Consider the following 59,228-nt stretch of genomic DNA (forward strand, 5'->3'; position numbering starts at 1 on the left):
TGTGTGTGTGTGTGTGATATGCTTCCTGGGAGCATTATTTCACTTTGGGGGTATTTAAGGGATTTTTCTGGGTATATTCAATTTTTGCCTGAAGAAATTGACTTTAGAATCTAGACCTGAATGGGATGTGATGCTATTGTAAATATGTCTGCAGTGGACGGTAGTGAGGAAGGACACTGAGAGAGTTTTGGGATTCACCAGCACAGAGGTCGCAATGGCAGACAGAGGAGTGAGTGGGGTTCATGGAATGAGAAGAAAGAGTAAGAAGAGAAGTGGCTCAAGCCCCAGGCCTAGGGCCTAAGACGTGCTATCATTTAGCAGTATGGCCAGGGAGGAAGATGAGCCTGTGATGGAGTCTGAGACAGAGTGGTGGGTGAGGTGGGAGGAAAGCCAGAAAGAGTTCAGGTCCTGGCAGCATGGTGGAAGGGACTGTTCCAGAAGAAGGGGTGGAATGCTGCTGAGAGTCAGAGAGGGTGATGACTGAGAAATGACCTTTGGCTTTGGTAACACGGAGGTTGATGTTGACCTTGATGAGAGCAGTGTTGGAGGGACCGGCCAGAGATGGTCGAGGGATGATTGGAGGCGAGAAAGCAAGGACAGCAAGTGGAGATGATTCAAGAATTGTAGCTGTGGGAGAGGGTGGATAGACTGACAGAGCAGGAAGGTTTCTATCCTCTAGCCATCACTCCTTCGGATCAGGTCATACAGTCCTGGGGGTGAGCAAAGCAATTCCGTGCATTTTCTGCCATCATCTCATTTGCCCCTGAGAGCCTTGTCCCAAAGAGCCTAGTTTTCAAGGGCTGCTGTAACTAAGTACAGATCTTCCTCGACTTATGATGGGGTTACATCTGATATACCCACTGTAAATTGAAAATATCATAAGTCGAAAATGCATGTAACACACCTAACCTATGGAAGATCATGGCTTAGCCCAGCCTACCTTAAACGTGTTCGGAACAATGACATTAGCCTGCAGTTCGGCAAAATCATCTAACACAAAGCCTACTTTCTAATAAAGGGTTGAATATCTCATGTAATTTACTGAATACGGTACTGAAAGTGACAAACAGAATGGTTGTGTGGGCACAGAACAGTTGTCACCGTATCTGTTGTTTACCCTCGTGATCACGTGGCTGACTGGGAGCTGTGGCTCGCTGACACTGCCCAGCATCATCAGACAGTATCTACTACATATCACTAGCCTGGGAAAAAAGACCCAAATTCAGATTCAAAGTGTAGTTTCTACTGAATGCGGATCACCTTTGCCCACCGTAAAGCTGAAAAATCGTTAAGTCGAAACATTGTAAGTTGAGGGCTGTCCTACCACAGACTGGGTGGCTTAAACAACAAAAATTTATTTTCTCATTCTGGATGCCAGAAGTTCAAGATCAAGGTTGGCAGGACTGGTTTCCTCTGAGGACTGCGAGGGCGACTCTGTTCCAGGCCTCTCCCCAGCTTCTGGTGATTTTCTGGTAATCTTGGGCATTCCTTGGCTCATGCGTCACCTCAATCTCTCCCTTCATCTTCACATGGCGCTCTCCCTGTGTGCGTGCCTCTGTGACCAAAGTTCTCTTTTTTATAAGGACACCAGGCATATGGGATTAAGGCCCATCCTACTCCAATATGACCTCATCTTAACTAATTACATCTGCAATGACCCTATTTCCAAATATTGTTGCATTCACAGGCACTGGGGGTTAAGACGCTAATGTATGACTTTGTGGGGGGGGGGTGTACATGATCCAACCCATAAACCCTTTGGCCTCCTTTCTTTCTACTTCCTCTCCAATCGTCTGGCCAAGGATCATTCTGTTCCTTCCCATTCCCATTTGTGCCTCCCCCTCCAGCTGCCTCATCGCCTCCATCCCTCCTCCTCAGCTGACCCCTCTCCAAAGAAGATCTAAGTCATCACCTTTCAGTGGCAAAATTACCTCCCTACCCTCACTGAAACTTTCTAAATAACTTGAAACATTGAGGGATAGTGAAGGACGCAAGAGAAAAAAATATTATTTAATTCCACCTGGTTTTCAGCGAAAGAGAGGACTGAAACCTCCATGGCCTTTAGATAATTTCAATCTAGTCCTGAAAAAATGTTTCTGTTTTTGTTGACTATTTAGGCTGTGAGAGATTGTAAGGAGAACAGTCAATCAAATTCCTCAAAATAGAAGGAAAGAATCGCAAAACCAGAAACAGCGGTAACTGCAGCTTCAAATGTGTTTTACAACTGGAAACATTCTCCTCTGCCATCTACTGGCTACAGCTACAATCGGCAAATGATCCTTAGTCTTCGGAGCCAGCGCCACTGTTACAGGTAGAGGAGTGGCCCATGATCGCCAAATGGCTCTTGCAAGTGTGCTTTGTGTGTGGATGTGCCTTAGAGCACCATGTCCTACAGAGCCCTGAGGCCCACAGTCAAGATGGGACTTTGGCCGGCTGGGGAGCCCTGAGTCTGCCTGGTGGCGTGCCGGTCTGACACGCCAGAAGCTAGAGGAAAGAAGCCTGCAGATGCGAGCGACAGAGCAGGCCTGGGATGGAGTGGGCCCGCCTCCCTGCCCGCAAGGCCCTCTCCAGCCACCTCCATGCCTCAGCAGGACACTGTGTCCGTTCATCCCAACACACAGACGTTTCTTTCTTTTATGAAATAATGTTTTCTTTAATCTTTTCTTTTTTTTTTAAAGATTGGCCCTGAGCTAACATCTGTTGCCAATCTTTTTTTTTTTTTCTTCCTCCCTCCCCCCCCCCCCCCCAATACATAGTTGTATATCCTAGTTGAAGGACCCTCTGTAGGAAGCTGCCCCAGCGTGGCCTGATGAGTGGTGCCATGTCAACCCTCAGGATCCGAACCGGCGAAACCCTGGGCTGCCAAAGTGGAGCGTGTGAACCTAACCACTCGGCCACGGGGCTGGCCCCCAATCTTTAATTAATGTAATTATCTAATTAATGTAATGCATGCTCATTGTAAAACATTTAGAAAACCAGACAAATATAAAAGTAAAAAAAAATCATTTGAGTTGGCACCAGAGGGTGGCTTGGGGACTTTACCATAATCTCCATCAGCACCCCAAAGTCACTCCAAATACACATACGATTTAAGGGAAAACTGCTTGCTCTGCAAAGGCAGCTGGCAGTTTCAAGGGAAAGTCCCCAGCCTCCCTTTGAATGGCTTCTAAACTTTCCTTTATAGACATTCTAGAGCCGTCACTGCCCACAATGCCACCAGCTAGGGGTGACTGCTGTTTACAGAACGGAGCATCGACTTCCACCATTTTTGTGCCTATGTATTATCTCTTTTTTTAAACTTATTTTTTGAGGTATAATTGACATACGACATTATATTAGTGTTAGATGTACAACATAATGATTTGATACTTGCATATATTGCAAAATGATCACCATAACGTCTAGTTACCGTTCGTCTCCATAAATAGTTACACATTTTTTTTGTTGTGATGAGAACTTCTAAGATCTACTCTTAGCAACTTTCAAATATACAATATGGCGTTGTTAACCATTAACTACAGTCACCATGTTGTACACATGTCTTATCTTTATGTATTATCTTTATATAGGATTTTTTAAGTTCGGGAACATTCCGTACATACCTTCTTATATCCTGCTTTTCCACTCAGTGTTACATCTTAGCATTTTTTCATGTCACCATTCCTCAGCAACATTATTTGTAAAGGTTGCATAATATTTTATCCATAAAAATCTACAGTGTTTTTACCACCTTCCGGTTCTGAAGGCTGGGCAGATTGTTTCCAGTTTTTTGTTCTAATGAATAAATCTGGGATGAACCTCCGTGGACTTACACCTTGTGCTCCTCTAGGATCATTTCCTAGAAACGGAATTACTACTATGAATGCTTCCAGACTCTCGATACATATTCCCATATCGCTTCTAGAAAGGTGACACTCATTTACCCTTTAACGAGCAGCAGACACACATTATTTTCCCTTGTCTTTGCCAACACCAGAGTTACAGATGACACAGATTACTGGGTGCCAGGCATTAGGTTAGGTGCTGGGGACACCATAGTAAGCAAATAAAAAAAAAGAACGTGGTCTCTGCATCCGCAGAGTTCCTGACTTGGTGGAAGAAAGTGACCTTGATCAGATAATGAATGTGTAATTACAAACTGCGATGAGCGCTCTGGAGGAGACGAAAGGGTGTGAGCAGAGCAGAGCACAGGAGTTGGCTCTGAGGTAAAAGGGAGCAGAGAGCAGTCAAGGGCAGCGGCTGCAGCTGAGAGAATGGGGCTGGCAGGATGTGGGAGGAGGCTGGGGTCAGCGACACTCAGACCTGCTGGGCCCTGTGGGTCCCGGTAAGAATTCCGGGAAGCCACCAAATGCTTTTAAACGGAGGGGTGATGTGATTAGATTCACCTTTTGAGAATCACTTAAAATTTGAAAATGTTTAAGTGGTGGTAAAAACCATGTAACAAAATTTACTACTGTAACCATTTTGAAGTGCACGGTTGGGTAGTGTGAAGTATGTTTACACGGTTGTGCGACAGATCCACCAGACGTTTCATCTTGCTAAACTGAACCTCTGCGCCCATTAAACAGCTTCCCATTTCCGCCTCCCCCAGCCCCTGGCAACCACCCTTTTCTTCCACTTTCTGTGTCCACGACTTTGACTACTCTGGATCCCTCACACAAGTGGGGTCGTACAGTACGTGTCTTTTAGTGACTGCCTTACTTCACTTCGCAGGATGTCCTCAAGGTTCATTCACATTGTAGCATGTATCAGGAGTGTCTTCATTTGTAAGGCTGAATAACATTCCATCATGTGGCTATCCTACTTTTTCTTTCTCCATTCATCCGTCGACGGACAGTTGGGTTGCTTCCACATTTTAGCTACTGTGAATCATGCTGTTAGGAACATGGGTGTGCAAGTGTCTGTTCGAGTCCCTGTTTTCTATTCTTTTGAATCTATAATCAGAAGCGGGATTGCTGGATCATGTGGTAGTTTTATTTTTAATGTTTTGAGGAACCTTGAGAATCACTTTTTAAAAGCAAATTCAGCAAGACTGATTTTGCTGCCTAAAAAACCATAGGAAATAGTACTGGGCAGCTTCTAAAAGCTATTATCTTCTAGGACTACATTAATATAATTTACCAAGTACAAACACACAAACACACACACACACACGTGAATTCTTCTAAAGTTAACAGAGCTCAGTATGAATAATTAAACCTATACACACTTCAGGAACACCTATTGTATACAGACTTGTGCCTTAAAGTGCTTCGAGGGACAACCTTCATTTATTAACCAAGTTATCATTGAGCACTTGCTCTCTGCAAGGTATCATGGGAAAACCCAAAATATGCCGGCTTGGTTCCCACTTGCAGGAAGCTTCTAGTCCCAGAGGGGCAACAGCATCCTTCGGTGTCTGGTGTGTTTAGTGGTACAAAGGGAGGTTCTGAGAGTTCAGGGGAGGCAGGAGTCATGCGGAAAGGCTTCCTGGAGGAGGTGACATTTGAATTTGATAGGGTTTGGACAGGAGGAGGGGTGGGGGCTAGAGGATTCCAGGTAGGGGGCACAGACAGAGCCAAAGTGGAGAGTGTGCACGAGCTTAGGGAAGAGGAGGGAAGAGAAGATCAAGAGTGGGAGACTGGGCTGGAGAGATGGGAGGAAGAAACTAAGGAGAGCTTTAACGCCAAGCTGACGAATTGGAACTTCTGTGGTAAGTGCGGGTGAGGGGCCCAGAGGGGTTTTGATTAGCGGAGTGACATCAAAGCAGTGCACTGGGAAGATTAGTCTGGCAATGATGTGTGGAGGATAGACTGAAAGGGAGAGGTAAGAATTCTGGAGCCACCGGAAATTAGTTAGAAAGGGATTAAAAAGGATACCCCAGGCCTGAGTTAATGAGGTTTTGAATTCAGCGGTGGGGCGTGGGAAGTGGGCAGTGGAAAGGAGGCTCCGGATGGATGGAGGACACTGTGAACGACCTGACCTTGGCCCCCTTTCCATGGATGTTCCATCACACCTTTTCTCCCCTCCATTCCCCTCCCCTCCTTTCTTTGTCCCTCCTTCTGTTTCTCTCTCCCTTTCCTCCCTTCCTGCTTCTTTTAAAAAACATATTATCTATGTCTTATCTTATGATGACCAGTCTTACTCATTTTGCTTTCCTTCAGAGCCTTGCATAGCGGCCTACACTTAGCAGATACCTGATAAATATTTGTTGAATTGCAATTAGTGACTGATTACAAGTGCGGCAGGGGCTAAAAATAACCAAGGGCTCAAGCCTGGGTTATGGGAGAGAAGAGGATGCCAGGAGAAGCTGATCAGGGTTGAAGTCAGGTTGAATTTGAGCTACTGGCAGGTTATCCAGCTGACTTGAAATCTTAGGATGTAGCTAGAGGGGGGGATTTTCAGGAACATCCCCTCTTTCACCTCCACCCCAGCTGGGGAGATAGTGGCTGTGTTTAAGAGCACAGACTTTGGTCTGGGGTCATATTCTGGTCTGCCACTAGCTGAGTACCAAGTTAGGTAGTCTTTCTGAGCCTCAGCTTTTTTCACCTGTGAAAGTGGGATAAAGTAGGACTTTATGAGATGGTTGTCAAGGCTAAAGGTGAGGTTAGATGTGTTAGTACAGTACCTGGGATAAACGATAGCTATAGTTATTAGCGATTATTCTTATTAGTAAGGTTAGGAGAAGGAGCTCATACCACATCGGTCCAAGCAAAGCCACCCCTGGCTTCCTGTTGCATGGCAAACAAAAGGCCGCCTCTTTCCCGGGCCAGCAGGCCTGCGTGACCACGTCCCTCCCACCTCTCATCCAGCACGCCCACTGTGCCTTGCTGGCCCCTGAATTCCGCAAGCTGCTTTGCTGCCTTAGGGCCTTTGCATTTGCTCTTTCCTTTGCTTGGAATGTTCTTTGCCAGATCTTGCATGGCTGGCTTTCTTTTTTTGTATATACTGTGTAATCATCATTCAATCAAGGTATAGGGTCTTTGGCTTCCTGAGATTCAGGTCCCAGTTCAGAAATCACCTCCTCAAAGCAACCTTCCCTGCCCAAGTCCCCTTGCCGTGCCCACTGGCACATCACGCTGCTTTATTCCCTCCAGAGCACTCGTCGTGATCTCTGGCTGCCTCGTGCACTATTTCCGTGTCTGCTTACCCCATCCTGCCCCTCCTTCCCAGTGACAGCACCGTGAGAGCAGCCACTTTATCACATTTACGTCTATATCCTCAGGACCTCGAACAGCGCCTGGCACACAGCAGGCGCGCAATAGATGCCTGTTGAATGGCTGCTATTGAAGATGCAAGGACAGGGGTGATGGCTGACGGGAACAAATCCAGTGAGGGTGGGAGGAGAAGGGCTCAAAGTGCAGTGGAAGAGCTGAACTTAGCAAGGAGGAGGACCACGTATTTCTGAGACAGGTGGGAAAGGGGAGGAAGGAGGTGAAGCTGGAGACATTCTGATATCAGGGCAGGGCTTTGAGAGGGCTGCTTCAGCTGACCGCTTTGACATTTTCGCAAAGTAAAGGGTGCAGTCACCTGCTGAGGGCTGAAGGGCAGTGGAAGCGGGGTCTGGGCCTTGAGGCCAGTGGAGGGTTTGGGAATAATTATACTAGCTGCCATTTACTTAGCACTTATGCACCAAGCACTGTTTCAAGTCCTTTAAACGTAACAGCTGATTTCATCTCATGACGATCCTATGAGGAAAGGTACTATTATTACTTCCATTTTAAGATGTGGAAATTGAGGCCCAAAGCAGTCAGTTAACTTTCGCCCAAGGTCAGACATCTATGAAGTAGCAGAGCTGGATTTGAACCCAGGAAGTCTGGCTGTTGGACTTATGTGAAGAACCACTACGATTTCCTGTCTCCCTGGTCCCTGAGATGCAGATCTATGAAAGGTCAGCAAGAGATGAAGAGGAGAATTGTGGAATGAATGGTATATGGCAGGCCCAGGGCCAGTCAGCCAGTCAGCATGCTGTGCCAGGAAGCCCAGGAATGAGAGCAAAGAAAGTGAATGGGACCAGGTGGGAGGTGACTTAGGATTAGGTACAGCAAAGATGGAGGCTGAGGCATTCTAAAGTGCATGAAAGAGTGTTTCTGGGTAGGGAAAACAGCATGTGCAAAGGCCCTGAGGTGGGAAAGAGCTTAGCTCATTGGTAGGAGTGAAAGGACAGTGTCAGAATACAGTGGCAGGAGGGGGAGGGTTACTGGTAGGCATTCAGTCTAAGGTGGGGCCTACACATTGGTATTTTTTAAGTACCCCAGGTTACGCAGCTAGGGTTGAGAAGCACTGATTTAGACCAGGTTCCAGGTGATGTTGGTTTGGGGACGAAACTTGGAGAAACATGCCCTTGATAACTTTAGAGTAGCCAGGGTTTAGAACCACTCATCCAAATTGAAGATGGGGAAAGTGAACGGCACAGAACCACGGCTTCCAAGTGTGACCAAGGAAGAGACAAGCCCCTCTTCTCCTCCCAGGGAGCTGGGGGATGGAAGCAGCTTCCATAGAAGAGAGGTAGCATTGGCTGGGTAAGAATCATTTCAGGTGAGGAGAAGCAAAAGGTGGAAACGGGGAATTGATGCACGAAGCAGATGATGAAAGAAGGGCTAGGAGCCAGGCACTACCAAGGCAGGGCAGAGCCGCGTGGGAAAGAGCACAGGGAGGCTGATGGGGGAATGGGCAGAGCGGTGGGGGTGGTTCCTGAGGCTTGACAGTAACCAGACGTCACATGCTGGTGATGGGGCTCAGTATTCATCCTTTAATTTACACCTCACCCCCACTCCCAAGATTTGCGGCCAACTCTGAAATACGGAAGTATGGAAGGTGGCACGGCGGTGTATCTGTGGTAGAGGGAAGGAGGGCAGTAGAGGAGGCTGAGCATGGGGTCCAATTTTACCTACCTGACAAGGTTGTTAACATCAAATGAGAGCCAGAGAGCCTTCGCAGTGTCGTAGAGTCAATGTAATATAGTAGACAGCTGGGGCGGGGCGGCGGGACATAGGTTAACATCTACACAGCACCCACTACGTGCCAGGTACTATGCTTGCTACTTCGTTTCTTTCTCATTTAATAACGCAATGGCTGGTGGGCCGGAAAGTTGGATTTTCTTCTAAATGCACTCGGAAATCACTGAGGGGTTTTCAAGAGGGAAGTGATGAGATTGATGTAGTTAAGTCATATAAGATCAGTACTATTCCCATTCCATTTTATAGGCTAGGAAACTAGAGGTTAGCTAGTCCAGGGTCACAGTGAGGAGGGGCAGAACCGAGATTGAAAATCAGGGCTCTCTGAGATAAAGGCAATTGTGGCAAAATGTGAATAGTTGTTGAGTGCAGGTTAAGGGTATATAGGATGCTCACTGTATCCTTCTTTTCGACTTTTCTACATGCTTGAAATATTTTGTAATACAAAGTTAGAAAAGGGCTGGCCCGGTGGCACAGTGGTTAAGTTTGCACGTTCTGCTTCGGCAGCCCAGGGTTCGCTGGTTCAGGTCCCAGGTGCGAACCTACACACAGCTTGGCAAGCCATGCTGTGGCAGGCGTCCTACATATAAAGTAGAGGAAGATGGGCACAGATGTTAGCTCAGGGCAAGTCTTTTCATTTTTTATTTTTCCTTCTTCTCCCCAAAGCCCCCCAGTACATAGTTCTATATTTTTTAGTTGTGGTCGTTCTAGTTGTGGTATGTGGGACACTGCCTCAGCATGGCTTGATGAGTGGTGCTAGGTCCGTGCCCAGGATCCAAACCGGCAAAACCCTGGGCTGCTGAAGCAGAGTGCGTGAACTTAACCACTTGGCCACTGGGCTGGCCCCAGGGCCAGTCTTCTCAGCAAAAGGAGGAGGATTGGTGGCAGATGTTAGCTCAGGGCTAATCTTCCTCAAAAAAAAAAAAAAAAAACTTTAAAAGTTAGAAAAAAGAAAGAGGTCTAAATACAAAGCTTAAACTCTTTTTTCCCCACTATGCTTAAGTCCCTCATTGTCCCCTCTGGGCCTGACTTTGCCCTTTGGAACAACGAGATTAGGTTAGTCCATCACTAAGTTTCTCTCCCTAACTTTGTGATCCCAATGCGGCGGTATGTGGCTTTAGATTATTAGGCTACACCAAGAGCCAGGACTTCAACTTGCTCTGCAGTGAGAAAGGCCCAGCAGTTCTCCTGAACAGTAGCCTGGGATGCAGCTGCTAACCTCTGGAAAGGTGGTCACTGAGGCTGCTCCACCACATTGTCTGCTGTGTAAAAACTACCGGGTGTCAGTCTCCATCCACTGCAGAGAAATCACTCTCAGAAGGAAACACTTTCTTCTGCCAAGGCATCGGGTGGGGCTAGAAAAACTGTTCATGACAACACTGAATCAGCACATTCATTAGGGTCAAGCTCACAGTCAGAGGGAACTGGAAGAAGGCCCTGGTTGAGAAGAAACCTCCAGTTGAGGCCTCTTCAGTCTCAAAGGGCATGGAATCAGAATGCGCAAATTCATGATGGAGATGAGCAGGGGAATACAGGCATTGTGCTCAAATTAGGGGTTTCCTCCTCAAGTGTCAGAGTTCGGATTGAAGCCAAAAAAAGTACTAAATTTATGGACTTTGCCACCCCAAGAGGTAATAAAAGTTCAAAACTGGTTTTCAAGCGTTGCAGAATGAATTATGTGAAAACAGGCTGTCTGCGGGGCATGCCTAAACTATTGAGGCTAGGTTGGCAAGGACAACTGGGTTCTCCCAAAATGTGTATGCTGGGGTTTGTGAGATTTCTGGGGCTGGAGCAATCATGGATCTGACCCAATGTGACATTTACGCGCATTAAGAATCAGCATCCTTTCTCATAACAGTGTTATTTTGTTGTCTGAATCCCCAGGGTTAAAATAAGGATCCTTGGCTGGCCTCTGAAAGCACTGTAACTTCTTTATTAGCCTCTGAAAGTACGTGGCTTCTTCTGCTCCCCAAGGGCAAATATACTGAGAATTCTTACGCTACTTCCCTCTAAGACAGGAACTGAGCTGGGAAGACTGCAGCAGTCAAGGGAGACCCAGTGACATGAGCCTCCCTTCTCAGCTCTTCCTCAGCAAGATCACACTTTGATTTTTCACACAACATATATTTATTCAGAAAAAAAATTTGCAATAAATTATAATAAAAAAGATGACATGAAATACAGAATCCCACTAGCAGCTTTGCTTAGTGACCAAGACATTTTGGGGAAATATAACAAACAATTACAGAAGAAGAATCAGAAAACAGTGAGAGGGAGACTAATGCAACGTCGCCACATGGGTTTGAACCATTTCTTCCCTAAAACAATAGATGCAGAGTCCTTCCATACCAGTTGGATCTGAACTCCTTGAGAGGAGCTATGAAGCAGTACGTTAGAGGTACTTAGGAATTCGAGGTTGGGATGCTGGAGTAGGCACAGTAGGGAAGCAGATTTCTGTGTCTGCTCTATCTCTTTGTCTCCCCTACCTAGAGATTGTCTGAAACCCTCAAACCTGTGTACATCCCAGGACCAGAGCTGGCAAAAAGGCTGAGGCATTAAACCAACTTAGTGCATTTGCCTTGTGAAGAAAGAGCTAGGACGCTGTACACAGCCCCCACTAACCACATCTTTGATCACCCAAAGCTCCCAGGTTGGCAACAGACTAGAAAATGCACCCAGGACGGGCATTTCCCCGTCTTTGTATTACAACCTTGCCCCAGCTTCTATAAACTGCCTCTCCTGTGATAACTTGCTAGCCTAGTGGAGATGACCACAGTGTTCTGCTCGCAGTCTTCTGTTAAGTAAGTTCAACACCCAGCCCCCAACCTATTAGATCTGCAGCTATTTGGCACCAATAACTTGACTCCTAGTTCTGTAACTGCCAATCAGGAAAGGGTTTAACCAGCATACTGCAGGCTACGTACCTTTTCTTCCCCCAAAGAACTCAACTTTGGAGATGGGGGAATTGGAGAACCCTCAGTGGTGGTGTTTCCCCTGGCTCTCTCCTTTGGTGTGCTGGAAGCATCAGGAGTCAGTGCCAAAGACCAGACACAGAGCCTGTATGTTAGGCTCCTTGGATTTAACGTTAACAGGCAAGAATGAGTCAACTTAGGGTGGTTTTAATGAAAGAAAACCAGGAGGAAGTCAATTGCATCAGGCAGTTCTGTAGTCAGTGGCTTGTGGCTGGTTTGCCAACCAACATAGATTAATTTAAAAAAAAAAGGCTGCCCCACAGAGCTTGAGTAAATGAAAAGCTCAAGGGTTGTCTCGGGTGGGAGAGAAAGTTGCTTGGTTGGTTCCACTGGACAGTCTCTTTTACACAGTACTGGATAAGGTGCCTGGGAGCCAGGGGGAGCTGGCTGTGGAGCCCAGAGTCAGCCCTGATGAGGGAGGGGGCAACATCTGCCCCCTGGCACTTCTGGAGACTGGAGAAAGGGGGTCCTAAAGGTTATCTTCAATACCCTTGCTGGGGGGAGGAGGAGTATCTCTAGAGAGGCTCACTTGAGGTGCAGACTCCCTTTTTTACTGTGGTGCAAGTGTTGCTCCGGAGGCGGATTTCTAAGTGGGGGATGGGTCCCACAGACACCCAGGATTAGATCTCATGTGAAATTTAAATAAGAACAGAAATGGATGGTAGGAAGTAGGACTTGTCAAACATGAACATTCTCACTCTTAAAATACCCAAAGCGCTTCCACTCTGATTGTGATTCTTCTCACATCGATGGGATGTCATCTCTAGTAGTTCCTAAAGTTCTGCTACTAAATATGGTCTGAGACAAGAGAATATGGTTCCACCCAGTGCAGATCCACGAAAAGGCCAATGTTACACAGACATACAGACGCACCGTAGTAGAAATGCACAAATGCATGTAACAACCACGTGTAGATGGTTAACTCACTATTGGGGACACCCAAGGAGTCACTAGCCTCACTCAGACTGCCTTCGACATGATAGTACTAGTGGAGTGGAGTGCAAAGGGAGGAGGTGGGGCAAAAGTGCTTTAGACAAAGGACTACAGACAAGTCTGAGCTACAGTAAGTAGTGCTTGTAGGCCTAGAATGGGAACATCTCAGAATGTAGGCCTAGGATGCTAAGGACAATAATGACAGTTGGGAAGGAGGGCAACAAACACATCCCCAGGTAAAGGAGTATAAATACAGATCTCTTTGCCTTATAAAGAGAACACAAAAACACCAAAATATGGTAACTTTGGCTTGGCAATATAAGTCTAAAAGTATTTTGCTGTGTAGGATATGGTAGGGGAGGGATTAGGAGACTCTTTTCCTTTTGCGCTAGAAACAGAACTTTTTCACGCCAGCAGCCTCGAAAATCTGCAATAGACCCTTCCTGTGGCATGACTTTCAAATCATTCTGAAATACTTGGTGCCCGAGATCTTCTGTCTCTAGAATCTCGGAGAGTAGTAAGAGGAAAAGACTTATCAGTCTTCATCGCTTCCAAGCAGAAAACCCAGAAGGAACTGGATAGCACGCTGGCGGTCGCTTTGAGTCTGTCTGGCCATGAGGTTGGGTGGAGGCCTTAGGAGAAGACTAGTGAAGAGAGTGGCTACAGGGCGAGAGAAAGCAAAGGGGAAAACCCTTTGTCATACACAACCTAAGCAAAGCCTCAGGGCTAGGGGCTGGGGGCCAGGGAACGAGAGCAGTGAAAGGGAAGTGACTGTCATGTGCCTGGACATTAAGGAAGGAATACACTATGTGCACTGGACACAGGCTGTCCCAACCAACACCCCCATGTGGCCATTCTCATAAAGTACTCTTACCAATCATGTTGGTGCTGACGTTGTTGTATTCAGAGAATTTTAAGAGTTCTCGAAGGAATGCCATCAAGTAACGGAAAACATTTCTATGGCACCTTGGAAGCTGGGAAATCACCTGTTTTAACAAAAGGGGGTCGACAGTGAGAACAGGTGGAAGAAGGGAGTAAAAAGAGCTTATAGTTGCCAAAAAGGAGTTTATAATCCAAGGACAGGTCCTGTAAGGACAGGACCCCATTCATCTATCACAACCTTCCTTTATTTACTCACGACCAACACAGCACCGGCCAAATGATAACTTCCAAGTCGGAATGGTCATACTGTTTGGTCCCTGTCCACTCAATAACCAGGCCATGTGGTCATTAAACATTCACATGCACAATCTGCCTCACAAGGAGGTCTTTTCCCATCTCTCCATCCAGGTAGCTATGGCATCTGCCAAGCTGAATGGTTTTCTCTGCAATGTCTTTAGCATGGATGGGAGCTCCTCTTGATATTCACTAGTCTGATTCAGAGGTATCATCAGCTATTGTGCATCAACATCATCTCAAGGTTAAAAAAAAAACACCAAGAAGACAAAAGAAGGAAGGTTCACAAGTGTCACGCACCCCTCCTGATAATGTCAGCCAGAACCTCATGTATGATCAGCTTCACCAATTGTGCTGCAGAGTAGAGATAGCCACTCTACTCAATAGGCCAACTGGAAAAGGGTGGCAAATACAATAGGAAATGACACAACCTAAGATTTAAGGGTCCCAACTCTCAATGCTGGTGTCCTGCCATCAATAACAGATCGAGACCCATCCTACCACATAGCTGGCTGCCCATCTGGCTTTGTAAAATTGATGATTTCTCTATGGGGAAACCTGCCCCAAACACATCTTCAGAGCAATAAAACTCACCTGTCGGCAGATCTGAGGATCCTGAGCAGAGTCCAGGCATCGCTGATAAAGCTCATAACAGATGACGGGCTCTGGCAGGGCTTCCAGGAAAATGAGCAGTGCTTCAGCCACAGAGTGATTACTGCCAGCTGGATTGACTTAAGTCAAGGGAAAGGGGCTCCAGGAATAAGGCCACACAGAGACCCAGCTGCGTCCTTCCTCAAGCTCCTTCAGGGACTATTTCCTTCCTCTTATTCAGGGCACACTGATCATAACTGGGGTTTGATTTTTATTGGTCCAGGTATGCTGTAGGTGAATTGTTATAGAACTGATCAAAGACTCTTGGGAGGTTTGGCCCAACTTGAGGGTCAGGGGAATACAGCCTGCAGAATGACAGTTCACACTGGATCAGTCCTGGAAACTAGTCACCAATGTTTCCAATCCTCCTCCCTGTTCTAGTGACAGTACACGTGGTGGCGGGAGTGATTAACCACTTGAAGCAGCACAGTCCAGTGCTGTGGGTCTTATGTTCCATGCCTATTAAAAGTCACTGTTATCTACTCCTTGATTTCTTTTAGTAAGAGTCTGACGCGGAGAGAGGTAAAAGCTTCCTGAAAGGAGTTGAGAAACAACTGTATGGTCAATGATTACCTTATAACAGAAGACAGTTATGAAGAAAATAAAGATGGAAACACAAAAATCAAACGTAGGTAGGAAGAAGAGTTTGGCCAAGTACTCATCCAGCTTCCTAAGCTTTTGCTGAAAAGGATACGGATTGTCTCGGGAATGCTGGTATCCAGACAATCAATGATCTGCTGTAACTCCTCCTGCATTCCAGGGGTTTGGAACAGGTCCTCCTACCGAAGAGGTCACAATGAATGGAACAAGGCAAAATAATCAGCCCTAAAACTCTGAAGACCACCCAGGAATCAGGAGAGCAGCAGGAAGCAAAGGGAAAGGTGGTATGCATAGGGATTCATGATTAGGAAAGGAGGCGCGACAATGGCACCTTTTCCCTTTATCATCTCTATAATCCGTGTGAAATTTTATTTCAAACCAGAAAATTACCTTCAAAGGTTTTAGCCTATACCTGATATGGCAGGGGAGACTAGATGGCTAGATCAGGAGACCAGGTATCCCCACTTCTAGCCTCTTGACAAGTAGAAGGCAGAGTCCAAACAGTAGAAGTGCATTCAAATATGGATACTATGGAATGCTAGGGCAGGAGTAAATGGTATGTCCACACTAAACCTTGCTTTCAAGTTCTATTACTCTTCAGTAGATAAGAAAACATTATCCTTCAGCTTGGTCCCAAGAAATTTCTCTTTTCTGGGAGAATGGGTGGGGGGTGGCCAATATTTTAGATAGGGTTTAAAAGAAAAATGAGGACCAAATTAAAGAAACGGGCTTGAAGTTTGCTTTGGACTTTAAAATCTGCACTGCCTGCATGACAGCTAAAGCAGGCATTACAGCCTCAGCCCCAGCTCCGCCACTATGTTTATGCTGTCATCTTAGGTAAATCACTTAGCTGGCATGCCTCAGCTCTCAAGTCTGTAAACAGGGATACCTCCATCTGCCCAGGCGATCTGACAGTGCTGTTCTGGAGGGAGCTTGGGGAAGTTAAAAGCACTATACTGACACGAGGCATTATCATTTCCCACTGGACTCACACACCTTCCAAAGTTGCAGGGCAGGCCCTCTCTCACTTACCTGGTGACAGGCGTATTTGAATAAGTGATCTACCAGAAGCCAGATCTCCTTGGGGACTTTAAGGGGTCTCTCACTGGCACCTTCATCCAAGGGAACCATCTGAAGAAGGGATTTCTCCTAAGAGATGAAAAGGGATGAGAATCAAAGGGATCTTAATAAGAACGTGTGTGTGTAACTTAATCTTCTTCAAATCCTGCTAATGTGGAGTACAATTTGATCTTCATCTCTTATGATTTTTCCTATTTTTCTCACTGGGGACAGCCCTGGTCAGAGGGCACTCAATACTGATTCCCACAGTTAAAGGATCTCCTTTTCTAGATGTTTCACTTAACTGTTAAGCATTCTACTTGGGTTTATGATGTTTATCACATGGATTCATTGGCTGTTGTAAATCCTTTCAAGGGTGACACTGAGAACCAGTGGCCCAGCAGTACAGTCAGGGTAGAGTCCACACACCACCAGAAACTTGTGGACCATTAAATTACAACTGTTAATATAGGACTTTGAGAGAGCAGCATCTACTTCAGTTTTTGTTGACTTTAACCTATTCTTTTTTCAGGTCTCACCACAAATACAGTTCTCATTGTTGATTTAAATGAGGTTCTCTGGTCCTCAGGAATTAAAGATAATTCTCCAGATTAAACCTACATACATGAGTATTTCAAACCTGACAGAAGATCTAATCTTAAGGCACTAAACTTATAAGCGTTAAGATCCAAAAATAATAAACTGAATACAGCACACCAAAAGCCAGATATACTACAAAAATGTCGAGTCTGAGTCCAGAAGTTATTCTTTATATTAGTACCTCAGCAAAGATTTCTCAGGGCTTTGATTCCTTTCACCTATCTTTCTACTTTCTGTTAGAGTCTCCTGAAAGAATCTAAGAGAAAAACCCAGAAGTGACGTAAATTAGATCAATAACTAAATCTGAACTTGAAAATGGCTGGGGAATAAACTCAATTATCTTATGTTTATATAGTCAACTATAAACTAAATTATAAAGATGTCTGAAATAGGTTAAAAGGCATCTGAAGGCAGCCTTCAGAAAAATCCTAGTGGAGAAAACGGTGACCAATTTTTTGCATCTTCTCCCCTCCTCCACCTCCAGCTAAAGGTCATATATTATCTATGTTCAACTTTAGGAAATTCTGTTAATTCCATCCACAACCCCCAGCCATGTCACTTTAAGGGACGGAAAAGAAGCATTTCACTCCTTCCAGAGACTGTGTACACTACAGAGGAGCTCAGTGCTCTTCTTCACATCACCTTCTTTAAGCACCGGCGACCTTTTAAAGCCGCTGCACCTTTCTAAGGGAGTGAGGAAGACAAGGGAGCATGACAGTTGGTTACCATTTAAAATCTATTTTCTTCACATTCATTTTGCTTCCTTCTTTTCTTTCCCTGGGATTCCAGCACTTGATATCCGTGTTCCCTATAGCTGGCAGAAATTCTATCAGTGGCTCATCCACTAACTTCTTTCCAGTTGCAAGTATTAAATCCAGGCATACACATGATTTCTGAGGTAAAACACTGTCCATAATGCACTCTGCTCATTTTCTGGACCACATGCAACACATGTACAGATTCCTTAGCAGATGCCTCCAAACTTACCATACATAAATTAGTCAGCACTGATTCATGTACTTTTTAAAAAATCTGACATCCAGTTGGCACTTTTCCTGTACTAAGGCATTAAGGCAATACAAAGCACTGTCCAAGATGAAAAGGCAGAACATGGCCTGTTATTAACAGGAAAGGGCTGGGAAGCAGAGTCGTCTCAATCCTTAGTGGTTTAAAAAGGTTAATAAAATGTCAGTAGGTTATATACACCATCGGCTATCCACTTTCAAATTCATGTATGATAATATGAAATGTCATACTTATGTCTCTGAAGTCTAGAGAAAGATCATGCACAAGAAACAATAGTTTTTAAAAAGCCCACAAATTATCCTGAACTCTAATTTTCAAAGGGAAACCAGGCCCACTTTGTCTTCTTTCAACGAGACACATTCGGTGCCTGATAAGCCTACACTTTGTAACCTTAGTGCTAAAAACTAAAGCACAAAAACAGTACAGTGTCCCCAGCATTGAAACATTAAACTCTGTCAGATGGTGAGGGCACGTTAGATCCTGAGTGGAAGTGCTTTAAGAACGCTTCTCAAGCCCGCGCTTCTCTACTTGACAGTCCTGTGTGGGGCCAGGCACTCTCCAGCTCGAAGGCGGAGAGGCGGCAACGCACTGCAGGAGTGCTTCCCTAGGCTCCTCCACCAGGCATTCGGCAGACCTGGGTTCCAGTCCCCTCCACCCACACCCCTGGTGTCAGGAGCAGTATGACTTTAGCGAGTGTTTCAACCTTCCTGAGCCTTGGTTGTCTCGTTGATTAGAATGGAGAAAACACCTTATCCTGTCTGAAGGCAGAGAGCTGGATGGATGATCCCTTATGATCTTGTTCAGCTCTATGGTTCTCTTCTATGCTCTATTTCTTGACCATATCTATGCATTCCTTCAGTAACTAATCACTATTATCACCAACCCCGAATCACTCTCACTGCAACAAAAATCCACTTCTGGTTTTACTGTCACTGGAAAAGGAGGACAGTTAAGCGGTACCCTCCTCTACCTCCTGAGCTTTCAGATACATCAAGACAGCTCTTCAGTTACTTCTCATTTCAAAAGTCTGAGCCTGGAATCCTGAGCACTAGTGCTTTTATCTGCAGGGTCTCAATGACTTGACCAGTACAGTAAATATCTTTCCTGTACTTCAGACACACTTTAAGACAGCTGGCAGGACTTTCAGGGATTCTCATGGAGTTAGAGGTCTCTGATACGGGAAAGCCTAAGGGACAAATTCCAGGGACCACAGTTAAGTGTTAATCAAGCACAGGGAAACTCACAACCACCAATGGATTGCATTACCTTTTCTAGGAAGCTGTCTTCTTCCTGAGAGCAGAGCAGGAAAAGAAGGTCATTGACAGATAGAAAATGATTAGAATTAATTTACAGAATTAGAAACAGATCAGTATTATTAGAACTCACTAGCTTACTGGATACATATGCTTTAAACAGCTTTAAATTCTTCAAATAAATCATGATTATTGAAAAAGGAACACATTCTCATATGCAAAGTTCTCTATTATGCATATCAAATTTTTGTGCAGTTTATTGAGACTATCACTCAAGAAATATGCATGTGCAGTCCTTTTGCTTTTGTTTTCTTTGGCAGCTGCCAGCTGACCCAGCCAAATGCCCGCTGCTGTCTTCTTTCCACATGCTGCTTGGAGGCAGGCCCTGCTGTTGCACTGTGTGGCTTCTCACCTCACCCTAATGTCACGTCAATGGAAGAATTTGGTTGTAAGCCCGACAGTGGCCATTCAGAAGGAGATGGTAAGCTTCTCTCCCCGCCACTGCCATTCCTCTCACTCTAGGTAGCCTCCTAAGCGGTATCCCACACTCCTCTCCCCAAAGGTCCCTAGAGTCCCCAAATTTGGAGGTCCTTCTGAAATGTAAATTAATGTCATTTCAGACTTTGGGGACCAGAAGATCCCCTGGCATGCCCTGTTGTGTTTTCCTATAGGGTATAAGAGAAATAAGAGAAGCAGAGAAGAAAGTACTTTTTTTTCAGTTTCTCCCTAACAGTATTATTGAGAAATAATTGACATACATCACTGTATAAGTTTCAGGTGTACAGCATGATGGTTTGATATACATATGCGGTGAAATGATAAGAAGGTACCTTTTTAATCATCTCTGTCTTTTGTGCTATTATTACAATCCAAGAACAATAACTACAGCCACCACTTAGAGAGCATCTGCCATGTAGTAGGAACCGTGCAAAGTGCTCATATACAATGTCATTTAGTCTGCAGACATGTGCAAAGTAGATACTATTCCCGTTTTACAAATGAGGAGACTGAGGCTCTGAGAGGTTAAATTATTTACCCAGGGTCATGCTATTAGGTAGTAAGGGGCCGAATCAGGATTAGAACTCACATGTGACTGACTCCATAGTCATTACGATTATGCTTCCTTAGACAACTCAAAAAGGACAATGTGACTGCTTCCTGGACAGAGAGGCAGGGGAAAGCTGTGAGAATGTACCACTCAAGAACAAGCTAAAGACAGTGAGAAACTCCAGTCACAAGGCAGCATGGTTAGTGGAGAGAGAACAGGCACTGGTGTTACACAGTTCTGGGTACAAATCTTCGCTCTGCCTGTTATTAATTCTGTACAGGCCTCAGGCAAGTTACTAAACTTTATAAAGCCTCAGTTTCTTCATCTCTAAAACAGGGAGACTACTATTTACCTCATAGGGACAGGGAAGCACCCTAAAACCCAGGGGTGGTGGGGAAGTGGTGGTGCAGTATGCCAGCAGAAGGTCCGGTCTCTCAAAGCTCCTTGCACCTCCCCAGAAACTCCCAACTGGAATCCTCCCAACCCTGCCATGGGCCCCCAAGAACGTGAGTATAAATCACACAGCTGAGGTCTGATAGGAAAAGGCAAAAGCTCGATCTTCCTGTCCGAGACGTGCTGGGGGCTGAGGGAGGGAGGGAGGATGTGTTCCCCGACATTCCAAGTGGGAAAGCTGAAAGCATTTCCCCCAAACAACTGTTCTATCTGGTGGCTAGGTTTTTTAGTATTATTAGGTACATTATGAATTAAACATGCTTTTGTGGTTTTACCTAAACTTTTAAATACCACATATAAAATGAAATAAAAATAACCAGAGTAATAGTGCTTTATAAAGTATACAATATTTATAGTATTGTAATTATAATACTTTTTTTTTTTTTTTTTTTTTTAAAAGATTTTTTTTTTTTTCTTTTTTCTCCCCACAGCCCCCCCCGGTACATAGTTGTATATTCTTCGTTGTGGGTCCTTCTAGTTGTGGTATGTGGGACGCTGCCTCAGCGTGGTTTGATGAGCAGTGTCATGTCCGCGCCCAGGATTCGAACCAATGAAACACTGGGCCGCCTGCAGCGGAGCGCGCGAACTTAACCACTCGGCCACGGGGCCAGCCCCAATTATAATACTTTTTAATGTGAAAGTTAATTCAGAGTACCAAACATGTAATTTAACACAATTTTGGAGCACAACTTTTTCTAAAATTTAAGACTACTTATTAACAAATAGAGAATCTGCCTGTCTGACAGACTTCTCTATTTTCCCTCCCATGAATACACGCCACATGACACGATGAGTAAAACTAGGCAGAGTTTTTATATACTAACCTGTCAAACTAGGCCCTCAAAGAAGTTTTCTTCGAGCAGTGACCTCTACCAGTGCAAGGAATGGTACTAAGTGCCTTTAGGGGATGGGGATGATGAGAAATGAGACTACACGGAGGAGAAAGACATGGCCCCTGGCTCGGGTTTGCAACTGAGTTGGGGTAAGGAGTCCCACAATTTATGGCCTGATATTGTTATAATTCACAAACACGAGTTCTCAATAAATGGTTAAAACAACAAACAAAATAGGGGTTCAAAGGAAGGAAAGATGACTTTCAGTTGGGGCTCTGAGAGGGATTTTTCACAATGGGGATGAGACCTAACTAGCCCTTAAAAGGTTCACGGGGTTTTAAAGGGTAGAGATAGGGAGGGGACTTACAAGTGGAAGGGGAAGAAATAAACAAAGGTGCAGGAAGGTAAATCACAAGGTGAGATTAGGAGAAAAGTTAGTCATCTGGTTTGTGGGGAGCATGGGGGTATGTTGACAAAATAGCGGGAAATAAATCTGAAAAAGGTATGTTGAAGTCAGACTTTGGGGGACCTTGAATGACAGGGAAAACGATCTGGATTGCATTCAGCAGGCATGGGGGAGCCACTGAACTACCTTTAAGCAAGGAAGTGATAGGCCTCAAAGCTATACTACAGAAAGATTAGTCTGACAGACCTGAAGAGGAAAAATGGAAGGGTAGGGAGATAGAGGCAAAAGGCATCATTAAAAGGCTATCAAGGTAGGTCAAGGAGAGGGTAGACTCTTTAATGATGTGGAAATAATATTTTTTAAAAAATGAATTGATACAAGAGAAAACTCTGAAAGAAGACTCAAAAGGACTTTGATTAGCTGTTGGTGGAGGGGCAGCAGGCTTACATTGAGAGTTTACTTCTCTGGCTACATACGGCATAAAGTAGATGTAAATTACATTTATATGAACACTTGGCTCAAATCTGAAAACAGAAACACAACTTAGTCCTCACTAATAAACAGCATACTCCTAAGGTAGTCCTAAGGTTGCTGCTAGTCACTTAGTTCAACTGACCTACCCACTCTCTGCAAAAGGCTATGCATTGATCACATTAAAAAAAGGTACCCAGTTCACGATTCCCCAAGTGGGGAAACACTGACACACTACAAATGCATTGCAACTCACGCTTCACCCCAAAATTCACCCTTAGAGGAACTTTCCCAGTAGTAAACGCAGCTAAAATAATGTAAAGGGTCATTTAGAAGGAGACTCAAATTTAGAAATAAAAAGCAGAAAACTGAACAGATTCTGAATTTCTAGAAAAGATTAATTCATGTGAAATGCAAAGAGAAGAAACACAAACCATACATCTCACAGGAGAAGAAATGGGTGGTCAGATCAGGAAGACAAAGTAAATACCCAGCAGAGCGAGCACTGGGGATGAATTAATCACCAAGCTGTTATTCTCATTTTTTCAAATTTTTGATAATGCTTCTCCTAATAGACATGTCCCCAAGCAAATACAGTTTGTCCACTCATCCCTCAACTTTTTTCATCTCTGTATTTACAAGCCAAACTTTAACCAGATCTGGCGAGTTCAAGCCTGGTCTCCTCTCCATTAGTCTAGTCTACAAGCAACACCACAATGTTCCTCCAAATGTGTCAATTTACAACCTCATACTACTCATCAAAGCCTTCTGATGGTTCTAGATGCCCTCCGGCATAAATTCATCTGTTGACTTTGAGACTCTCTATCCCCTGCCCTAAGCAGCTTCACACACTTTTATCCTTAATCTTTCCTCTTCAAAGGGAAATCTTATAATCTTTCATACATGGTCTTTTTGCTTTCACCTTCTAACCTTTATTCACGATGCCCCTTATGCCTGGAAGAGCCTGCTCACCCAATATATTAACATAAGTTTCTTAAATACTCGGACTTGACTCAAAATACTTCTTTGGTGAACCCCAAGTCACTTCTCTAGTTCACTTTGTTATGTGCCGAACTCATTTCTAGTCATGTTAATGTTACATGCATCAACTATTCATTAAAGCCAAAATAGACTGATTCCGAGAAACTGATTTTCAAAGAGATAAGCTGGTCAATCAATAAGCTTTTATGGCATGTAAAGGCTTGAGTAAACAGCACAGGAAAGGAATCTATTGTTAAGACAAATTACAAGCTCCATAACTCTCATGGACTTTCTAAATGACTTTCCAAAATATTGACTTAGCAAACACACTGGACATTAGCCAGTAAAGGTAGTTAATGTTTAGATCATCTCTAACCAAACTCCCTATTAACCTTGATTTAGAATTTAGCTGTATGGGCAGGAAGACTGAAAAGGACTTAGGCCAGTCACTTCATTCCGCATTTGCTGGAAAGAAGATATGGCACAAGAATCTTTCTGAAACAGTAAATGGAGAGTCAATGCAGGCACTGAACTCATTTCTGGTTTCTCCAAAATTTTAGAGTAAATAATACATAAGAAAGCAACAGGTACCATTATTAATAGCATAGTCTCATGGGATTTGAAATATCATCTTGGGTCTTGGAACAAACATGAACAAACCTAAGAAAGCATTTCAGAACCTCAAAATCAAGTCAAAGCAGAGTGGGAAGGTACTGCGAATGGGGTACAGACAATCTTAGATTTCTCCTTCACTGCCCCACACTAATATGGCTAATTTCCTCAACAATGAGATACAGGAACTTACTAAGACTGAAATGCAAAAGGCTGTGAAAAGAATCAGAATCCTAAATCCTACAAAATAAAAGCTTTAAAAGGATAAATGATGACCACACACATACAAGTTAATAAGAACTCAGCAATTTTGTAATTAAAAAATGATCAAGGTTCTATTTTTTCAAACCTTGAATCATTTGTATACAAAAAGAAAGAAAGGGGCTTCCTACAGAGCCACTGACTCCACTAAAGATTTTTGCTACTTCATATTCATGGTCAAACATGGTTGAATTACCTGACAATATTTTAAACAAAATAAAAAAATTTTTTATGCTAGTTGAGCCTCCTTCCAGTCCCTTTAATTAACACAGGACAATTACAGTAAAAGGTATTATAATGTCTTTGCCAACTCTGACCAAAACTAAAGCAAGGTTCCAGGTTATAGGAAATAAGGTTGGAGGAGGGAGTATGAAAGGATAAGATTAAAAAATTACTGAGAGAAAACAATCAGACAGATTCAGGAAATGGTGGATCTTTGACTGGACAACTGTCCTGGACTCTCACAAAGTCAATGTCATTAAAGAGAAAAAGGGGATAACTGTTTGACTCTAAAAGAGACTGCAGAGACCTCACTAAATGTACTGCATGAATCCAGATCAGATTTTCACTGTAAAAAAAGCTATAAAAGAAATCCTGGGGATAACTAGAGAAATCTGAATATGGACTGGCTACTTTTCTTAGGTGTAATAATGATATTGTGCTTATATATACAGAAGCTATCCTCCTTCTTAAGAGAAGCAGGCTGAAGTGTTCACTGGTAAAGTGACATATCACCGTTTAATCTCAAAATGGTACAGCAAAAAATGTATATGTCTATATACGTATGTAAGGAATGTGGGTGTTCACTGTACTGTTCTTTCAATTTTTCTGCACATTTGCCATTTTCATAATAAAAAGTTGGGACAAAGACAGCTGGGAAATGGTGTTTGGGATGGAGGGAAGTGGGTAGTAAAGAAAGGGAAACAACTTCATTTAGAGTATATTCTAAAAGGTAAAATACTAAATTTGAAAGACAGGAATATGATGGTAGAAGAAAAAACAAGAATCATGACAAATAAGAGAATGTCAGGATATGAACTTCTGAAGAAAATAGTTCCCTCTCAGAGGTAATACACTGTCATGAAGGCTTTAGGGAAACAAGCATAATTCCAAGAAAGAATGCTGAGGCTGGACTCAGAGTGTTTTAATCTGCCATCTGAGTCATAGCTAAAACAATTCCATGGCAACAGAACAGATCACACTCAGACAAGCCAGCAGCCTGCCTGCTGGTCTAGCCCTCCCCGCTAGATGATACAATCACTGTTCCAGCAGGCGGAAAGGATCAACGTGAATACTAATGGTAATGATAACGGATGGCTGTCATGTCACTTAATTTTCTTTGGTAAAAGACCAAGAATACCCTTTTATAGCCCAAAGAAGTCTGCACATAAAGCCAACAATATTTTCATTTAGAAGAAAAGTTCTTAATAGGACGAACTTGTTACTAAATCAATTTATGTTACTGAAGATAATAAATATTTCCTCCATAAGGACACTGATATTATAGCTTGAGGTCAGCAAAGGGAAATCCTACTCTTTTCCTTTGTTTAGTGAGTCACAGCAAACATATGCCAACCTTCAGTGCACATTGTAATCATTTGGGATGCTGATAAAATGCAGCTTCCTAGGCCCCACACCCTGAGATTCTGATTCTGTTACCAGAGGTGAGCGGGGGGAGGGACCTGTGCTTGTGTAAGGGCCCTCGGGGGTTCTGAGGCAGGTTCACTTATAGGTATCTGAGCTGCAACAAGCAGCCAAGTTCGACTTGGATTAGATATGATAACAGAGTGAGGAGTACTAGACTGGGAGTCAGAAAACCTGGGCAACAGATTTGATACTAACTTATCCCACTTTGGGCAAGTTATTGTCTCTGTGCCTTAATTTTCTCATATGTTTAATGAGGAGAATACTGCCTCCCCCACTTACTGTACCTCACATACATGCTAATTTATACCAAAGGGACATGATAAAGTGTGAAGAGCATAACAAATAAGTATTATATCTTTGAGAAGACAGCCTTTAATCTAATTACGTGAACTTTAGTATTATCTATTATATTCCTGACAAAAGTCAATTACAGACTACCCTCTCCTCTTTCCTTTTAGGTTAATCTAACGAAAGTAGTGCTAGAGTAAAGTGACGTTCTTATTCTTATTTATCATTTGACAGCCCCCCACCCCCGCCCCCTGCCAAAAGAGAAAGCACAGAGAAAATGAGGACATCACTTAAGTATTGTGAAAATTATACCTAAAGGAGGTTCATGTCTTAGGATGTTTCTTACCAAGTCTATGAGTTTGGTAACAGGAACTTCTCGGATTGGTCTTTTCATTCGGCACAAAGCCTCTAAGGATGTCCCGAAACAACTTGGGAGGTAATTTCCACTGATGGTCAAGAAGTAATCTTTGCCTCGATCCAGGTGAAGGACAAGAATATCTTCAATCTTATCTTCCCCTGAGTTCAGGATGGTCACAGAGTCTTTGCTGACATACACATCAAGAGAAATGTCCACTGTCTCATCTGAAACATAAGAGATGACACATGGTAACAGAAACTTCCAGCGGACAAGCAAAAAGGGGATGAGAACCAATGAAGAAGCGTCCTCTAAAAAATCAAGTGATGAAGAAAAGACTGGACACACAGAAGAAGTATCTCCAAAATAATGACAGTAAAGGTAAGACACATATGGTTAGAAAACAGGAAGTTAAACAAAGGGAGAGGATGAGAGTCATAAGGAGATGGTACATTGCAAGCAGAGACAATGGTAAAGGGAAAACTCACTTGGCTCCAAGTAGCCCTCAAAAGGTTCAGCCCGAAGCCATGGCTTGCAGTACTGGCTGTCATTAAGTTTAGGGATGAAAGAAAAATGGCAGGGAACCTGTCCATTGTTGCTGATCTGGAACTTCTCCTTTTGTAGTTGCCGAAACTTCACATTCTCAAACACAAACTGGGGAATAACAGACAGACACAAACATGCATCACTAGTAGGGGAAGTCAGTGGATTATTCCACAGAGAATATGAATAAAAAATAAGGTAATTATTAACCAAGTGTGTAACTGCCGTATGCATTCACTAACTGAACCAGCAGTAACACCATCCTCTCTTGAGTATTACTATACTCATACCGACAGAGGAGGAGTTAGGCAGCTCTTGCTACTTCCTTAGGCTGCTCTGATTGTTCCTGGGATCCTAAGAGGATACCCAACCTTGGGTCAGGACATTCATCCCGTGACCAAGTCCTGGTGCCTGAGATATGAATTAACCAGGAACTCTGAAATATTAAATTAGAGCGGCTAACATCTGAGGGCTTACTTTGTGCCAGGCATTGTTTTAAGAGCTTTGAATGTATTAACTCATGTAATTCTTGCAACCACTCCTTTATCTAGAAAAGGAAACTGTGGCTGAGAGGGTAAGACACTCATCTGTGGTCATACAACTACTAAATGGCAGTGCCAGGAGACTTCAGCATAGATGGTCTTCACCACTTTGCCGTGTTGCCTTCTCTAAGTAACATGTTTTGGCCTGTGCTAACCACAACAGGCAGTAGAAGGGCGGCTGTGTATTTTCGCTCACCTCTCTCCTACTGAGTTCTAAGGAAGGAAGGAAGTCATTTTCCATTCTGTCCATGATGCGTACAATATCTTCAAACACTTTCCGATACCTCCGTTCATCCACAACCTTCACCTGAAAGACAAAGAACCCTCTTTTCAGTCTGACGTGCTCTTAGCTCATCTTCCTTTGAGATTACCTAACAATTTAAAACTGGTCATTACAGCAATCACTTAAAATAAACTGTGGTGCAAATATCATCCTCAAACACTTTCTGATATCTTGCTCCGTGCACAACTTTTACCTGAAAGAAAAGAGATCCTTATTTCAGTCTTATGTGCTCTCAACTTATATATCTCTAAGTCTAACAATTTTTAAAAGGTCACTAAAACAAACATAAATTAAACTAAGCATTATAGAATCACACACTTTAAGGTAAAGGTAAGGTTAATTGGTTAACTTCCTGAAAAAGTTAAACCTCTGTGCTAAGAAGCTTGGCAATAATAAATATTTGGGAAGAATATTTTCTCGTTCCATTAAGTTATTTGGAGGTGGAGAAAATGTGACAATTGTGGTAAAAATGATTTCCTGCACTGCACAAAATGAGTGTCAAAACACACCTATTACTGTTTCTAACAATGATCAGAAAGTGTTGAAACAGCAGAAAAAGTGATTAAAGCATTTAACGCTATTAGCTGCCATGCACAACGCTCAGATTATATGATAAAGCTATGTTAGTAAATGGAACCTACAGCCATTTTAGAAAATGGCCGACCCAAAATGCCCTAGATTAGAGCAGAAGCGTGACAACAGAGAGACAAATCATCTTGACTAATAATCAAAAATCTCCCACCTGACACAGCACTTTCAGCTTCCTGATCTAGCTGTGTTCTGTTAAAACTTCACACAAATTGATGCCCAAAATGAACAGATTTAACAGCGTTTTAACTTATTGAGATCCCAGTTTCTTTTTAGAATAGAAAATTTCACAAATTCGATGTCAAAAAAAAAAAAGACTGAGGTATACAGTAGAGGTTGTAAAGCAAATGTGGATAATAAGAACATCAAACCCGAGCCAAATATCTCAAACACTGGGGAGGTTTTTACATATCTGAACCATAGTGCTTAGAGAACTGAGGAGCAAGAAATCACTAGTGTCACCAGGGTTCATACCATAGTGTTAGGTTAAGAGGAATTTTATACTTTAATACTTTTACAAAATTGTGCAACTTCCTATTTCAAAAAGTATTTTATATATGTCATTGTATTTTCACAACAACCTGTGAAGCTATCAGAGCAAGGATTCTTTTTCTTCTGATAGTTGAGAATATCGAGATACAAAAAGATCCACTAAGTTGCTTCCTGCCACAGTTAATACCAGAGGTGATATCTGGACCTCTAGGGTAAGACCCTTTCTAAAATACCACGTAAGCAACAGGACCAAGTCTGGTAAGGTCTTAAAAATGCAGATGCCTTGGCCTACTAATCATAACTCCAGGGATGGGGCCCATGCATTTGCATTTTTTAAAGTTCTCTAGGCAATTCTTATATCCACCAAAGTCTGAGAACCAATGCAACAGATGCCATTACCAAGTGCAGGTGTTGGAACCCTACCTCAGCTAGCCCACAGCAAGTCTTCAGAAGCTAACTGGCCACTGAGCACTTGGTTCCTTTGTTAACAGTCATTGATGCGAAGGGTGGTAAAAAAAAAATAATAATGTGGTTTTTAAAGCCTCTAATCATAGTATACCCAAGAGTCCAAAATATGGGGTGGTTACTCAATAAAATAAAAGCTTTCCTCACTGGGATATCACAGCCCTTAATGGCACATCAAGGATAATGAAGGGGAAAAACACCATAGAATGTCACCACCTGATACATCCATTTTAGAAAAGGAAATTATTGACAAAATTAGGAATTAAGAAAAAAGTACAATGAGCTATAACTTTATGTAATAACATGGATAGCTCTCCAAGACACACCACTGAATTGAAAAAAAGAGCAAACTGCAGACCAACACATATAGTATGAGACCATTTATGATATATACATACCAACAAACAGAATACTATATTGTGTACAGGTAAACAGAAAAGCATATGCAAAGGTCTAGAACTATGCCATCCAATATAATAGCCAGTAGCCACACATGGACATTTAAATTACTTCAAATTAAATAAAACTGAAAATTCAGTTTCCTCTGTTGCACTAGCCACACTTCAAGTGATCAGTAGCTGCCTGAGGCTAGTAGGTACTGTATTGGACAGGACAGATCTAGAACATTCCCATCATCACAGACTTCTTAGACAGTGCTTGTCTAGAAAGATATAAATTCCTAAGGATAGTTGGCCTGGCTAGGGAGCGGGGCTTTAGGCGAAGGTGGGAGTAGAGAATAGAACAGGGATTGAAGAACTTCAGCCTGATCTGTAAATTTTGCTTAATTTTTTTTTTTATTTTTAAAGAGAAAGTACTTTTGAATTCCTATGTAATTTTAAAAGTATTAAAATCTAGAAAAGTAGATCTTTGTTGAAGATACACAAAAATACACAGGAAGCATGGGAAATTTTTAAATCTCTTCCTGGGAGCTCTGGATTAATATGTATGGAGCATTACAAATATTTCAAGGTTCTGAAAAGAAATACAAACAAAAAAGCCAAACGTAGCTGATTAAACCAAAAAGGTTAGTGTTTGTGGAAAGACATCCTTTTAAAAATGGATTAAGAGAACTCAAACGAAGAAAACAGGGCAGCCCACCAGTACACAACTAGAAATTAGGTGGGCTAAAAGTAGTATGTGAGAGTATATCTAGTCAGTAAGTTCTTTGGAACTATAGAGGCATTGTGGGGTAGTGGAAAGAGCATTTATAGGCCTGGGGGTTAAAGAGACTTAAGATTTGTATCTCAGCTCTCCTTCTAGCTGAATGCTCATAAAGAAGTTATTTAGGGGGCTGACCCGGTGGCGCAGCAGTTAAGTTGGCACGTTTTGCTTCTCAGCTGCCTGGGGTTCACCAGTTCGGATCCCAGGTGCGGACATGGCACCACAAGGCAAAAGCCGTGCTGTGGTAGGTGTCCCACATATAAAGGAGAGGAAGATGGGCACGGATGTTAGCTCAGGGCCAGTCTTCCTCAGCAAAAAGAGGAGGATTGGCAGTAGTTAGCTCAGGGCTAATCTTCCTCAAAAAAAAAAAAGAAAAAAAAGTTTAAGAAGTTATTTAAACTAGTTAGTTCTCCATTTGCTCATCTGTTAAATGAGAAATATTTAATTCTAAGCATTGTTGTGAGGAGTAAATCAGATGTGTATAAATTTCCCAGCAGAGTTTCTGGCACATACTAGCTACTATCTGAGGAGTACTTACTATTATTATTTTAAAATATCAAGATGGACAAAAGTCAAGTCATGAGTGCCTCGATGAAATTTAGATGCTATTCTCAGACCAAGAACTAGTTTTGTACACAAAGGAAAAGGCCCAAAGTCATTCCTCTTTAAGACAGGAGTAAGATAAGACATGTTGGTGATAATCTATCTCAGAAGCCCCTAAAAATTGATATATACATAGAGGAAAGAAATCTACCCTACTGCGCTCTTCCCATGTCTTACCTCATTAATCTTCGTAACTGGGTACCATTGTTATCCCCATTTTATAGAGGAGGAAAGTGAGGCACAGGGAGTTTATATAAATTTTCCACGGTCACACAGAAAGTGGTTGAGCTGGGATGCAAATCTAAGCAGTCTAGTTATAAAGTCCATCCTATCAAGCACTGCACTATATAGATTCTGACAGATTATGTGACCACAGGTCTGGAAAATCTACAAGAAATTATCTAAATGTACTAGCTGTAATAAATTAAATCAATGAGATCCCAAGATATAACCTGCACACTAATAACACACTGCTAGAACACACAATGTGAAAAGAAAAACTTTACTTACAACAGAGACAAAAAGTTAAATAATTGGCCACTAATCCAGCCCAGGACGCAGTAAAGTTAAAGAAAAATTGAAAACCTGTGCTCCTGGATAGGAAGACTTCACTATAGCAGGGCTGACAATATGCCTCTTAAGGTAATACACAGATTTGATTCTATCCTGACCAGTCAGTGCCTTTGCTCCTGCTGTTCCCACCCCTCCATCTGGAACCTCTCTCCCGTTCTTTCCCTCCTTACTATCTACCTGATGAGAAGCTACTCATCCTTTAAAACCTAGCTTCTCACTCTTCTTTATGTCTAACGACTTTAAGAGGCTAAGGTTACTACCCAGCCATTAGGCAGCATGAGAAACATCTGTGTCACTAAATGGCCTGGAGCATGAAGAGCCATATGGACAGCATTTAGGAGGGTCAAGGGCACTAACTTCTCAATGCTGCAAAAGATTATTTAGTTATGGAAACATTTATGGCTCACTGAATTTCTGATCTGTTCTGAGCCTAAATAATGCTCTAAGAATAGATACTTAACACACAAATAAATGAACAAACAAACAAGTGTTTACCCCAATATTGAAGAGGGCGCTAACAGGCTTGTGGTCACTGGTTTTCAGTTCCATGTGACTCCGGTAGTGAAGCTGATTAACATTTGTTCCTCTCCAAAGAATTCGGTCACACCAGGCTGGAACCCGACATTTCCCACTGCAAATAAAGAAAGGAATTATAAAGAGAACATGCCACACAAGAACATAATACCTACCACACTGGTTCAGACCTGGGTTAGGCCCTCTTGTTACATGCTTCTTCTCTAACGACTCCAACTATTATCTTCCCTGCTGTATTTGCAAGCTCTGTGAAGGGACTGTGCCTGTTTGCCACTGAATTCCCAGCCCCTAGCACAGTATCTGGTGCAAAGTAGGTGCTCAATGAATAGTTTAGCCAATGAATAAATAGACAGCACTCCTAAGATTAGGATTACAGTTTCAACAACATTCTCCCAGGGAGATAATATAACAGCACCTTCTCAAAATATCCTCAGGTCAGGATTATATTCAGAACCCTTCCCCTTCCTTTGCTTATGAACTGCAATGACACTTCACAACAGATAGACAACTAATAAAATCTAAAATTCCCATCTTATATTTCTATACTGGGCTTAGTCTCTGGAGATAATAGTAGAGATTTCTCCTTTAAACCTGGACTTTTATGGACGAGTCTAGCTTCTTCTAATAGGGATGAACTAACATCTAAGTATGCAAGTCTGAACATATAACAGCCCATGGAATACCAAGGGTAGAGAAAAAGCCTATTCATCATTCTATTAAAATAAGCAACACCTTGTACACCTGATCCAGAAGGTGACACAAATAAGTTCTTATCAGTAGCTCTTCAGTTGGCTCTCAAGTCAGGTGAGTGGAAGAAACAAGGCAAAGTGTACCAGATCTGCCAGTGTCACTTTTCACTTGCTGACCAGCTCCCTCAGAGCACAGAGATACAGACGCCTCCCCATGCGACCCTAGTGCTCTCTGAGCCTAAAGAAGCTGAATATGCCCAGGGATTCTTTCTTTTTCAGGCTTCTGGGTTCAGCCAGCTAGGAAACCATGGGAAACCAAGAAATAAATAGTAGGTAGAAGACAAACAGTTACCGGGAATGTACTGACAGGGGCGCTTTACTGGGGGATATTATGAAATTAGAGGGCCTCCTAGACAGTGGTTCCCAGCTTTCTCTGGCAGCTGCAGAGGTTGGGCCCAGGCATCGGTATTTTCAAAAGTCCCCCAAGCGATTCTAACGTGTACTCAGGATTGAGAACCACTGTGCTAGAAGAACCTTTCACGGCTCTCTGTTTACAGCTTTGGGTGTCCTGAGTTAAACAGCTGAGAAACAGTTTGGGAAAAAACAGAACAGGGCAATAGGTAAGGAAAAGGAAATATGGGTGAGATCAGGAAGGCAAAAATCTACACAAGTCTGCTGAGGTTACAGAAGTGAGGCACTGCAGGCAGCCCACAAAACTTCAACAGTCCTGACACAGAAGTAAACTTTCTTAGATAAGCTCACTTTTGAGTACACATGAATTAAATACTCTTCCGTAATAGCACTGAGCCATTAGGATTTTATATCTGCTTCTGGCATGACCTAAAAAATTCCTAGCCCTTCACCAATACAGAGAAATTGAAATAAGATCAGGCCTTAACCTATTCCATGAGGAGGTTCTTGTTACTTTACCTGGAATCCCATCGGTCTGTTTTAGAGTCATACTTGTAAGTGGGGGTAAATTTGATTTCCCCTTCAATGAAGTCGGCAAAAGCTTTTTTCTGTGTGCGCTGAATATTTAGCTAGAGATAGGAAGAAGCATTACATAAGCAGGGTAATGCCATCTTAATATAAGTGATAATGACGTTGATTAGCCATTTCTAAGCATCTAGTTCCACAGCCTTTGCAACTGTCAGAGTACATAATAAAATTCCTGTACCTTAAGAATTAAATCTTGCCATTCCCATAGCATCTAAACTCACCCACAGATAGGATGCTTAGTATGAGTACATCATTAATTTTTTATTGCCAATAGAGGTCGGGTAAAATGGAAGAATAAAATCTGAATAATCATAAGTTCCCTGAAGTTAGACAGGAACCATCTAGTAAAACTCTAATTTTTTAAAAAAGCAGACAAATGTTGAATGGATAACTCCAAAAGCCAAATTCAATGAATCATTACAGATCGTTTTGAAAGTTATCCTCACTCTAATGTTTTACCAGAATTACATAAGACTCAGAATTTATTCCAACTGTACCCCTTTGGAGGCAAGATAGAGGAAGAAATGCAAAGAAATTAGCCAGCTAATCTCAATGTGAAGGATGGCACAGCCAAGAAAGGCTCACTACAAAGACCATTCTACTGCAAAATACCTGAATTTTGACTATGTCTGAAGATCAAAAAGGTTCACATAAGGATTTAAAGACATTCAAGCCATGTGCCAGGTTTGGAGGCAAATTTATGGAAAACTAGGTTCCTGAATATCAAGTTTTACATAAATGTTACTGAATCAATGCTTTTCCAACAGGTTTTAACATCTATAAACCAGCTAGCCCCAACTTCTCAATCATTTACCACCAGATCCCAGTCTGTGCTATTTATCCCAGACAAACTTCTCTTCTGTGTTTCCCAACCCCTCACAGGGCCTCCCTCTTTTACCTCCAAGCTGTTGCTGAGCCTGCCAAGTAATCATAGAGCAGCTTTCCCTGTTTCCTCTGCCAAACCACATCAACATAGCTGAAGGCCCACTTCCTCCAGGAAGTGTTCTCCAATTAACCCCACCCATTCTCCAACTCATTTATATAAATCTCTGAAATCTCTTCTCGATAAAGACTTAATGAATAAATGTTGTATTTACTTTTATCACTAACATTATCTCCCCTCCTCCCATCTAAGCACTTAATAAAAACACTACAAACCTTGCGTGTATTCACTGCATCACTAGTCACACTGTTTTCCCAAGACTATGAGACCTTTCCATCTATTCCTAGAAGTAAGACACACCTCCCACTCATCCATCTCATAAACCTAACAATTTTATCTGCCATCCAGGAAAATATCTACAAAATGAAAATTTACTTACCTGGTCAAATTTCAAGAGTCTCTGAAGGTCATTCTTGTTAATAAGACTCTTCACTTCATTGGCATCAGGCATGCAAAGTCTATAGTTCAAATCTCCCAACCAGATGACAACACTGAGGATCAGGAAGCACATGAACAAAAGTAGCAATAATTAGCAGAAAAAATCAATCAGAGAAGAATGGAGAGAAGAAATATGGGTAATGATTGATAAGGATTCATTTATCACTATCTGACAAGGGGTAACTATCCTTTGGGGCCAAGTACTATCAACACCTGAGAGAGACCAGGGATTACAAAATAGGTGGGAGGAAGGCACTTCATTCATGAAGAACAAAGGCAAACACAGTATAGGTATGGGATTCGGAAGCCAAGGAGTTAACTGCCGGAGAGAAGCATGTAGTTTATTTGCTGGACTAGCTTCAAAATTTTGCCTGGCTGCTTGCCAGGTCTCTAGGGGAAGAGAATCTGAGCGTTTTCTGCCTCTCTGAGCCCTGATGTTCTGCAGGCTCTCCACTAAGGTCTGCGTGGTCTGAATGACAGCTCTCCCAGGCAGGGCTCACCAGCAAAAGTAGGTCCACGGCTCTGGGCTATAGCCAATCTGTCTAGCCCTGCCCCAGATCTGCAGTCCAAGTCCCAGGCAGGAAGGAGACTGGCATGCCACAGGATCCTCAGGCACCCAATGATAGCACCAGGCCCCTAGGTGTGCTGAGAGCCCCACAGGGGAGACTCTGAAATTACCACACCAAAATGGATTCTCCTGTGAGCTATCTCAAGTTGCACATGGATCTCTTTACTAATCTTAAATGCAATGTGCAATTTCTGGAGTCCTAGAGAAATGAATTCAAGGAATTTCAGGGCAACTTTATGACCATTAACGTCAAGGCCTTGACGTTACTACAGTGAAACAGAATTCCACATGATCCTAATTGCTGAGACCATATGGAAACAGGCCAATATCACTACCCTTCCCTATTCTTTCCTCCATTACCCTACTCTCTACTGATTCTAATACCCTTAAATTATGTTTTATTTTCCTACTAATTCCCATTTCAAACCACTTATTCCAAATCACATCACCCTCTCAGAATTTTAATTACCAGTATTAATTTCTTTACAACTAATCATTTTCTACCACCCAATCCATCCCTCAACTGATTTCCATTTCTATCCTTAACTCCCATCCTTCACTAACCTTTCTTGCATATTATGCTACTGATCCATTAGTGTCTTTAAATCTCCACCACCCCTATTCTTAATGAGTCACAGCTATTAAAAAGAATAATGTAGATATACACATACATACTGGCTTAGAAAGAGTTCCACAATAAATAGAATAATATAGTCCTATATAACGAGTATGTGTGCGCTTGTATGTGCATGGAGAAAAGTCTAGAACAGCACTATTCAAAAGAAATACAATTCACATCACAGACGTAATTTTAAATTTTCTAGTAGCTGCATTTAAAAAGTAAAAGAAACAAGTGAAAATAACTTTAACAATAAATTTCATTTAACTCATATACAAATTATCATGTCAACATGTAATCAATATTAAAAAATTGAGATATTTTATAATTTTCCCTACTAAGTCTCTGAAATCCAGGTATATAGTTTATGCTTATAGCACATCTCAATTTGGACTAGCTACTTTCAAGTGTCCAACGGCCACTTTTGGCTACTGGCCATCACATTGGACAGCCCAGTTCTAGAAGAATACACACCAAACTGTTAACTGGTGGTTTCCTTTGGAGACAGGGGCTGGCTGGGGAGAGTAGAGGATAAGAAATGAGAGATTTTTACTTTTAATTTTATCTTTTATCAGAATTACAATGAACATTTCTATTTTATAATAAAAACTGACTCTAAGTGACAGACCCCGGCCAGTATTACTCTTAGATGCTCACTAACAGAACTAACCTTTCCTCCGATAGCAAATCGGATTTCTCTGCCTCAATCAATCTGCTATTCCTCAAAAATTCTCTCTTCTTTGTGACCCCAGCACCTACATGATAATCCCTCACTCCTCACAGTTGTACAATCTCTCATCACGTTTAGTCTCTTCTCATCCCCACGATTCAAAGGCTAAAGGAGACTTGACCACTCACTCATGTTTCATGATGTTCAGCTGCGGGAGAGTCTGATTTGGGACCACAAAACTCATTCTTGCGCAGATGTCCTTATAATCTTGATTCCTTCTCTCAAAGTCCTCCACATGGGCAGCCAGGTGGGAATTGACAATGCAAAAGGTAGTGTTGTGAAATACAAATCTCACAGCTACCCCACCTTTGTTTCCCTGTGAGCAAGAGTAATTATTCATAGTTAGTACAAAGACACAACTAGCAGTTGAACTTCACATGCACACAAATAATAATCAAGCTCATTTCCAAAGTAACTCACCATTTTCCCCATGATTCCAGTTCCAACTGTTTCTGTAGCAATATCGCGGATATATCGCCACTGATCCTTTCTGGCAAATATCAGGAGCATCATCCCAACAAGGCGGACTAGTTGAACCTATGAGTTCCAGGGAGTTAGAAAAGGTTCTTGCTACTACTCTTTGTCACATATCTAACTTCCCACAACTGATTTCCCACCGAGGAGACACAACAATGCCAAAATCTGAATCCAAATCTTCTAATTTCCCAGTGGACTCCATAAAGTGGAAACAAAATTTCTCTGGGGAATCTCTAATTTGGCTCTGACCAGTAAGAGTTAAGTCTTCAGGGACAACGAGTACACTCAGCTCTAGATCCATTATTTTCATCAGTTTTGAGCCTACCAGGAGTAGGCAGCATTAAAAACCCAATTAATAAATATGAAACCTGTATCCCAACTTGTTCTTTTTGCCTCTCCTTCCTGGTTTCTGGTTTCCAATTTCCTAAGAAATTAAAATTTATAAGACAGCAATCCTTTTTACTTTGATTATTTTAAGTCTGTGAACTAGAGCTAGAAATATGTCTGAAAAACGTATTAGTCAGAGACCTATATGAAAGGAACAACATCTTCAGGAGTTTTATTACCTACATCAACTGTTAGAAGATGTGGACAAAAACTACTCAGACAGATGACTCCTTTTAAAGGGCTTAGCAGCCCTGTAATTCAAATAACTCCTGTGGTAGCCTCTACCACGTGCCTTCTAAAGACCAACAAATTGGCCCACCTTGCCAAAGTCAACTTTACTCCTGACTTACAACCAAATTTAGAACTCATTTAAATTTCACGACACCTATTCTTGCTCTGATTCCAAAGCATACCCTACGCACCCACATGCTTCAAATTGCTTTTCTGTTTGAACATTCAGTTCTGACCATGTCAGTGAACAATTTTAATCTTAAACTCTTACTGTACAAATCAGTTATTTTATATGTAATTATTTTGAGCTAATTATTGTTATGAGAATAATAAAATTCTTTTTTTCTCCTAAAAGCTACCTGAGCAATGAAAACAGAGGATCAGAAAGCTTAGGAAAATTTTTTTCTAGGAAATAGGTATAAAGGATTAGTTTGCCATATTTCAATATTACACATGGGGAAGAATTCAACTAAACTGTTCTTTTGGAATAAGTTATAGATAACAGAATAACTTCTAGCAAGTTCTTTTTAGTTGTATACCAAAAAAAGATAATTAGCAGCTTACTTTCTTATACTTGGCTTTGAAATGCAAAGCCCTCTCCACAGCCATGGACCACTCTTGTTCCTTCACAGATTCAAAGTAGAAAAAGGCTTCTGTGCTCAAGTCCAGTTCTTGGAATCTGAGAAAACGAGAGGATGTGAGATCTATACATATCCCATAATTATCTCTGACTACCTCTTGTCCCATTCTCTGAGACATTAGGTGAAAAAAGGAAAGGGAGAGAGAGAAATTTTATAGAACTGCTCTGCTGACCCAGGTGATCAGTACGGACAAGCAGCTTTGTTTTCGAAGACTCTCCACAAGTATATGCACAGGCTATGCAAAACATAAACCAAACACCTCCAAGAGGGATAACAGTGGAGCTTTTCTTATATATAGGAATAGTCACTGTTAGAATTGACCTCAAGCCTCAGTTTCTAAGAACAAAGTTTTCTATGGGTTTCGAGAGGACTAGATGCTTCCTTACACCATTTTAGGTAGCATTCCGTTCTCATCTCACAAATTTGACCTACAAGTTAACTCTCACATACAGTCTACAGTAGGTTTTTATCAAATAGTTAAAAAAAAAAGAGGGCAAAATGTCACATAAACTAACACCAAACATAGAGCCAAAAGGAAAGTGCAGACGTGTTCTTTACCCAATGCAGTAGATATCAGGAGGGCTCGGATCACAGTTCAGCCAAGGTTCTAACCCACTATCTGGAGACTGGCCATTCACGTTCCAAGTTCCAATAAAAAATCTAATACACAATACGAAACAATAATTTGAAAACGAAGGTCAAGTATGAACCAATGGAAATTCTCTCATCACTTCTATACAGGTGTATGTTCAAAATAAGCCAACATAAATTCTCAAAACGTTTTTGCCACACACATAAGAAAAATCTCTTGCACATAGAACACAAAGGCAGTGGGCTTATTCTCTCTAAATTTTACATTAGGTGAACCTACACAAAGGAATCAAGTCTCTATTTAGAAAACACAAAGTGAATTGCTCTACCACATTTCCTTTCAGTTAAACTCCATCCAAACTCATCCTTGAAGGGAGAGCCTGTGGATGCGAAAGAGGTAAGCACATCTAACATGGATAAGTGCTCTGTAAGGAGCTGTAGTTGAATCCAAAAACTCACTTCCCAAAGGACTACAAGGACATCTGTGTAGGAAATTCTGTTGAGGCAGATGTAGTATTAAGGGGGAAAGCAGAAGGGAAAACTCATGACTGTCTTAACTGTTTACATACAAATATAAGCATCATGGGGAATATGAGGAACTGGAAGCTTTAGCATAGGAATATAGTCATGATTGAATTAGAATAAATGAGGCATAATGGGACAGCAGATGGGAGCAGAATCTTGGACTATAAGGGTACATGCTGTTCACAAATAAAGAAAAGCACTGCTGTTTTGCACACTGGGATACACGCCACACCACAGCATGCACCAGACACACTGGGTCCAGAAAAGAAGATATCAGTAAGTAAAGGTGAAATGAAAAATTTAATACAGAGGAAAGAATCCAAGACAGATCTTCCAATCAAGAGGACTGAGCAAAACTTTTTGTAGTTAACCTACCAAAGTATGTTAACATCTAGTAGTAATGGTGGCCTTTAATTTTCCAGTATTGGCGGGAAAAAATCCAGCAGGCCAGACAGATAAACACACTCGCTTATGGAATGTGCTAGGGGATAATTCTCTAGTACATGTAAGCTTGATCTGGTTCTCTAAGAGCGGACAGAAACATTAGTAGACATGGTATCACCAGTGGTTAGAAAATCCAAGGGAAATTGTAGCCTTTCCATTATTTTGGATATGTATGTTATAGACCAGCATAGAGACAAGGGCTTGAATCAGCTGACCATTCCTTTTTATTATACTTTGATTCTTAATTAAGCTAATTAAACTAATACCTTAAATATCAACAGGCCATTTTCTGCTATACCTCAGTAGGCAGAAGAGAGACTAACCTGAAAGTCTGAATGTTGACATAGTCTTTCTCTCGCTTTGCCAGGAGATGTTTGATGAGACCCTCCCGCTGTCCAGACTGGGTATTGGGTACGAAGAGCTTCCGCATGGTGTTGGTCACTTTGGGCTGCTCCTTGTTAGAAGCTTCTTTGTCACGTGGAAGCCTAGCAATAATGAGAAATTCAAAAGTGAAACTGCCTTAAACAGGAAAGTCTCCTACATGGGAAATGTTTTGACATAGGACTTACATTCTATTCACTGAAGGGGGCGGGGGTGGGGGTTCCCGATGAATCCCCATAGGCTGATTTTGTGAATTTATTTTCTTGTCCAAATTCATAGATGAAAAATTATCCTCAAATCCAAGAATCCCTGAAGGACACAGAACTAAGAGTCAAAGGTGGGAAAAGACAACATCCAACTTATCTAGGATACATAAGGCTTTGCTTTGATCAGTCGGGATTTTTTTGGTTTGTTTTTTGGTGTTTTTTTTTTTTTTTTTTTTTTGCTGAGGAAGATTTGCCCTGAGCTAACATCCATTGCCAATCTTCCTCCTTTTTTGGCTTGAGGAAGATTAGCCCTGAGCTAACACCTGTGCCAATCTTCCTCTATTTTGCATGTGGGTTGTCACCACAGCATGGCTGACGAGTGGTGTAGGTCCGCGCCCAGGATCCGAACCTGCAGAGTGAGGCTGCCAAAGCCGAGTGCACTGAACTTAACCACTATGCCACGGGGCTAGCCCCCTCAGTGGTTTTGATTTGATCGCTATTTGCTCAGTGGCATCACCAAACAGAAAGTTATCATAAGGGTAGCAATAACTTAGATTGAGGGAAGAAGCACATCTGTCCCTGAAGGACTGGCATATTAACTAGAACAACAGTAAGTTACATTAATTTGGAACCTGAATAATAAGAGCTAACATTTATTGAAGACTTAGCACAATGCCTGGTTGATACTAAGAGATTATATCATTATCTCAGTTCATTGTCACAAAGACTCCATCAGGTCAGTACTATTAAAAATGTTCCCACATTACAGAAAAAGAAATGAAAGCTCAGAGTTGTTAGGTAATGTGACCAAGGTCATATAACTAGTAAGTCACAGAACTGGGATTCAAACCCAGGCAGTCTGACCCTGGAGCCTGCACTTTTTACCACTCTGCTAAGCTGGCTCCTGAAGAGTTGACGTGCCACAGAAAGGATCAGGAGTGAACATCAGTCAGTGGGCATGGACTCGATAAAGCCACTCCATAGGAGAAAGTGTCTGACACTGACATTAATCCACGTTATCTTATCCATCCAGATAAAATCTATTGACTATGCAATGAACATAGCAACCAGGGAGAAAAGAATCTTTTCAGTACCTGAAAAACCAGAAGGTTTGTCCTTAGTGTCTAATTTCTGGTACCAGCTGGATGAGTCCTTTTGCTCTGGAACAAGAAGTTGTGACTGAGCTGGAGAGAGAAGTGTCATGGTCAGAAACTGGGGAGCCCTCTGTTGAGTGGAATTTACCATAACCAAAAGCCATTCACTCAGCACTCCTCAAATGCAGGGGGCCAGCAGCATTCGTGAATGTAAAGGAAGAGACTAAGAAAATGAGGGCAGATCTGGGATCATTTTGGGGCAGAAGGAGGATTACAGTTTGCACTAAGCTGTCCATACCATGACACTGAAGATTCTGGAAATTGGCTCAGTGTCCTTAAAGCTGAATAGACTTGTTCCCTAACCTATCCCTGGGTTCATTCCTGAAGATAAACAAATCAGCTATCAAGGCTCAAGGGATACGGTACTTTGGCTAACGGCTGCTTGCCTCTGTGTCAGCATGTCAGAATTTCACTCTCATTCAAATAGCAGAAAGAAAACTGCTGAGTCTTGAGTTACCTTCCTGAGCAGCAAGGACCTCTGAGAGGAACTTCAGACAGTGTTCCTCATCAGGGATTTCAAAGCGGCGCTCTCTGGTCCAGTCCCCCTGAACCCGAATTTTGCAGCCACCTAAAAAGAATTGAAATCCATACACATATAGCTATGGAATACAATGTTTTCTTGGGATCATATTCTCACATTAGCAGTTTAACAGACGAAGGTCCAGATCACAAAGATCCCAGACCTCTAATGCAGGAAGCATGTCTGCAGGATCAAGGGATTCGGTGTGGTGGCGGAGGGGGCGAGGCAAACAGGGAAACCTAAGGGGCTGATGAACTGTGTAAAGGAACGGCCCAATGTAGCGATATGACACATACTAAAAAAGTCAGAGTTTTCTATGTTCTGATATATCTCTCAAACATCAATGCAGGGTACTCCAAATTCCAGCAAAAGACCAATTCCCCAAGCACCCTCCTCCCATCTCCTAGCTGGAAATCCCTACCATTTCAAATCCAGATCATATAGTAAGAGTATCTAAAGCATGAAAGGAATAGAGCAAACAGGATGGTTTGTTCCTAGGTTCACATTATACCTAGACAATTGAATTTACAAACTAATTAAAAAAAAGAATAGTGGGATTGATTTGATATATTCTGAAAAGAAGCATCTATACCTCATTACCTCAAGTGGAAACTGTATGTCTTGAATAAACTTATAAAAGTAATATAATGATCTATGTTCAGGAGTGGTCTGGTTCAAGTATGGCCAATTGGAAAACAGTATATAAGTAGAAGCAAAGTTATCTAAGACTTTAGTCTCTTTCGTATATAACAGTCTTCCTTTTTATGATGCTCTCTAGTTATCATCTGTATCAACTGTCTGGATATGGTGATCTAGGAAGCCTATATACTTGTTTATATTCTTATTTTAACTGACTGATTACATATATTGCTTTCCCACACCCCTGGAAACCATCTGCTCCTTGAGAGCAGGAGGCAGGCTGCACATACAGGTTATCCAACACAACACTCTTGATGGTCTCCCAAGGTTGTCTGGGACTGACGGCTTCTCAGGATTCAGGACTTTGAAAGCTAAGACTGGGAAAGTCCCAGGCAAACTGGGATAGTTGGTCACTTTATTGGTGACAATGATGTGAGACTTTACAGACAGAAGGCATTTAATCAATGACTGTTCAATCAGATTCTTTCACACTTGTAAATTACAGATGAGAAAATGAAATGAAAATCCTAGTTTCCTCTGGTGGAAATCCTCTTCTGAACCTTTGACTCTCCTTTTTTCCTTTGCATTTCCTTCAGTTTCTATCTTCAAAGATTTAGTGATCAGAAGAAAGACAAAAATCAACAAAAAAATGAAAAAGAAGGCACCCAAGTAGACTAGAGATAAGAAAATTAATGAGGGTGCCACTGCAAGGAGGAGAAAAAAGAGGGGTATGAATAAAGACTGACAATTAAGAGCAGTCTTGAAGATACAGGGAAAACTCCTTCAGGGCACAAGTAGTACTCCCTTGCTCAAATAATTTATATAAAAAGTAGAAAAAAATTAACAACAGCAGTTTCTATCTGACAGAAACTTAGAACAACACCCCATATTCTCTCTTTCCCACAATCCTTGAAAGATACATTTTAGCAAATATAAAAAATAAACTGACCCATTTAATGAGTAGAAGATTCCAGAAACTGCTTACCAAATAACACTAGATGTTCTCTGACCATGTTGCATGGGAAAGAGGACAAATTACCCTATGACCCAACCTTCTACTCTTCTCCCTTCCAAAACCCCCCGGCCTCTTTGTAATCAGTAAACACTCCTATATCCTCAACTTCTCCTCTAAACATTCCCCGCGTCTCTCGGTAATTCTCAACTGTGAGTGTATTAGAATTACCAGAGGCGTTTTCAGAAAATACTGAACCTGAGCCCCACCCCAGGTCTATAAAACAGAATCTCTGGAGATGAAGCCCAGGCGCTGGTAGTTTTTAAAATACTCCCCAGGTGATTCTAATGTGCACCCAGATTGAAAATCAGAGTCACCTGCACAAACTGGCTGGCCCCTGAGAGTAGCACTCCTCCTGCAGCCCTCTGAAGTGGACGCTTTTAATAGAGTCTCTCACACCCTATGTAATTTAAGACCGGTGTCCTTATTTGTCCTAATGCCATCTCCAGACCATTCCCTCTATTCCTCCCTCAGGAGAAATCTTTTCTCCTTTGTGGCTCACCCACTGGGCTATACCAGCTTCTTCCGTTCCCTCCGCCATGAGATGACCTACCATCCCTCTTAGAAACTTCTGAATCCAGGATTCAATACCTGACTCCTAAGACTTTCTCTCCACTCAAACTCCTGTCTTAATTTTGGGTCCCTTCAAAATTAGCACAGAAAACCCAGGCAACACCTTCAACTTCCTCATCCAATGACCTTGCCCCTCCCATCTCAGCCATCTACTCCCTCAGTCCCAACCGGGACTTCCTCAGTTCCACCCTGGACGTTTCATCACAGAAACACCACCACCTCATAAATCCCTAATCCAAATCTCCCACTCTGACCTATTACTCCTTCCAGCTTACTTGCTCATATGGGAACCTCCAGCCCCTTGATTTCTCCATTTTGTCAATATCCATTCACTCTCTCCTGCTTTCACTTCCCTTTTTATCAAAAAGATGCCATCACCACACTCTGTTGCAAAAGCCCAGAAGTGCCTTAACTATTCTGTTCTTTCACAGCACCTACTGGCTAACTTCCAACCCTCAGAAATCCAACTGCCTTCTCGGTACTTATATCTGAGCAAACAGAGGGAGTAAAAAAAACAAAAACAAAACCACACACAGAGGGAGTAAAAAAAAAAAAAAAACAACACACACAGTAAAACACACACACACCCATCATTATAAACTGACTGCTAACCTCAACCTCATATGGGCCCTCTATGATGGGAAGCAATCTAAGTTCCCATAGTCAACTCGTCTCCTACTACTATCTGGAACAACTATTTCACATCTTCTCATTTATCCTCAATCTTTGGATGCCCTCTTCTCAAGCCCTCTCATTCCAAGCGGATTGCTTCACCTCATACTTCAGAGAAAATGGAAGCCATCACATGGAAACTTACCTGTATTTCTGCACATCTTCTCCTTTCCCTTCTGATACAAGAAAGAAAAGTACTCCTATCACAGGCCACCTTCTCTTTGAATTACAACTCCTCTCATTCTCTTAGGAATCTCACTCTCAACGATCACTCCCTAGACACGTCCTCCCAATATCTTTAACCTCTCCCTTTCATAGGCTCCTTCCCATCAGCATTACATTTAATCGTGTTTTAAATCCTCCCCATTTTAAACACAAAAAAATCTCCTGGACCCCGTATGTCTCTCCGACTCCAGTCCATCTCTATATTCCCCTCTGCAGTCAAATTTCTTTTAAAAACACACAGTTGAGCAAGTGCTCACCTCTCATTTCTCTCTTTAATCCACTCCAATATGACTTTGGCTTCCACCACCCCTCTGATATTGCTTTGATAAGGCCACCAATAACCTCCATATTGCTAAATCCAATGGATACTCTTCAGTCATCTTATTAGACCTATCAGCAGAAATCAGCAGTTGGCCACTGCTTGAAATAGGCTCTTCCAAAAGTTTCTATGATACCATACTCACCTAGTTTGTCTCGCTCTCTCTGGTCACTAATTTTTAGCGCTCTTCAAGGTATCTCCTCTATCTAATCTTTAAAGAGTAGAGTTCCTTAGAGTTCAATCCTAAACCTCTTTTCTCACTCTATATCAGCATTGTCCAATAGAACTTTCTATGATGATGGATGTGTTCTATAACTATGCTGTCCAATATGGTAACTAATGACCACACATGTAATGAGCACTTGAAATGTAACCAGTACAACTGAGGAACTGAATTTCTAATTTAATTTCTCATCACTTTAAAGAGGCACGTGTAACTAGTGGCTACTATACGTGACATATCATCTCGCATGGTTTCAAATACCATCTATGTGATTCTGATCCAGACCTTTCTTCTGAGCTTTACATGCATATATTCAACTGCCAATTTATCTACACTCAAATGTCTCAAAGAAATCTCAAACTAAACATAGCTAAAACTGAATTCATAAACCCCCAAAGGAAACTCATTTCTCCTGCAGTGTTCTTATTTCCCCAAATAGTACATCATCCACATTCATGTCAGAAACCTGGGATTCATCCATGACACTTCTCTTCCTCTCACCCTCTACACCCAAGCCAACCTCTGTTGATTTCACCTCCCCAAACATTTATCAAATCTGTCCACTTCTCTCCATTTCTACTGCCACCATATTCTCCAGCTTAAACTACTGAAACAGCCTCTAACTGGCTTCCACGCAAATGACGACACCCCAGCATAAAATCTCTCATATTCTTCCCATTTTTAAAATCTAAAAATCCAGATTCCTTATCACAGCTTACAAGATCCTACTGGATCTAGCCCTAGCCCATCCTAGCTTGGTGCCCAAGCCTCGTTCCATGTACCCTGGCCTTCCTTCATTTCAAAGAAAATGCCCAGCTACTCCCCAAGTTGGGGCCTTTACATATCTGGTTCCCTTGACCTGGAATACTCATCTCTCCTCCATTTTTACCTGTCTCTTACTTGGCCCCTCTGGTTTCAATTTAAATGTCACTTCTTCAAAGAGGCCTTCCCTTACCACCCTGCCTAATTTAGTTAGTCCTCTTAAAAACCCTTTGTATTTCTCCTTGATAGCATTTATCAAAACTGCAATTATGTAAGTATCTATACCTTATCAGTTTAAAGTCTGTTTCCTGCACTAAGTTTCATGAAGTACCATGGCCATATTGCTTTCTGCTATATCCCTAGAGCCTAGCACAGAGCCTGGCACATTCATATTTTTATAGAATGAATTTATGGACCACAGGCATCTATGCGACACTAGTAGCAAACAGCACAGAAGCAAGAACAAAAGCAGGAGCAGCAAGCTTATCTATGTTGTTCTCTACTGATTCTGCAGCACTTAGAACAGTGCCTGGCAAATAGAAGGCGCTCAACAAATATTTGCTGAATAATGAAAAAATCAGGCAGGGTTTAGTATAATACAGTCCATCAACACGTCAAATAAGGAAGAACAATACAACCATCTCTATAAATACTGAAGACGTTTGATAAAATTCAATAGACATTCACAATTTTAAAAACCACACAAACTTGAAATAAATGCAGTTCCTTAATATGGTTTTAAAAAAACTGTGTCACAACCAAAGGCACTCACAACTAGAATATACAATTATATACTGGGGGGCTTTGGGGAGAAGAAACAAAAAAGAAGATAGATTGGCAACAGTTGTTAGCTCAGGTGCCAATGTGTAAAAAAAAAAAAAAAGTCAAATCAATAGGCAATAATCTCCTCAGCAGTGAAGCACCACTTGAGGCATTCTCACTAAAATCAGGAGCTAACCAAAAATCATCATCATTTAACACTGGTCTCAAAATCCTTGTCTGGGTAATGAGACATGAACCAAAACTAATAGTTACAGCTACTAGAAAGGAGACAAAATTATTATTTGCAGATGGCTAGGGTTGTCTACCAAAACTGAAAAACAAAGCTAAAAAAAATTAAAAATATTTTTCTGTGAAGTGGCTAGATAAAAGATAAATATCTAAAACTCAATAGCTGCTTGGTATAGTAGTAATAAGCAATTAGAAGATAAGAGAAAAAAATTCCCACTGACAATAGCAGCAAACAAATAAAATCTACCATAAAATATTTAACTTACAAATACACGATATATATAAAGAAACTACAAAACGTTACTGAGAGATATAAAGAGAACCTGAATAAGTAGAGGGATATACCATGTCCTTTACAGTGACTTAGTTTTATAAAGGAGTTAATTTAATAAAATTTGGCACATATCTATGGTGAAATACTGGTCATTAAAAATCATGTTTTTAAACAATTTTAAATGACATGGAAAAAGGACATAATATAATGTTAAAAGAAAATGCAGGATAAAAACTACATACAAGCATTCCAAGTATGTAAAAATATAAATAAAAGACTGGAAGGAGATAAATATAAAACTGTTAACTACAGTGGTGATCTCTAGATTGCAGGAACACAATTTTAATTTGATACTTTAAACTTTTCTGAATTTTCCAAATTGTATATAATGAAGATAGATTACCTCCATAATCAGAAAAAAATATTTTAAAATGTTTAATGCCAACATCCACACAATGGGAGAATACACACTTACAGTAAAATCAGGCCTGCCTAACAAACCCAGGCACCAACATCCACACAATGGGAGAATACACACTTACACTAAAATTAGGCCTGCCTAACAAACCCAGTCACCTCTCTTGCAACATACTGTGTACTCTAAAGGTTTACCCATGAAGCCCAAGGATCAAGATAAAATCTGGTTTCAGTGCAAATATTATTAAATGAGCAGAAATAACAAAGGGTTTTACTCAAGTGGTTACTTAACCATTCTCTCCCTATGATCCAGTAACTTGAACTCTGGACAGAGCAACACATGGCTCATTTCTATGTAGGAGAGGCCAACAAAACTAATGCCATAAATTAGGTGTTTATAAGAGAAAAGGCACAGGTCACTTTAACTTTTCAGCTTTGGATCAAATATCTATTTCCACACCAAGAACAGGACATCTTGGTATCTTATTTCAGCAGCAATGTCAGTCACTGCTGAACGGCCTTTGCTCAGAGTTTGCTTTTTCAGTGTTGTTTTTGCCCTCTCCTTTCTAAGCACAATAAGACATAGATATTAAGTTATTTGCTCTCTTGGATAACTGCAGTAGAAGTCAGCAGCTGGGTTTACTTAGCTTTTCAGGATCAGCCCTTAAGACTTCCAAAATCCATGACCAAAGAAAAGAATAATAAAACCGAAATCAGAAAAAGCCTACCTAAACTGTTCAATGGAAATTATTAGTGCCAAGAGAGGGACTGTGTCTAAACAAAATTATGCATAACCCATAGCCCCAAGCCTAAGGGTCAAGTCCCACTCATCCAAGGATTCAACCAAGAGATAAAGGAGCCATTTTGATTTAGATTCATGAGGTCACATACTCTTTTCTGTAGCAACTACAGAATAGTCACAGTAGCATTCAGGTGCCCGTAACAAGTACAATTAGATGATAAACAGAGAACAGCTTGCACAGAAAGTCCACGAAGATTTGCTTCAAACAGATAAAAACGAAAGAATGGAAAGAGTGAGAAGGAAGACCATGTTCCCTCTGATAAAGGGATGCCTTGAGGGGATGGGGCTTAAATAAAAGACCAAAATTGTTTTAAGAAAATAAGATAGGCCTGGTACAAGCAAGGTATCCCTGGTACAAGAGGGACTCTGCAGCCTCCCCAAGTAATACCACAAATAAAGGAAAACATTATGATTTAACATGCAAAAATAAAAAGTGGGTGGGGAAAAAAAAGCTTAAAACATAACAGTAGTTAAAAAAAAACACTCACAAACCTCATGTGCTTTAACATTTTCTGGCCCTTCCTACAATTATCAATTCCACAGCAATGAATTAATTGATAGTAACAATACCAGTAACTCAAAGAAGTTCAGCACTAGAAAATCAGATATTTTCAACTTTTTAAAGATTCTTGCCAGCCACTAGCTTTTTCTTATGCTTAGCCTAAATGTTTTTGGGAGGCAAGGCTAATTTGTATGGCTGCCTTAAGGAAATGGTGAATACAGGATAAGGTGGTAAGATAAAAGATATGCCAAAAAAGGTGTCTTAAATATACAAGTGGGTATTCAAGAAAATATTTGTTGAAAGAAAATCAACTCCATTCAGAAAGATACTCACTGTTTGAAGCTATATCAATCAAAAGAGTTTCTTCCGCTTCTGAAGGAAAAGAAGAAAGAACAGGATCAAGTAAGAGAAAACCATTCATTAAAACCAAAAGTATATGCCTAACTACATCACTGCTTCTCTCAATGACTCCTCCTAGGTCTCAGAACACATTTAAAAAATACTTTGCTTTTTTGTCTACCATTTTTTAAAAAGGATTTTAATAGCACTAGGTTCTAAAGATTATGAGCAACTCAACTAAGAGAAAACTGATCTGAACAAGTAACTGAATGGGACGCCTCAAAGCAAATGAAGGAATGACAAATTAATAGTACAGAATAGAACAATATGTTAATTCAAGTTCTGAAGGTGAGTTTAATTCCCCTCAACTATAACACACTGATTTAATATAATCTAATTCTTATAAAAAGCCCAGGAAGTGACCCCAAAGGCGCAGAGGTGAATTCCATTGTCAACTCAGATCTCGTCTCTGAAAATTTCCCAGGGATCTCATTACCTCGACCCCTGCCCCTTAGAGGAGCAGAGCCTACCTGAAGTTCTTCATCTTCAGGCTACAATTAATACCCTGGGTCCAAGGCCTACCACACCCAACAGGGAAGTATAAAACATGAAATGGGGCAAAGCACAGTCTCTGACTTCAGAGTTCTCTTTTCTCTTGATGGCTCTCCTGGACTTCCTTTCTTTATCTCTAGCGTCTAGACCCAACCCATCTCTTCCTCTCTGCCGTCCCTGGATTTGGCCAACAGCACCAGGTACACTCTCCTGGCTAGCTGAACTCTGGGTACTGACTCCTTGGATTATCCTGGATCTACCTTGGCCAGACGATGTAGTCTCAGCCTTTTCTAGCTCCCTCACAATCCTGGATTGTATATTTGGCTCCGTTATTCAGGAACAACAGAAGCAACTGGTAAGGAACTAAGTTGTCTAACGTTAGAGAATAGTCTCAATACGCTTACTAGCATGATGAAGCAAGGGACAATAGGGCATCAGGACAAAAGTATTATACGTTCACAACTGTTCTTCAGTAACTTTAATTCTTTAAACCTGAGTATTTACAGACTTTTTAAAATAGATGCACGGTTTGGGAAACAGAATGGATGTGAAAACTCAAGGAAGTAACTGTTCCTTTTGTCATGGGGGACTACTGTGTGTGCGCACACATATTTTCCTAGCTTCCAATCTAACAATCTGCCATCTATTTCTTATTAAAAACAATACTAAGAGAAACAGGGTAAAAGAGACGCTAGAAGTAGTACAAAAAGGTATAGCATTAGTAGAACACTAACCTAAAGTCATGTTCTTTGGCTTTCCTCCTCCTTACGAGGCTGGGTATGTAACAAAGGTGCTAGACCATGAAAAGTGAGGTGACCACAGCAACTTACTATGGCATACAGGTGCCTTGGTCATTATGTCCCTCTCATACCAGGCAGGCTAAATGTCTACGACTTCCTTCTTCTATACGATGTGGATACTATTCATTGTGGGTATTTTTAATACTTAACACATGCTGTATTAAGAAGTCATACCCATTTAGTATTTCTACTTACAGTAATAAATCCTAAGGAAATAAGAGATGTGCAGTAAGATTTATGTACAGAGATGTTCATCACATTACTATTTATACTAGTGAAAAATAACCCAAATGTCAAACACAGGGGAATAATTATGTTATGGGCCATTCATAAAATGGAATAGTATAGTTATTAATAGCATGGAAAAGCACTCATAATATGATGGCATGTGGCACAAAACACTACATATAGTATGAGTCCCACTCACCCTAAAAGTTACATGTGTAGAAAAAAGGAAAATGTTAGGTGTTTATCTCTGAAGGATGGAAATTTACTTATTTTCTTTATACTTGTCTGTTCTTTCCAAACTTTTTATGGTATATATATTACTTTTGTGATCAAAAAAGTTCAGTGTAGTTTAAGAAAGAACGCATGCAAGGTAGGATTCAAGTTTTTCAAGAAGCTACAGCTGATACAGAATGCTTCTGTCTGATGAAGCCAATGGAGCCACTGGAAACATAAGGCATTTGTTCTCTAGTAATCAATTTCCTTTCTAGAGCAATGTGAGATGACAGAAGCAACACCTCCTACACAAAACCTCCCAATTTTTGAGTCTCATTGTAGCAGATGAAACAACAGATGATCTGTTCTCTGTCTCCAAATTTGAGGGCAGGAAGCCAAATATTTCCTCCCCAGAGTCAATTTTCTTATGATTCAACAATGTCAAGGTTAGAGATTCAGCACAATTGAATATAAGGTATTACAGTTTGGCAAGGCATGTTACCAATTGTTTTAATTTCAAATAGTGTGGGGAGAAAGTGCTGAATGTGTGTGAAGCCAAGCAACCTTGAAACTCTACAATGAGCAGTGTGTCAGTTAAACACAAGGATGTCATTTAAATCCACAAATATATATATATATATATATTTTTTTCAATATAATCATTCAGCACTCTTTGACAAAGCATTCATCATCTTCTCAATGGTAGGTTAGTAATGTTATCTTTTTATGCAAAGAGTACTACATTTCATGTGCAGTGACAAATTTAAAATATGTATGGTATCACACAATGCAATAATGACCAAGGAAAAACATCATAAAACTAGCTAAGCAATTAAAGCTAGTACCTTGAACACATCTAAAGTGGCTATTTATAGGAATGATATCTTGAACATGCTGTTCCTTCTCGTGCAACTGGATTATTAACCTAGGAAACAGAAGAATGCATCAACGAATAGCTACTGAAAAACCCAAACATTTAACAACAAAATACACTGCTATATTGTTTTACACAAATCTAGTCTGTATTTATTAGACTTGTTATATCTCGATCTCTGGATCTGAGCATTGTGACAAGTAGATGTTGCTCTAGGTCTAAAAGGATATTAGTGGTGATCAGTATTTGAATACCGACACTGTCCTATGCCATAAAGAACATATAACAGTCTATGTCTTAAAAACAGCTTACAATCTTATGAGCATGAATTACAGTGAATACACCTTCAGAGTATGCATACCAGAGTGAAGAACTAGTAGCTAGGTGTGAACTCCACGAGGGCAGGGACTACAGTTGTCTTCACCATAGGATTTCCAGCACTTAGCACAGTGCCTGGCACACAGCAGTTCCTCAAGTTTGATGAAATGAATTAGAAATTTCATAAATTAGTCTTCCAATTATATTCCCACGGCTTTTATCAAAGAATGGTTCTATCTCTTCAAACAAATATACAGGTTCATGGAGAATTTAGGGGAGGTTCCCAGCCAGCTGGATGGCTCAAAATAACCCCAGTGACCAACAAAGTAGCAGATATCACCAGATTGCCTTTACATCCCTTGTGTTTTTACTCTGGTTTCCAACTTCATGCTGGGTTTTTTTTTTGAGGAGAGATTGTCCCTGAGCTAACATCTGTTGCCAATCTCCCTTTTGTTTTTTCTCCTCCCCTAAAGCCCCAGCACATATTGGTAAATCCTAGTTGTAAGTCTTTCTAGTTCTTCTATGTGGGATGCCGTCACAGCACGGTTTGATGAGTGGTGCGTAAGTCCACGCCTAGGACGCGAACCGGTGAACGCTGGGCCGCCAAAGCTAAGCACGCAAACAACCACTTGGCCACAGGGCCAGCCCCTTCATGACGCTATTTTTAGGTAAACATGACGGAAGAACTTGGCCCCCCAGTATGAAATGTGAGACTTCTAAATTCCTATGTACTCCTGAAATGTTAATTTCCATTTACTGCTTATCCTTAGTCGCCCAGGATCAAGGTATAATCTACTGGTAAGTGGCTTTTCTGAACATCTCCTAGCTTCCCCCAAATCAAGCACTCTTCAGGTGGTTCTTTTTGCCAGGAACACTCTTCTTTTCTTCCTGAGACTCACCTCAAACATCAGCTCCCCTGTGAAGCTTCCCCCACACCCCCTAGCAGAACCAGTGGGCCTCATCCTCTTTGCCTGCTCCTGTAATAGAGCACTTACACACTCCATTACAGTTATATTTATTTTCCTCACTGATTGGAGCTCCTTGAAAGCAAGGACCCTACCGTATTCAGTTTTGTCTCCTGCCTAATAGATGCTCAATAAATATTGGTTGAATAAACTAGCTTAATCAAGCTATAAACAGAGATGCATTTCTAAATACAACCATTCAACTTCTGTCATTAAAAATGTCATTGTTTTGAAGCGTTGGATTTCTGTTTTGTTGTCTCTTGGGAGGCTTGTTGTTTTAGCTTTTAGAATTTTTTTTTTCAAATGTGTTAACTTTGAAGGAGACAACTGGGGGCAAGGAATAGCTTAGAACTAAGTGAAATAAAAGTATTAACGCTGTCTTTCTGCTCTGATCCTGTTTGTCTAATTTGCTGGGGTTTCTATTTTAGGTGACTAAGAGGAATATGGGGCAGGCCCCTTTCATCCTGCAAAGTTCCTTTATCGAGCAGAGTCCTATAAATCCAGATGGAGACCAGAAACTAGATAAAAGACTGACAAAGCAAGGGTCAAGGAGGAAGAGCTTATTTTGAGGAAAATGAACACAAAACCAATATAATCTCAAAGTAACGTAGACTAAAAATGCTGCTGACCACTAGTGGTAAAGCTTCAAATGGACCGTGTTGTTAAAAACCATCACAAAAAAGACAACATGGATGGACCTTGAAGGCAGTTTGCTAAGTGGAATAAGTTAGACAGGGAAAAACAAATACTGTGTGATCTCCCTTATACGTGGAATCTAAAAACAACCAACCAACCAAACTCATAGATACAGATTGGTGGTTGTCAGAGGTGGGGGATGGGGGTGGGCAAAATAGATGAAGGAGGTCAAAAGGTACAAACGGCCAGTTATTATAAGATAAATAATTCATGAGGCCATAAGGAACAACATGACTATAGTTAATAATACTGTAATGTATATTTGAAAGTTGCTAAGAGAGTAAATCTTAAAAGTTCTCATCCCAAGAGAAAAAAAAAGGAACTACGCATGATGATACATATTAACTAGACTTACCGTGGTGATCATTTTGCAAACTATACAAATACCAAATTATGATGTTGTACACCTTAAACTAATATTTTATATGTAAATTACATCTCGATAAAAGAAGAAATGCACCCCTCCCCCCAAAAAAACCCACCACAAAACAAAGATAAACTGGGAATTTAAGTCAATTCTACAAGTATTTATTGAATATCTATTATGTCTTAGTAACCGTAGCAAGAGAGAGGACTAAGAATAAGCATAAAAATTCTACCTAAGTGTACTCATTCCTTTCAGAACAGAAAGATGAAAAGTAATAGACATATAGCAAAACAATGGAAATAAGAATTTGGTAGTTGTCAGACGGAAAAGAGTCACAAATTGTGACTGCAGACTCAGCATTATCCCTAGGAAATACTTTGATTTGTTCAAGGAAGGTTAAAGATGAAACAACAGGTTGTGTCATAATCCATTTTCCTGGAAAAAAATGAATGTTAGTGTTTGATTCTTTGTTTCCAAAAAAAACAATTTTTAATTGTAATGTTAGTCTGGCAAGTAAATTTCTCCTATGCTCAATAGCAGGAACCACGGAACTAAAGATTAAATAGGCTTCAAATTCAAGGATAAAAACCCAAAAGTTAAAAAGTTCTGGACACCCAAGTCAGAGAAGGCACCCAAGAAACAAGAACCTGAGGATTATAGATAGTATGATAGTATTAGGGGTCTCCAATAAATGATTTCAAAAGAAACTTCTCAGACAATGTAATCCTGAGATATGTTACATGGGTTCATATCTCAGCTATGCTACTTCCCAACTGCGAAGGAGTGACTTAACCTCTTTGTGCCTTCATTTCTATATCTAGAAAAGGGGGGTGATGATATGACTATTTCACAGGAACTCTCATGTGAGGGTTAAATAAACTAATTTATGAAAAGTGCTTAGAAGAGTACCTGGTACATATCAAGCCATTAAGTATTAGATGTTGCTATTCTCCCATAACTTACAAAGAACTGGAACACAAGAATTGGATTTCTCTGTGAGGAGGACACAAATAGTCAGGAGAGCTACCATCCTTTAAAAGTTCTTCTGGTACAAGAGTCCAGATAGAAAGGGATATTTATCTCAAGGCCGCTGCTCACTCCTTTATTAGTTGAATAGAATTACAAACATAGTGAACCAGGGGACCAAATCCCTGGCTGCGGTCATCTCTACAATGTAGCTATTTTATTCAATCCTCTTCATTTTGTTTTTGACAGGAGAGGAAATCGAGGCACAAATGTTTACTCATTTGCCCAAGGGGGTCACATCTGTCCAATCCGTTCTAGCCTTTGGAAGCGGCAGTGGTGTTCCACTTTTCAATTCACTTTTCTGTTAAATTTACTTTTCTTAAATTGGTCCTTCAAGGTTTGGTGAAATCTGGGAAAAGTGATATGAGTTTCCCACATCAACAGAACCGACCAGGCAGGAGCTGGGGAAGAGCTACTTCACAGAACCAGCCAATGTCCAGTTACAGTGTCACCAAGAGTCTCAGAAAAGGGCAGGATAGGCCAGTGGGAATTTCTTCTGTGTAAATTAGACACCATAGACACAGACTGACCGGACAATCTAAAAGCGGGGACTGAGAAAAATTGTTTTTAGGCAGAATCCAATGTTGGCAGATGGCAGGATTTAAGTGATCAACAATTTTTAAACTCTGATGTCAAGAAACCAGTGAATAACCAAAGGAGGCGGCTTGGGCACACAAGGAGAGGGGCCTCTGACATACTGTGGTCACCATGGATACTTTCAAGATGAGGCATTAGTGGTAAGGGAGTGAGATCAGTAACTATGGTGATAGCTTATCAAAATAATCTTTTGATGCATCAGTCAACAGTACTTACTGAGCTCGTATGTGCAAGGCAGAGTGGAAGGTAACACACTGATAAAGTGCCAAATGTCGTTTATATTTCTACACATTTCATTATTTTTTCTAACAGTCAAGTCAATAAGTGAGGCAGTTACTGGCCTACACTAAACCATTACTGAATTAATGACTATGCCTTCAAGCAAGTGGAATAAGGGGGTGGGGAGAGTGGAGGAACCAGTTGAATGGGGTTAAGAAAAGGCACTTCTGTAAGGTTAATAATGAAGCGTTTCTATAGCACTTTTCCTTTTTGTAAACCACTTTCGCATTTATTATTCTCCCAGTTAAAACTCCAAAGGCTATAAGGTAAGGCAGTTAATGTTTTTATTTAACTGATGAGGCCCAGAAAGCTTTATTGACTTGCCCAAGGTTACACAACATGTGTCAGCTGCAGAGGCTGGAACAAAGAACCCAGGCTTCCTGCTTCCCCGCCCATTGAGTCTTCCCACTGAGCCACACTGCCAGGAGCAATCCAGCAGCTTGGAAGTTGGGGAGAAAGCCCCGTGGTTAAACCACTTGCACTTGACACCTGGGCCTGAACCTGTTGCCCGCGCGGCCTCAGTGGGAGGACGGTGGGTGGCTTGTCGCGGTTTGGGGTTGGGAGGTAATGGCAGGCTCCCCTCCTCTGTGGGAATCAGGTGGTTACTTACTCATATTGCCCGTTCCTCTGGGCTAGGGTCAGAGCGCAGGGCTCCCGGAGAGGACCCTTCATCTCCATACCCTCGACAGTATGCGGGCGCTAGTCAAGGGTCTCTTTTAGAAGCGCAGCCAGGGAAGGGTGGCGCGGTGCGGGGTGGTGGGAGGCTCTCGCCCCCTGCCCGCCCCCCGCCCCCCTCCACTCCTCCCCATTCCCCTCCTCCCTCCCCTGTACCAGAGGCAGCGCCTCCCACGCCCGCCTCCCTCCCCCGCCCCGCCCGGCCTCCGGGCCTGGCCGCCCCCGCTCCCACCCCACCAGCCGTGGCCTCAATCTCTCCGACCCCCACCCGCCGCCCGCGCGGCCTCCCCTCCCCCTTCTCTCGGGCGGATACGGCAAGGGGCTGGGCTCCGACCGGGAGCGGCGGCTCCATCCGGGCGGCCTCCGGGCTCAGCCGGGCTGCGGACTGCGGGCGGATCCGACGACGCTGGCCCCCGCGTCCGTACACCCGCCCGCCTCGGCGGCGCGTCGTGCGAGGAGCGGCTCAGCGCCGGGCGCCGGGAGCCAGAGCCGGGAGCCGGGAGCCGAGAGCCTGACCCGAGAGAGAGCGGCGCCTCGCGCCCCCGCCAGTTTTCCAGGCCGCCGCAGAGTCCGCCCCCTGTGGCCAAGCTGCGGCACTGCAGCGAGAGACCCGACGGACCGAGGGCGTCTCGACCACGTCCAGCAAGGAATATGTTTCAAGTGCTGCCTGTGACACCGAAATTCTTCTGGGCACTTTGAAGATTGCCGCAGAAACAAAACACAGTCACGCCTATTATGGAACTCAAAGGCGTTGGGCCAATAGGACCCACATCATCCATTCAAAAAATCCTTATTATGGTTGACATGCGCCGGGCTGGTTATCCTCCCTCTCAGATGTTCTCCCCTTTCTCTTCCACCTCCTAAATCGGAAACATCTCCAAAGTTCAGACCTTTGCTCTTCCTTTGCAGCCCCTCTAGGTCACCTCTAAGCAGGCAACGCCCAAATATATATCCTGGACCGGGACCCTTTGCCTAGTATA

At 41.9% G+C, this 59,228-nt stretch overlaps 1 protein-coding gene across 3 annotated transcripts; it reads right to left on the bottom strand.

Annotated features, from left to right (window-relative positions):
• Positions 1-13,136: 13,136 nt before the first annotated feature.
• Positions 13,137-58,774, bottom strand: OCRL (OCRL inositol polyphosphate-5-phosphatase). Of its 3 annotated transcripts, XM_046673279.1 has the most exons (24): positions 58,562-58,774; positions 58,184-58,263; positions 53,297-53,376; positions 50,653-50,691; positions 42,826-42,936; positions 42,309-42,398; positions 41,197-41,317; positions 40,951-41,112; positions 39,626-39,727; positions 38,991-39,105; positions 37,752-37,868; positions 37,460-37,647; positions 35,356-35,467; positions 33,965-34,074; positions 32,307-32,442; positions 27,843-27,953; positions 27,050-27,215; positions 26,553-26,788; positions 19,220-19,243; positions 16,301-16,417; positions 15,363-15,447; positions 14,612-14,739; positions 13,716-13,827; positions 13,137-13,501 (listed from the first exon to the last, which is right to left on the bottom strand). In XM_046673279.1, exons 1-24 carry the CDS (start codon positions 58,598-58,600, stop codon positions 13,377-13,379), a joined length of 2,706 nt encoding a protein of 901 aa, XP_046529235.1. In that variant the 5' UTR covers positions 58,601-58,774; the 3' UTR covers positions 13,137-13,376. The 3 variants fall into 3 exon arrangements, with proteins under 3 accessions (XP_046529235.1, XP_046529236.1, XP_046529237.1); XM_046673280.1 differs by lacking the exon at positions 19,220-19,243; XM_046673281.1 differs by lacking the exons at positions 58,184-58,263; positions 58,562-58,774 and adding an exon at positions 53,687-53,710.
• Between the last annotated feature and the right edge of the window lie 454 nt (positions 58,775-59,228).

This window comes from Equus quagga, chromosome 10, assembly GCF_021613505.1.
Source record: "Equus quagga isolate Etosha38 chromosome 10, UCLA_HA_Equagga_1.0, whole genome shotgun sequence".
NCBI lineage: Eukaryota > Metazoa > Chordata > Mammalia > Perissodactyla > Equidae > Equus > Equus quagga.

Bases quoted from the DNA above. Each gene is read 5' to 3' on its own strand.
- OCRL (XM_046673279.1), bottom strand. From the start codon at position 58,600: ATGGAGCCGCCGCTCCCGGTCGGAGCCCAGCCCCTTGCC. The intron at 42,937-50,652 runs GTGAGTATCTTT...AATTCTTTTTAG, and splicing joins GATTGATATAGCTTCAAACA to GTGGCTGCAAAATTCGGGTT. The intron at 13,828-14,611 runs GTGAGTTTTATT...TTGTTAAAACAG, and splicing joins ATCCTCAGATCTGCCGACAG to GTGATTTCCCAGCTTCCAAG.